We start from the raw sequence: 72,089 nt of genomic DNA on the forward strand, positions 1-72,089 counted from the left end.
CCTGTGGTGCATACCCGTACACCGCGGCCCGTGGTAAACGGGTATGTGCCAGACGTGTCTGGAGGAAGGGGTTTGACGATGTACGCAATAAGATTTTCAAGTTATTTATGTTATGACCCGACAGTCATATTCGTCAAACCCTCTTACCCTAACATTCCAATTTTGGTCTACACCAAGTCAAAGAGGCGATCGTGACAGCACTCATACGTAGGCGGCTATATAGATATATACGTAGATGGAAACGCTCAAAGTGCAAAAGGTCCGCTAAGAAATGTTTCGCATTTAATAAACAAAATGTTACTTGATTGCACGTTTCTTTGTATTTTATGTCCCCTTCACGTCTCGTTTCGCAAGCATTTCATGCGTTTGCGTTATCATTGTGTACACGTCACGCCTACGTCAAATTCGACAGAAAATGGCGGAAGTCTAGAATAGCACCCCAAATTAGCCAGCTTTGTGTCTGGCCTAATCCAATCCCCCGCCAATACGCTGGGAAAATTGTCACCAGCGCCACCACTAAACGTCTCGTGAAACTGCGACACCACCAAGCACCTAATCAAGACGTTAACACATATAAATTGCTAAAGTCCTGGCACTCATTAATTTCAAGCATTGAAAAACTATGCCCTCAAATACCGATATTCAATTATAATAATTTTACATATTTTGATGCGTTGAAAACATTTCTGAATCCTTTCTATGGTCTCCCAGCAGACGATCAAAACGTGACGTAGTCTTCCGGGGCGCTTTGCCTTCGCCTATTGATTGTTTGCTCCCTCTCGTTCCCTCACGACGTTGGGTTCCGTTCTATAACAGAACATGTCCAAGATTACACTCAGGCCTGCTCCTCAAATACTTGACCGGGCCAAGGCCGCATAATAAAAAAAATCACAGTTTCACCGCAACGGCGAAACAATGAATGCGATAACAAGAAATTGTAATGTTATGCAAAGAAAGGCTGGCCGCTAACTCTTTTGGTTCCAATCTTGCGTAACTCTACAAAACGCTGGAGTAGGAGAATACGGCCGCTCTAGGGACAGATGCTCTTTTCGCAGAGTCCCTTCGGGTGGAGAGCACAGCACGTCGAAGGGTATAGGAGCCGTTCGCTGACGGCTGGCAGCAATTGTGGCCGCACCCTGAAAATCAAAGTTCACAGCTGCTGCTAGAGTGACACCCCCCCCCCCCCCCCGAGAATTGGATGGCAGGTCTCACACGCGGGGGTATGTTATCGCATGCGCCCTCTGAGCGACGGAGATGGGCCGGCTCCTTTGATCTCTGCTTTAGCCGCGTTCGTCACCCCCGTTCGCGCGCTTTTACCAGCGGGTAGAATATACGATGCCCGGGGGATGTTATCAATTTGTACTTTAGACGAAACATGACGGCGACGGCAATGGCGACGCCGACGCCAAAAACCTGTCGAGAATGTGTATATAATTGCTATCGCAATGAACATGTGCGGCTTGCCGAAAGCCCTTTTTCGCCTGTGAGCGCCATAGTTGTAGCCCCCTCCGCCGTGGCGCTGAACACCGGTAAAAGAAACCCGCTCGCAAAGGAGGCCAGCCGGCTGCACGCTTCATTTTAGGGCTATGTATAGTTCCTCACCTTGCCGTGTGATTGCACTTCGGCTGTTTATGTGCAAGACATGCTAGCTTACATACTAGTATGTTATTCTTGCTGGTATTGCTACAAGCAGGTTATTTTCAGAACAGACCAACTCAGAAGCATGAGGAACTAATTTGTTGATAAATTGGTTCTTTTGTTTCGATGAGAACAGGAACGGTCGAGTGTTCTGGTCGATATGCTTAGTTACTTCAGCGCACGACCTGGTACTGTGTATGCCCAAAACTTGATTTGGTTGTTACTGGGCATTGTACGAGTAAATGTTTACAAATGGCACGGGATGATTGAAGACGATTTTTGAATTTGTTTTTATTATTGAGAGCGTGAAGAAGACAAGCTGATCGTTAATAAAAATTTTGGGAATAAATTGGCTGCTCGAGATACATATGCTGTAGAATACAGGCTACTACAGCTCTAGGTTCTTCAGCCTAGTCATGGACATCAACGAGTCCGGTAATTTTATCTTCTTGTCGATTGTAAACAATTTTACACTGGATCAACATTTGGTCTATTATGATGCGGCAGTGCAGCCGTTTTGCTCGTGCATTTTGCATATTGTTTTTAAGTTCTGGTACCATTTGTTTGTCCTGGTCCTCGTATGTCCTTCTTCGTCCCTGTTAGTGTTGCGCACCCATACCATCAAGGTTGGATTCACTTTGACGTCTGTGTTTCGTAGGAAAAAATGTAACTACCACATTCACTGACTGCAGTGCTTGTGGAATTACTTATAGACACGCGGAAATGTCCATTGGCGAAGCACTCCATGAAGCCACGACGGGCAGAAATCTGTTAGTTGCTCCTTGAGGCACACTTTACATATAAAGCAACTTAACTCGTTGCATAAAAATTCAGTGCCCTTCAATACTTTCCGCAGTGTTCTCAGCCAGCATACGTAATATTAGCGCTACAACGGCGATCAAGTGTATTGCTCAGCGTAATGGATGGATGGAAAAAAACTTTATTTCGTATCCGACGTGTTTGTGGGCTGGGCTCCCGCCTAGGTGTCGGCTAGAAGGTCTTGCCTCCTAGCGGCTTTCTCGGCCCGCTGGATTGCCCAGAGCTGATCGTCCAGAGCTGAGCTGAGCAACGCGGCCCGCCAGCGCGCGCGGAGGCTGTCGGTGGAGGCCGCATTCTCATCACTGTGTATTAATCCCTGGCATTCCCACAGGATATGTTCTAAGGTAGCTCGTGCTTCGCAATCTTTGCACTGATCGGTCGTGTATATATCTGGATATATAACATGTAGTAGCGCGGGACTTTTATATCACATGGTTTGTAACTGTCGCCATTGGACAGACTGCGACCTATTGAGTTTAAGGTGAGGTGGTGGGTAAACGCGCCTCTGCAGTTTATAGTGTTTAGTAATGTCATTGAATGTAGTCATTCGGTCCTCCCACTCCCACACATCAGAAGACTGACGAGGGACCAACGTCTGTCATAGCCCGGAAAGTGAGTCCTCGAGCTACGTTGTGTGCAGCCTCGTTAGGGTTGACCTCTCCCGTTGGGTCGGGTGTGTGGGCTGGGAACCATAGAATGCAGACACATCTGTCGTCTTGGGTTATTTTGCCTGTTCTAAGAATACGCAGTGCCTCATGGGAGATTCTGCCATTTGCAAAGTTGCGAACTGCCGTTTGTGAATCGCTAATTATATAATGGGCGTCAGTTTGGGCTATGGCCATAGCTATAGCTGTCTCCTCCGCCGTTTCAATGAGTGTCGTGTTTATTGTCAGACTTGTGCTGCATTGTTTATTGTGATTAACCACTGCTGCGACAAAACAGCGTTTTTGTTTGTAACGAGCGGCATCTACGAAGACCGCTTCTTTGTTCTTTCCGAAGCTCTTTATCATGGTTTTCGCTCTGCTTTGTCTTCTGCCTGCGTGGTGTACGGGGTGCATGTTTCTGGGTAACGGTGGGACTGTGAGCTTAGCCCGTATGTTTCGAGGAATATCGCATTTGGCGCCATATTGTGTGTGATAAGTGATGCCTAGTTTCTCTAGAATGTATCGACCAGTCTTGGTTTTAGGAGGCGCTCGTACTGTGCAATACGTTGCGCCTCTATCAGTTCCTCAAGCGTGTTATGTAGACGTAGCTCTAGGAGCCTCTCTGTACTTGTGCTTTGCATGAGTCCTAGCGCTTGTTTGTAGATTTTTCTGATCAGGCTGTTTAGCTTCATTTTTTCTGCTGCGAACCATCTATGGTACGCGGCCACATACGTAATTTGGCTAATGACAAACGTGTGGGTAAGCCTTATGACATTGGCTTCTGTCATGCCACTATGCCTGTTGGTGATTCTTTTGATTAAGCGCATCGTTTGAGACACCTTCGCTTCGAGATTGCGAACCGTTTCCCCGTTGTTGCCTTTAGCCTCTATTATTAACCCCAGTACCCTCATCTTGTCGACAATGGGTATGGAGTGTCCATCTTGTGTTGTAAGTTGTATGTCTGAGTATGTATGTGTGTTGTGGTGCTTGGGAGGTCGGCTTTTAATGTTGGTCTATATAGTAGGAGCTCAGATTTTTCGGCTGAGCACGTAAGACCAGTACCTTCTAAGTATTGTTCTACGGTGTCGATCGCTTCTTGTAACCGTTGTTCAATTAACCCATCGCTGCCGGTGCTTACCCAGAGAGTAATGTCATCTGCATAGATTGTATGGTGTAATCCTTCGATCTTGAGTAATCTGCTAGGGAGGCCAATTAAGACTAAGTTAAACAGCATAGGTGATATCACCGATCCTTGCGGCGTCCCTGCACTGCCTATGGATATTTCTTCGGATGTGAGGCCCCCTACTATGATTTTCGCTTTCCTCTTCGTGAGGAAATTCCGGATGTAATTGTATGCCCTCTCACCTAAGCCTAAGGTACTGACATGATTCAGTATGGCTTGGTGGGTGACATTATCAAATGCTTTTTTGAGATCAAGCCCGAGGATGGCTCGAGTTGATCTCCCAGGGTCATCTATGATCTGTTGTTTTAGTTGTAACATGGCGTCCTGTGCACAGAGATTCCTCCGAAATCCTATCCTTGTAAATGGGAGTAGGTCGTTGTCTTCTAGGTAATTAGTGAGTCGGGCGAGTAAGGCGTGTTCCATCAGCTTACCTACACAGGATGTTAGTGATATAGGTCTTAGGTTTTCAAGCTGCAGGCGCTTACGAGGCTTGGGTATAAGAACGACTTTCGCCGTTTTCCATTGTGGCGGTACGTGGCCTTGTCTCCAACATTCATTAATAAAGTCTGTTAATTTGCCAATAGACGTATCGCCTAAGTTCCGCAGTGCTTTATTTGTGATGGCGTCAGGGCCCGGTGCCGATTTAGTATTGAGTTTGTGTAAAACTGCTCTTATCTCTGCTTCGCTGAATTCTTCATCGAGGTCAGTATTCGGCACTCCCAAGTGTTCGGGGTGAGCGCTTGGCGGCGCCTGGGATATGTATTTAAGATCGACCTCTTTGAGGAACTCTTGTTCTGTGCCTTCATATGCATGCAGAATTTTGTTCATATTTTGTCTATGCACTGTTTTTGTGTCCTCTGGATTTAGGAGGTGCCTGAGTAAGTTCCATGTTTTGGCTAGGCTCAATTGGTTGTCCATAGTGGTACAGGTTTCTTCCCATTGTTGGCGGCAAAGCTGTTGTGCATATTGTTCGATTTCCTTGTTTAGTGTGGCTGTCTTTTTTCTTCGTGTTCTGTTATGTTTCTGCGTTTTCCACTGTTTTTGCAGCCCTTGTTTCGCTTCCCACATATGTAAGAGCCGGCTGTCCATCACTTCAAGCTGAGCTTCCGGTGGGACCATTTGTGTTGCCTTTGAAATATCCTTTCTTATATTGGTTGTCCATTGGTCAATGTCTGTAATGTTTTCTGTGATGCCCTCTCTTATATTTCTGAATTTAACCCGGTCAAGGAGCTTAAGCTGTTTGCCCTTGTATTTGGTGGGGCCTCCTATAAGCTTTATTTCAATAATGGAGTGATCGCTCCCGAAGTCTTGCTGTGTATTAAACCATCGAGCTGATTGCGTGTTCTTTATAAAGTGAGGTCGGGCGTGGAATCGCCACATACACTATTCCCTTGCCTAGTGGGCATTGTAGGGTCAGTGATGAGGGTTAGACCTTCCTGCTGCGAGTCGAGCCAAAGATGCCTGCCCTTGGGGTGAACATGTTTATAGCCCCACGTGGAATGGGGAGCATTAAAGTCACCTCCGATTATCACAACTCGGTCGCCCGCTATGGTAAGCGTTCGCTTAAAGAGTGTTAGGAATCTGTGTCGTGAATTTCGGGTTACTGTACACGTTTAGGACGAAGAGACTGTCCGCTGCTTTTCTTGTGGGTATGATTTCAATTAGTATATTATCTATATCAGTAACTCGTGTGCTGTGTTGCACTGCCGTGTGGTCCCTCCGCACTAAGGTTGTAAGGGCTTTAGTCTCCCCCTCAGCACTGCCGATAAACCGGTAGCCTGACAATTTAGTGAGACCGCGCGTTTCTTGTAAGATGATAATATCTGGTTTATCCTTATCTTTAAGATACTGGTGTAGAACGGCTTTCTTGTTCCTGTAACTTCTACAATTCCATTGCCATATTGCATATTGGTTGCTTCTGTCCATGGCGGCAGTTACGAATTTTAATGCTTAGGAATCGCCGGGGTCATGATAGCCGGCTTTAAGAGTGGGGCTTTGGTAGTTACTTTAATGGGTGCTACTCCGCTGGCTTGTAGGCCTGTAGCAGAAGTCCACCGTTCGAGTTCTGTTACCCTAGTGGATAAGTTATCTAGTTGCTGCTGGTGAATTTCCTGTTGTTGTATAACTGTATTAATTTGCTGCATAATAGCCGTTCCCCACTCTTTGATTTGCGCTCCCATGGTGTCTTTAATTTCGTTCATTGACTCAATTTGGGTTTTCATAGCTTCTTCAATTTGACTTATGCGTAAATCGACGCGTTGTTGGAATTCCTCCTGGCGTTCGTGCAACATGTTAGCGGTCTTGGTTTTCTTTGGTTTGCTAGTACCCTCGCCGTTGTTCTCTACAGCCTTACGTTTTGGGAGAGGGGAATCAATGTTCTCCTCCATACTTGTTACAATATCCTCTGTTATAACTGTGGCGTCACTGCATTGCAGCTTGCCGTTTTCGTACTTGTGAATTTCTTCCCTTAATTTCTTATTCTCCTCCCTCATGGCAACAATTGTCTGATTGTTCTGCAAAATCATTTGTTTAAGTTGTGCTAACTCATCCTCTAGTTTTGCGACTTTCTGGTCAGAAGAAGCCTCCGCGCTCGCCCCCTTGACCTTGTCTGCCCAGCTCACCCTGAACGATGCATCGGCGCCGGGCCTTTGGGGTTCCCTGGACCTTGACTGGGAGCGTGACATCGACCTGGATTTGTTCCTGGACCTTGAGCGGCTTCTCCTCTCGTGCGCCAACCTGGGGAAGGACTCCGATTGGTCGCTCGCAGAGTTGGCGTTAGATGGCCCTTCTTGTGCTGCGTAGGACGTGTTCTCTTGTTCTTGTCTGGATCTTTCCCAACGGCGTTTCCTCACTAGGAATGGAGTCTTGTACCTTGCCTTGCAGGTACGATCTGCTGTGGGGTGGTCTTGGTCGCACAGCTGGCACCTGGCCTTGCATTCGTGGTTTTCAGGAGGATTTGGCATCCTGCATCCTCGGCAGATTTTGTCGTTAGGGTTAGGGCAAACGTCTGCCCTATGCCCTAAGCGTCCACAGTGGTAGCACACAGCCAGTTGTTTTCTGTACAAGGAACAGCGTATTAGGGCCCCTCCATATTTCACGTAGCTTGGGACTCGGTAGCCGTCGAATAGTACAATCACGTTGGTGGTGTTGCCCATTCGCTTGGCCACGAGCGCAGTTGTGTTTCTGGGGGTTATGACGTTTGCTGTGATATCTCGGGCGGTATCGGCTAGCGGTATTCCCCGGATCACTCCCTTGGAGGTGTTTTCTGGGGCTGCTTCATAGGCGCTGGCTTCAAATTCCTGTGTGCCTAGTTTGATACAGGCAATTCGCTGGTATCTGTTGGCGTGTTCTTCGACTGGAGTGCTGACCACAATGATGTTTTGTTGGTAGTTGCGGCCGATCGTGTCTTGCTCTCGAGCTTCTCTGGGTATATCGGCAGCTTGGTAGGCGCTGTTGGCAATGCGGGCGGCTCCGTGGTCGCTGACGCGAAGTCCCCCTCGTGGTCTAACAATTATCTTGTAGTCTTCTCTTGGAAGTTGCGGCATCCTGCTAGCTCTGGTGATTTGGCGAAGGCGTTGTTCTCTCTGTTTCTTGTCGCTTTCCCCTATCGGAGGCTGCTCGCTTCGTTGCTCCGGCATTGGCTCTGAAGGCTTGCGCTGTCCCACCGGTCGCCATCCGGTGTTATCCTCAAATTCTTCCCTCGAGACGTTTTCTCCCTCCACAGTCACTTCCATCTGGCCAGAAAACCCGACGCAAAAAGCGCGTAGGGCGCCGTGTTCCTCGTTGCCCTTCGCGACGCCCAACTGCGTCGCCGCGGTTGCGGCGGAGTCTACGGCGATCGCTATGCAGGTGTCTATTCCGCCGGCGTGTCAAACTTCAAAACGGGCGTAAAATGGTCAAATATAGATCGTCCCACCTTATTTGGTGTCAGGGTGATCGTGGTGACTTGTGGCGTCGATTCGTGACGAGAAATCCGGTGTATTTGGTGATTTTCCGCCGAGAATCATCCAGGAAACACGGAGCCGACGCGATGAGCGACTGCTCCTGCCGGGCGTCTCGAGCGTCTCCTCCGCTCAGCGTAATAGTTCAAACCTTTAATTCGTACACTGTAAACAGGTGGTAATACACAATGATGCTAGCGTCTGTTCAGTACTTCCGTCAGACTATTCCATATTTACGAGTTTAGGTCCATCCAAACTTTACGGCTTGTTACATGGAAGAGGACACGCTTCCACTTTGCATGAAAATTAACTACATTTCGTCAGTCATTTACGAGTGTGATGAATGGGCTGTACTGTCACGTTATATTACCTGCCCCGGACACTGTTGATTGGCAGGCAACGAGCTTGCTGATGCTGAAGCAAGAGCCGCTGTCTGTAACACCCCCACCGATGTGAACGTACCGTACACGCGAGGTGACGTGAACTCTTTATTGAGCGTTCATCAGCAACCATAGCACAACAAAGAACACGGGACAAGGAAGTCCTCAGCGCTTGTCCTGGTCACTTCCTTGTCCCGTGTTCTTTGTTGCGCTATGGTTGCTGATGAACGATGAATAACCAACACACCCAAACGTTCTCCCTTCTTTATTGAGACTGCTCATGCGAGCGAGCATTAGGACTTATTGGTCTCAGCCAGACCATCGATACAGGCGTCTGCGGGAAATAAATCGGGAAATGACTTTTCGCCTCCCGGCTAGTATTAACCGAGGCAACGCCAGTTTGCTGCACCGGATTCGTCTGGGAGTTGCACAGTTCGGGCTGTCCGCACACCTCACCCGGCGCGCGGACAGCCCGAACTGTGAATGATGCCAAGTGCCTGAAACAACAGCACATCTATTTTATGATGGCCCACTTTACGTGTCGCAGCGTAATACACTCGCTTCAACGTTCGCACGAATCGGTGTGGCAACACTTAGTGAGACTGCTATTTTGTCAGCTATGTGCGACCAGACAAATTCACCAACAGCTATCAGGGCTGTGATAGGTTTTCTTAAGAGCACAGAACTGGACACAAGACTATAGCGAAACCACTGTCACGTGGTTATTTATATACGCATATCTCTTTCCTCTCCCTATCATCACCCCCATCACTCCTTTTTTCCCCTTCCCCAATTCCACAGTGCAGAGTAGCAGGCTAGAGCGCACTAGCTCAGGCCGACCTCTCTGCCTTCAAATAAAATTCTCTCTCTCTTATATTACCTGGTTTTGGGCTCATGCGCAACACGGGTCCTCCGCGTCCTTGAAATATTGAGCCATAAAACTGTTGGCTTCTCCTGAAATAAAAGTTGAGACCTTCACACATATGAAAGCCTAAGGGTAAGAGGCGTGTGAAATCAGGGTTAGCTTAAATAACCTTTTTTTCCGAGAACACAGCCACTAAAACCGAAAACAACCAAATATCAAATACAGTTGAAATCCTCAATAACGGAATCGGTGGGGAAAGCACAAAATTTCGCTCTTGCGGGAATTTTGTTGGCGCGAGAATGTGGCAGAAAAGATATGGAATTTACAAACAACACATTTTATTTCCGAAAGTCAGTAAGTTTGCTTTGGAGGGCCATACCATGCAGCAATTTCATGCCTCTCGATCGGGAATCTCGTTCGCCATGGCACAAAGTTCGCCCCATGCACTGGTCAGTCATGGCGGCACTGCGCTGTCACCAGTACCGTCATCAAGTGCGCCTACAGGCGAACCTTCTTTTAGCTCCGCTGGATCAGCGCAGGTCAGAGCAGAATCGTGGACAGCGAGCTGCACGCAACGCCGAATTCTTCGGCGATGTCCATTTTTTTTCCTGCCCTTTTCCACCTCACTGATGATTGCAGTCTTATCTTCCAGCGTGATGAACTTCCACCTTTTCGTTGGAGGCGGCATCTTCGCAGGGCGCGAAATCGGATGAAGCAATCGCGACACACAGTTCACGTCACACCAAGCGACCAAGGAAACGCTACACAAATGGCTCCACACACGCGACCGTGTGCGCGCAAAGCCGACAAAGCCGAGCACAGAGCCAAGCCAACGAACGAATCTCCATGAGGAATGTGGAAGTGGCTACGTATTCCGCGATAATGAGCGGGTGTTTCGGCTAGCCATCATCATCATGATTGTCGCCAGCTTTATGTTTTTTTGTAAACAGTGATGGCGGCTGCTTCTCAAGGGCGCTGTAGCGATAGTTTTGCACAATTTAGGTGTAGCATGAATGCATTTTAGCAGTTTACGAATGTAGTTATTGTTGCGAGAGTAGGTTACGTGTGCACTCGTGTTTCAAAAATTTCGTTAATGAGATACTGCGGTATGAATATTTTTCGTAGTTGCGAGTTACGAAATGCATTGACTCCTACGGGCGTTCGCCGGTGCTCCGAAAATATTTCGCTGCGGTGAAAATATTTCGTTTCCTCGGGATTTCGTTATCTCGGGTTTCGACTGCACTTCAAATAGAGAGGAATTACCATTTGCTACACAGCAGATATGCAATGAACTTTGTTACAAAGGAAAATTTTATCACCATTCGCTTGCGTCAAGCATAATTTTACCGAAGTCAGGCAAAACTATCACTGCTAATTCAAATGCACACAACAGGCTATGGGCATATTGTATAACTAGAGCATCTGTTATAGTCGAATGACTTTTACAGCCCTGTAGAACACGCGTAAAGCAGCTCAGGTTTTGGCACCCTGTGCCGCATAAAAAAGTTATCCCAGATAATTGGATGAGACCGGAACTTGACAACAACGCATTTAAACTGTGCAGTGGCGTAGGTTACAAACAATTCGTCTCAAAAACAAGTATCTAAATAAACAATTGCATGTGTTTTTAACTACCGCTTGAGATACGTCACGGGGCTAGCTGCCTTTCAGTATGTGTTAGTTAAAAGTATTTTAAGAAATGTTCTTTATTGCATTGTGTCTTTGGCTTACACACCCATATATTTGTTTTGGGTTACAGACCCATTTTTTGCAATTGCACACACTGTTTGCATTACTGAATATGCACTGTGCGCGCGCATTCTAGGGACCCATCGAAGCCAATATATACCGATGCCTATGTGTAATCACTGCGTCATCATTCGAGGCGTGAAAACACATTCCTTCGCCAGGGATCCTAAAAGGTTGGTAAATACAAAGAATAGCGTATAGCGTAGTGGTTGTCAAATGTCAAATCAACGCAAGAGTCCCGGTTGTATTTAGAGTACCTCTAAGTGCAGCCAAGCGGAAAGCTAGAGTTCTATTCACATTGAGTGCGATCTTTCGCTCGCCGAGCAACATTGTTCGCTTCATGATGTGTACTGGAAGTAGGTCGTGCGACATATTCGGCGTTTCCAAATCTGTGCTCCCAGTTCTGGCGGGGTCGTTAGAAGTGAAGTGCGTAACTAGACACCAATAGACAGCGCCATAATGTAGAATATAACCAGCCCCGGTGCTCTAGTGGTTATGGCGCTTGACTGCTGACCCGAAAATCGCGAGATCAAATACCGGCCGCGGCGGTCCAATTTCGATGGAGGCACAAGGCATGTGTGGTGAGGTGCACGTTATAGAACCACAGGTAATCAAAATTTCCGCGGCCCTCCACTGCGACGTCTCTCGTAGTCATATCGTGGTCTTGAGACGTAAAACCCCATAACAGTTATGATTAATATGTATTATCTGTCTCGTCGATAAATAACAACAGTAACAACGTGAACCCGTTTAGGAAAAGGAATTTGTCGGTGTCAAAATAATAATTACTAAGATTTCAATGATACTGTTTCCTTGTCTCCCTATGCAAAAAATAGGTCCTCCGGCATTGCTAGCGTACGATTGTTCAATGTTGCCGAAAGCAAGCATTTTGGATGCCAGGCATATAATAGCAAACTAAACGAAAGAAAGGGAACTTATCTCGATGGGCTTGTTTATCTAAAATTAATTTTAATTTGCGGAACAACTACTGCACAAAGTTAAGAAAACGTAGGGCTTTCCATTGCTTAATTGTCTGTTCGGTCCCTTTGTGTGTGTCTTAACAGAAAAACGAGCCTTTGGTCCAAAATCCCCCTTCTTTCGTTCTTTCATTGCGAGGACCTCGTCGCGGCCGACTTGATATCTTTAAATAGCATGGGAAGGCTTATTGGTCAGCTACAGCCTCGTGCAAAGATGAGGTGTCTCGTTACTCCTCTTAAAAAAAGTGTGCCACACTCGCCGCTTTGGCTAAGAGTAACGCTGGCTAATACCCTTGTTACACAGGCAAGTTAACCGCAGTTACGGCCAACCACGGTTAACCGCGTTGAACTACGGTTAGCGCCAACGACGGCTCGCCGATGTTACACGGCGCACAAGTGTCCTCGATTAAAGCAGACTTGCTTTGGCGTGAATGGCTGCGCGTCTGGCTGCATGTCCGGCGTTCAACTCGGCTGTTATTGCCGCTTCCACTTTCGCATTCCGTGAGGTGCTCCGTAGATGACTCAAATTGTTTTACCAAATCCTAATCAGGCCTTCCGTGGGTCGTGCAGTCCAATTCATTCGTTTTCACGAACGTTCGCCGGTGTGCACACGTCCTCCATGGAGGCCACCATTTTTTCGGTTAACTGCCAAACCGAGGTCCCCAAGCTCGGTTTCGTACAACCGCGGTTAGTGGCATAACCGCGGTTTCGCATACCGTGTAACATAAGCGAACCGCTGTTACGCGGAACTGCGGTTGCACTAACCGAGGTTTAGGCTGTCTGTGTAACAAGGGTATAACACACACAGAAATACGCGACAAATTGGATGTGGAAGCACCTACCGCCATAGCGCTGATTCGGAGGTTGTTGGTTCGGATCCCAACGCCGGAGAGTTTGGTTTTCGGTCAACTTTATTTGACTTCCATCTACGTCATAATTATAAAACTACAGTTGAAAACAACATATTCTGGTATGGTCCCGATGCTTCATTTGGCCTTATTAAATGCGAAGCATTTCTGGTGAACCTTTGGCGCTTTGAACGTTTCTATCTATCTATCTATCTATCTATCTATCTATCTATCTATCTATCTATCTATCTATCTATCTATCTATCTATCTATCTATCTATCTATCTATCTATCTATCTATCTATCTATCTATCTATCTATCTATCTATCTATCTATCTATCTATCTATCTATCTATTCACCTACCTCTGGGTGATGTGACGGTAATTATATAATTTTTCGGTTGTTACGTCCCAAACCACAGTATCAACGCAATAGTGTTAGAGTGGTCGTTTCGTGGAAGTTAGGGTGTCGGTATTAAAAAATAGCTCGTGACGCTCGAGCACTCCTGTGAGCAATGCACCGGCGCCTGCCCACGTGGCGACCAGCCGCCAAGATGACCAATGCAGCAGAAAAAAATGCCCCCACCTCCCCGAAGGGAATCGTGAGGAAATGCAAAAGCATTTCTTGCGTCGAGAGTACACGGCGTAGTAATTTTAATGGCGTAAATTAATAAATGGCGTAAATTAATTAATAATTCACCGACTTCTGCCATCGCCTTGAGAGGCGCCCAGCCAGCGAACGGTCGAGAGTGAGGCGCGCTTCACTGCAGCGGACGGGAGAATGGGGCGCAGGGAGGAGAGAGAGAGAACGGCGAGAGAAGGAGCGGCGAAGCACTACACACTACCCTCTGCTACACTCTCTCCACAAACGCGGGAGCTCCGCCGAGCTCCCGTGATGCGAGCGCCCTCACACGCCAGAGCGCGCTCCTCCTCTCCACTCACTCTCCGCTACTCCGCCCGCACCACCTGCTCCGGTTGCTAGGGGCGAGGATAAGCGCGCGCGCCCGCAGCTGTTGCTATGTGAGATGGAGTGAGAGCGGAGAGATGACACCTGCCGGCGCGCGGACGCCGACGCCTGACATAGCCCGACTAAGAAATGCATTCGCATTTAAAAACAATCGAAACGCACAGTGACCAGCTCGACGACACGAACACCATGCATATGGACGCGACCGAAGTACGGAACGCAGAGGCTACCTGGAGATATGACGCAAGGAGCGGTAGAAAAACCGAGCGTGAAAGCGTTTGGATCAACAGAAGTGGAAAAGGCAAGAAAGACGGCGAGAAATACGACACCAGAAGAAAAGCCAAACAAGAACTCTCTTCAACGCAGCAACCCCAACCGTAGTGTCGCAAGCGGATGATGCTGTCCCTGCGATTTGTTGACTACAAGGTCGATGCACGCCATCGGTAGGGCCGGAACTACAAGCAAGTGCAGGTTTTCGTCGCCTGACAGTGAGGCCTTACGATCTCACCCTAGGAAGGGTGCACATTCCCCAAAGCACAATACAGCGTCACGCCAGTGCTATTCCAGATCTTACAAGAAACTCTCATGAAAAGCATTCACACTACAGTGGAGGACATTGTACAGGCATCCACAGTAAATTTCTCCGCAAGCATGACCAACAACATTACCACGTTAGAAGCCAAAGCGGACGGAATTGCAGCATAGTTAACACCTTTACAGCATACGTGAAGAAGACCTTCATCACAAAAGATCACCTCAACGCTTCACAAAGTGGCATTCAGCCTAACATGAAATGTGCATGAGCAAATAGCCGAAGTACGTCTAGCTCAGTCTGACGTACCGGCGAGCGCCGGCAAGGGTCAGAACCATTTGTAGATAGTAGCCCCTAATCACAGTATGACAAACACGCTCTCGATTCTGCGCTCCTAGTAGTGGAAGTGTCGCTTTTACTGACCACGCTGTGCTACCTTACAAGAATTTGTCAAGCAAGACCCACCCGACCTTATAGCACTACGAGAAACAAGTACACAGAACGTCCAGCTACAAGGGTTAAAATGCCCAGGTCCAAACAAAGCGCACGGCAATGCACACAAAAAAGAATCTCACGGAACAGGATTTGGAAGCGGTCAACACCCTCACCGGACGTACGGTGATAAAAGTGGTACCGGAGTGAAAATCGCACAAGTCTCATTGTTGAGAGCGTGTGCAGCTGCCAAAAAAAAAAAACAGCTCCCAGACTTCAACCTCTTGGTACTAGAGGTGAAGAAACGCGCTCGTGAAGATGCAGTCATTATGATGTGATATTTCAACGCCTCTCACAACGCTTGTGGCTACCGTACAACCATAGTCCCTCAATAGCTTTTCTGGTCACGAAACTGCCGCCTCAGTTTAATATAGAGCTAGCGGCGGCCGCTAGGGGCGCCGCAGTAAAAGAAAGGCCACCCAGCGGAGCGTCCGCCGTAGGCTACGCTTGTATTCAGCTAGCGGCCCATTGTGCCAGCAGTCGATGCGAATGGACCTTTTGTTACTGCGAAATTTGTCTCTATATAATTGGCCAAGAGGCCTAAAAAAAACTTTGGCGTTACTGTGATTCGCTGTACAGAGAATGAGACAGGGGCGTTTAAATGCATGACAACCTGAGCTCAAGATCGTGCACTGTCATTTCCAGAATTTCTGATTGCACGCGTATTGTACCAGCAGTGGTTACGGACCAATCATACGTAACAGAAAATGTCCTAGGACGTGAGCTTGCATTTGTCGGTAATCTTTTTGGAACAGATACATCGGCAGATCATAGCCGTCAGTGAAGCGCTTGCTTAACGGGAACTGTTGTCGTTTGCAGGCCTCGAAAGCTCTGCTAGTTTTCGTGCGTATCAGTTGTGCGACACAGTTTTCTAACGTTATTTTAAAGACGATAGTCTTTCTTGGGGAACTAAATTTTGGTCTGTCTTTCTGTTTGTCGGCACGTCACTCGATTCAGCCACACGGCCAAAGTTGAACCACTTGCCCAAGGGCCAGCCATCTTGAACGGCTTACTAGGTTCATACTAGTGTACATTGTTGATCAAAAAGCAAACATTACGCATATCTGAGGTGCAACATCACTAGGTAAGTACTATGTGGTGTGTTCTTTTAATAGAAAATACATAGATACGTAATTCTAGAGACCCTAGTTTCTTAAGCTGCGCTCAAAATGCGACTGCGCTGAAACTTGCCTTCCTCTGCACGAGCTCATTGTTGTGTTTCGGTTTCGGTTCAGTATTGCACTGTACAAATGCCATGGGGCGCCGCTCTGGCATTCCTGTTATACCCAGGCGACGTGTAAATAAAAGAGTGTGTGGAGAGTACTCGTTGAGTGCGGACGTTTCTTCTGCTTCGGTGCTTCGCGCCAAACCGCGTGTTCGGGCTGGCTGGCGTCCCCGCCGGTCGCGTTGGTGACCGCCGGTCTTCGCCTGCTGCTGCGCCGGGACTACCAGCCCGCAACACAGTAGTCATGTTTCCCGACGTATTGCGAGATGGCGTTCATATCTCACGCAGCGCCTCTTCTATCGTCTTTAGACGACATTTGCAGCGAAGCACGCAGATACGCGGCCAATTTTTTGTTGTTAATATTTCTAATGAAAACCGCACAGATTAATTCGTGCCCCTCACTTCGCATTGCGCTTCTTAATCTACCTCTTGCGAGCACGGTGACGAGGATTGATGCACGTTTGCATTCAGTGCCGTACTTCCTTGACGAACAATTGGACGCTTAATAGAATCGTAATCGCGATCTTTCTTGAAGGAAATGAAGACGTACAAATGCTTATGAGAAATAACGGATTATTTTCGCCTTCACGCAGAACTGGGGTATAGTGTAGAGCGCGAAAGACATCTTAAAGGAGTATTGACACAGAAATCTTGCATCGTGTTTTTCCTGTTGTTGTTGTTGTTGTTACAATAAGTAGCTAATGGCCCGTTTGTCACGGCTGGAAACCCCCCTTGCACACCATGGCTTTCGAGGTCGTTTCAGCGGTTTCAGTGGCGCTAAAACTGTCCGCAGTCGCGACTTCTGATTCGCAAAGTAGGCTGGCAGGCCATGGAACGCACGAGAAATGGCGTCAGGCCTGAGGCGCGCCTTGTCTCTCGGCGACGGCACGGCGTCGCAATTTATCGTGAAATAGTCCACATGGATGACGTCCGATGAATCAAAGTGCCTCGCGCACACACGCACATGCGTCGAATCGATGCTGAAGTTGTTCGTTTTTTGCCGCGTTATGGCTCACTTCCAGTTCTCGAACTGCACGAACACATGCCATGGGAAAATAGCGATACCTTTTCAGTAGTGCCCTTGTATAGCCGAAACAGCACCTCGGTACACAGTACCTAAACGGCATCGTCACGCGAACGTTCCGCTTCAACTGCACAATACCTGAACTTGGCCCTTATCCAAAAAGCAACCACAAATACAGGTACACGTGCACACTTTCAGCTCGCGCCGGCCGCATCTGCGGTCTCTGCGGGATCAACCTGGAGAAGGGTGGCCTCTAAGCGACGGTGGCGTCGCGGCGCGGCAGTTTTCCGCACCATATCAAGCTCCCCCATAGCGTGACGGAGAAGTTTCGTGACCAGAAAAAGTATTGAAGGACTATGGTACAACCAAAAAAAAGGCGGCCGAGTACACTACACTGCTCAGCAACACAGACTAACTCTGTGAAAGGACCCACTACACACAAGGAGGGTAGGGGACAGTACTCCCGATACAAAACCAAATCTCGCGTTCACGCTAAACATGCGCTCGGTAGAGTGGAGCCATCTCCCAGAAACCCTAGGCAGCGACCACCACATCAACCTATTTAATGTAATTCACACTCGCAGGCCCGCCAGAATTGGCATTACCCGCATAAAAAAATGGAAATCATTCAGAGATGCTCTAAATGTTGAGGCCATCATCGACAACGTAGACAAATGGATGAAGAAGGTCCTCGACACGGCGGAACATCACACCAAAAGAATCCAGCGCAATGATGATGCGACAGCCGTTGACAGACAGCTCCTCCTCCTCTCGGCTAAATAAAACTAAATGAAAGAAAGGAGATGGCTTTTAAGAGCTCGTTATTCTTTGTTAAACACAATATTAATGAGAACTAAGAGACCGTAATGCCAAGGTAAATATAGGGGAGGCTATTTGTAGTAATTAGGATATAAATGTGCAGAAAGTAAAGTGGACGAAAAGATAACTTGCCGCCGGCAGGGACCGAACCTGCGACCTTCGAATAACGCGTCCGATGCTCTACCATTGAGCTACGCTGGCGGTCATCCTCCCGTCCACTTTATGGGGTATGTATGTGCATTTAAACATGGGAGTGTTAGTCAGCGCCGATCGTAGCCATGGCGGCGAGTGTGCAACACTCTTTTTTCTGCCCGTTGGCGTGACGTAGCACGTGATCTTTACACGAGCTAGCAGCTGACCAATAATTTCCCCCATAGTACCTGAAGGCATCAAGTCTGCCAGAAAGAGACCCTCGCTATGAACGAAGGAAAGGAGATGGCTTTTAAGGGCTCGTTTTTCTTTGTAAAACACAATATTAATGAGAACTAACAGACCATAATGCCAAGGTAAGTATAGGGGACGTTATTTGTAGTAATTAGGATCTAAATGTGAAACACAGACGGTACGCACCATCACATCTAAAGCTCAACAGAGAGGACAGCCCCCCTCAATATACATGGACACGCATCGCCTTCGCTGAATGCCTGCAACGCCAGTCAAGAAATCGAAGGTCTCGAATGGTCATCGCCCGTGGCTTCTAGTATCTACATGTTAGCCTGATGAAAATATCGCTGATCTTCTCAGATTCCGACATAGGTGGCATCACGCTTTCTTGCGCAGGTCGAGGATGTCTTCGATGTAGCTCGTGAAGGATTCATCGTCCTGCTGAGCTCGTTCATGCAAACGGTGTTCGGCTTGCAGCTTACGAACGGCATGGCGGCCAAGCACGTTGATATCGGTAGTCTTGAAGCAGGACCACGTCGTAAAAAATCTGATGCGTGGTTGGTGTACCACAGGCTTGCCATACCCGCGAGGTAGAAAACCAAATTAACCAAGTGAACATCATGACATACATTACATACATGGCATGATGTTCACGTTGCCACCTCTGATTTACGTCCCTCATACAGTCTCGTCCCGCAACACCAACTTTGGTGTATATCAAGCGACCGAAATGGCCGCGAGGGCACCATGAGCGTACATGTAAATCATGTCGTACATGACTTGCATGTCATGATTTTCAAGTTTTCACCTCTCATTTACGTTCATCATACAGTCCCGTCGCGCAATACCAAGTTTGATGCATATCACGCTAGCGAAATGGCAACAATCCGACAATGAGCGTGGCATGTAAATCATGTCGTGCACGACTTCCATGTCATGATTTTCACGTTATCACTTCTGATTTACGTCCGTCATGCAGTCTCGTCGCGTGATACCAATATTGGTGTATATCGAGCGAACGAAATGGCCGCGAGGGCAACATGCGCGTGGCATATAAATCATGTCGTACATGATTTGCATATCATGATTTTCATGTTACCATGTGTCAGTTATGTTCGTCATACAGAAATGTCTCATCATGCCAGTTTTCGTATGTATCCATTAATTTAAACGGCGACGGGCGCCCCGAGGCCATATAATGTAAATCATGCTGTACATGACATGCTTGCCATGATTTGCACAATAATTAAAATTAATATCTGGGGTTTAACGTCGCAAAACCAAGATATGATTGTAAGAGACGCCGCAGTGGAGGGCTCCGGAAATTTCGAACACCTGGGGTTGTTTAACGTGCACCTAAATCTAAGTACATGGGCCTCAAACATTTTCGCCTCCATCGAAAATGCAGCCGCTGCGGCCGGGATTCGATACCGCGACCTTCGAGTCAGCAGTCGAGTGCCCTAACCACTAGACCACCGTGGCGGGGCAATTTGCACATTAGGGCCTGCCGCTTGTGTTCGTCATACACTATTGCCACGTCATACCAATTTTGGTATATATAAAATTAACGAAACGGCCGCAAGAGCCCCAAGACGGTGGCATGTAAATCATGCTGTTCATGACAAGGATATCATGATTGTCATGTTATAACCTGGTATTTATGTTCGTAATACGGTCATGTTGTGTCATACCAATTTTCGTATACAACCAATTAATGAAACGGCCAGGAGAGCTCAAAGTAGGCGACTAGATAGATAGACAGATAGATAGATAGATAGATACGCTCAAAGTCGCAGAAGTTCGCGAAGAAATGCTTCGCATTTAAAAAAGTTCCGTCAACGGGCATCGAACCCACGACCGCTCGGTCCGCAACAACGGATGGCGGGCACGCTATCCACGGCGCCACGGTACATACTCTAGAGGCTTTACAAACGCGCCTTTTATATCTACCACTCTCCCGGTCGGCGGGGAATACGCGCGTTGCCCTCTGGGAGCGGTAAAGTAATTCATCATTACCGTGGCCTCCGCGATTAGTACCTGCAACACCTTACACGTTCGTCCCATTCGGCGCGTTTTCAATTGAAGTGCAATTTTGTCAATGCCTTAACACAGCGCGAGGTGGCGACTTTAACCCAAGCGTCGTTAAAGCGTCGGCCTCGCTCATAGCGTCATGCTTATCAAACCAAAAAATCACAGCATATTCACGTGGTGAATGACGATGAGTGGGGCAAAGCGAACTCGCGCTGCAGCACGGCGATGGCATTGGCGCGAGCGTGGTCCTTCTTGATGGAAGATATTGTGACTAGATTGTTTGAGAACCGCAATCTGTCGCACACGCCGCAACTATGGCCGAAACTGTTATCAAGGAAGTCTCGCTGGAAGCGCGCGTCGGCGCCTTCGGGCAGAGCCCGCCTGATGCGTTTTGCAGCCACTTCACGTGCTCACACAGCCTCGGGCTCTGCCTGCCGGCACGCGCGTTTTCTCGCCGCTTCACGGTCCTTCACATTTTGAAGATCCGATTCGCGCTGCAGCCGTGTAGCTTCGGCCTCGCGGGCTCGAACGGCGGAGTCTTCGCGCCGCAGCCGTGCAGCTTGTCGAGCAGCTTCGGCCTCGCGGGCTCGAACGGCGGGGTCTTCGCGCCGCAGCCGTGCAGCTTGTCGAGCAGCTTCGGGCTCGCGGGCTCGAACGGCGGGGTCTTCTCACCGCAGCCGTGCAGCTTGTCGAGCAGCTTCGGCTTCGCGGGCTCGAACGGCGGAATCTGCTTCGCGGCGTCGACGTGCAGCTTCGGCCTCGCGGGCTCTCACCTCAGGATTCTGTCTGCGAGCGCGCGCTGCCGCCGCCTTCCGTGCCCTCCGTTCCGCAGCCTTGTCTTCCATCTGGCGACTCCGAGCTAAAGAGAAAGCATGCCGAAAGGGAGGCTCATGGCGTGTTACTTCTGAAATGTTGTCTTCGGGTATCGTTGAAAACACGAGACGTAGTAAAGAAGAAAGAACGCCACAGAGGCGAACACGCACGAGTGTGTCACTCGTCAACGTTGTCTTCTTCTTCTAGTGCATACCAGAACGCGCGCAGTAAAAAAGAAGGGGTGCCACAAAGGCGAACACGCACGAGAGTCTCACTCGTCAACGTCGTCTTCTTCTTCTACTGAATAACAGAACGCGCGCTTCTCACGAACTAGAGGTGGCCACTACAAACAAACCTGCAAACGGAGGAGGGACAGACCCACGGCATAAGGAGCTTCGCCCCTAAAATAGCTCTGCGGCGCGCGCCTGCCTGACCTGGCTGTTACACCGCGTTCCCCGCTCACGCGCTCGCCCCGAGAAAAATGGCGGCCGGGGGACGGCACGACGCGCTTTGCATTTCCCTATAGTGCGACCGTGGTGTTCAATTCCATTTTAACATGCTGCACGATGGCGACCAAGTTCTGCGTCCAATATGCGACGCTCTTCTGGCTATCACAACTCGGTCTCTGATTACGCTTTCATCGTCAACTACTGCAGCTACCACAAGGGTGTGTTTAATCATGGAACATGGACGTTAGTTGTCTGCATGGAGATGTACCACAAAGCATCAAAGTGGGTTCATTCACGTTAAACGGTGTAATAACTGCCAGATATCAATATACATTGTGCAAGCTCTGTTATATAATGTACAGTAAACATTCAGTTACTTCTATAAGGGCACGTTTTACTTTCGTGTTATTCCGATTCCTATGACGGAGGGATCAACCATGTTTTAAATGCGGAGCATTTCTTAGTCGCACCTGCGGCATCGGCGGCGCCGTCCACACCCCCACTGCGCATGCTCGGCTCGTCTCGTGCCGGCAGCAAACCTCTCCTCTCCCTCCCTCCCTCCCTCCCTCCTCTCCCTCTAACGCGGGCGGTGTGTAAATAAGCGGCGGAGCGCGCGTTTGGAATTCAGTCAAGGGCGTCTTTACTTGCCTTTCGCTTGACTTGACGCTTTGCTTGACTCGAGTAGATGCGATGGAAGCAACAACACCTTCAATCAGCGTCCCAACGCACCACTCGTGGAAGGCAACGTTACCCCACCCTCACCGTCGTCGGCGTCAACAACAGCAAGCAACGCAGAAGACAAGGCTGTGAAGAGACGAGCATACGACGCTGAATGCAAGCGTTTGAAGCGAGCTGCGGACCCGGAACTTCGTGCACGCTGGAGCCGTTCAAGTCGTACTTGGTGTGCGCATCGTGTAACAATTAAGCATTCGAAAACCATACCCAATTACGCAACATTCACGCGATACCCTCAAAACTCTGCGACGTATTTACTCGAGTTCCCTCCGTGGGAATATGCGGGCGACTTTTTTTTGTATATACCAAGCTAAGGAGACGACAACGAAAGCGCCGAGACGTAGATAGATAGATAGATAGATAGATAGATAGATAGATAGATAGATAGATAGATAGATAGATAGATAGATAGATAGATAGATAGATAGATAGATAGAGACGGTCAAAGTGCTTTCCATTCGCAACGAAATGCTTCGCACTTAATAAGGATTGTGTGACTTCTCACACAGCATTTCCAATTATGAAAAAAAAGTACGTACAACACAGATAGCATTGTAATTTTCGATGCATATCTAATCTTTATTATTCTGCAGCTGTTGTATATTGCTACATGTCATAACAAGACTGTTTTAGCACGAATTTTCATGCGGCGGAAAAGAGCTATTTTATGGGACAGTAGGGCCACTTTGACTGTCGTGTCCGACCTTACACGCTGGTGTGTATAGCAATTTGTCTTTTGATTTTTCTACTTCATCTTTCTCTATTGCCTCCTGATATGCTGCAGTACAAGTATCCGGCACAGAGTCAGTCTTGCCTTCAGCCGCGAGAAGCTCATGATGTGGGGAACCTGAAAAATAATTAAGTGTTAGACTTACAGTTGACACAAATGCACTGCCTCTTTTCTGAGCACCAAATCTCGGCCGTGTTTCTCGCATAAACTACAATGCTCGTCGGCGAAGTGTAGGCAAAGAATAAATAAATATCGCTATTATACAGAAGGCTATCGCAAAATGCAAAACTTGGAGTGAATAAACAATTGCACCGTCGCTAACAGCGCGAAAAATACAGACGAAGACGAGAAGTGGACACGGCACAGCTCTTTTTAATCTGAATATTCACGAACTCGCCCAGTATTCCATCCTACTTAAAGAAATGCAATTAGTTGTCATGTTCTAATGGTCCATAAATGTATTTCACTTGTTATGATTATTTAAAGGCAGTGCTTTGAAAAACAGAAATTCCACGAATAATTATTTTCGTACAATTTATTGCAGGGACACGGGAATTGAGTTATTCATTGTAGAACAAAATTTAACGGGGTGAAACTTATGGCGCACACAAAAAGAGACACGGGCAAAGAAAGTGACTACTAGACGATGCGCGCATCGTCCAGTCGTCACTTTCTTTGTCCGCGCCTTTTTTGTGCGCCATAAATTTCACCACGTGTGACCACCAACAAGCCCATTCTTACGTTCTTTCAAGTTAACGGGGTCTTGCACTCTCGTTACGAAGACTGTAAGGCGAAGCCGATGTTTTTTGAAGAATGACACGTAGGAATATTTCGCCTTTTGTAAAGATTGCCCCGAGACCCGTTTTCCATTATCCGTTCGCCCTATCGGACGCCTGAAAATAGCCGTCTCTATACGCGTGGACCAACTCCCCCCCCCCCCACCCCCCCCCGGCATTTTTTTACGAACACGCACGCGCTTCCGCATCGTGACTGAATGTGCCGTTCGCGTTGACGCCCCCTTGTAAGTGTGGCGTTACGCCGGATGGCAGATTTTTTAGAAGCGAAGCACCTTAGGGTCTTGGCGTGTCTGCGTGCATCATGCATCGTCGTCTGCTGTCGGGACGGCCATTTGCTTGAGCGCAAGACAGGGCGCCACCGCCTCAGCGCTCGCTGTGTGGCGAGAGAGACGAACGGCGCGCGTTGACCATGGAAACGCTCTTTCTGCGATTAACTCTGAACTACCAGCTCGCAAGGAACGATAACGGGTCCCTCACCCGCGAGAGATAACTCCGACGCGTCTGCTAGCGAGTTTCTTGATTAAAAAAACCGACTGCTCGCGCTGCACAACCGTTCACCGGCCACCCCGTATATATAGGCACTGGACCTTGACCTGTAATATAGTGCCAGTGGGAGATCTCTCTTGTGCGTAGTTGAATAATAAAGATTCGCAGCGTGCATGTTCATTTAAACGTACACTGCAGGTCTCTGTGTCTAATATTTCTTATGTCTCTCATTGCCCATTAGCAGTGATTCTGCTGTGGGAAAGACCGCCGTACACTTGCATGCTTCGCCCCTCCACAGGTTTCACGTTAGTGGAGCTGAAACACCCTTTCCAACATGCTTCGCCCCTCCCCTACCAATTTTTCCTCGTGAGCCATATAAGACTCACTTCAGTAAATACAACATATTTGCTTGTATAAATGCGAATAAATATTTGATGAGTTCTCTACCAAAAATTTATATGTAAGTAATGACTACTGCATTTCAGAGCAAACTAAGCTGAAGAGGAAGAGTCCAAGAGCGAGAAAGCTAGCACTGACCTCATACAATATAGCGGCCCCTACTAAGTGAGCGACGCACAAATTTTACGAAACTTAGTGCGTTTAGAAGAGTGGTTTCCAAATGTGGTTCCGCGGAGTCGTCTTAGGGGTTCCGCGACGCCATCGCCCGCGAATAAAAAGTAAAACAAAATCTACAGATATTCCGATACATTTTGGTGCGGCCTGTTCCGAGCGACAGCACACGTAGCAGCTTTGGTCGCTGGAACCTGGACAGAACAAATAGAAAAATGAAGCATATCACCTTAGAAACAGCACGTAAAAAGTGCGGAAAAATTCCACCAAGTCGCCCAAAGCTTAGCAGAGCTAAGCACTGCCCCGTCACGGTGGATAAACTATTTCTCTATATTTCTCTGTAGAGCTGGGCGGTGTTCTTTGTTTCTCTTTAGTTTCCTCTTGCCTTCTCCCTGTCTCTCCTTTTCTCCCGTCTCTCTAGTTTTTTCGGTTTTTGTCTTTGTTTATTTCTATTTCTTTATCTCCATTTCTCTTTTTTCCCATTTCTTCCTCTTTCTTTGACTCTCTCTCTCTTCCTCCTTCTTTTTCTTTCTGTATTTATTTCTCTCGAGTAATTTCATGTCATTCTTTATATGCTATGCGTTACTCTATATCTTCACCCTCACATCTCCCCCCCTCCCTCTCAGTTCCCTTTTCTACCCTCTTGCAGAACTATACTGTACTAGGCTATGGTATGTTTTGCCAGAGTACCTCGATAGCCGAATGTTTGAGACGCTCGCCTTCGGATCGTGGGACGTGGGCTCGAATCCCGCTGGCTCATGAGATTTTTTTCACCAACATTTTCTCTTTTTTATATCTTTCTTTCTGTATCTGTGTTTCTTTCGTTCTTTCTTCGCCCTAATCCTCGCATGTCTCCTTCATTTGTGCTTCCCCCGTGCTATACGCCGGACAAATCTGCGCACGTGTTGCGGGACCAAAGAAGAAGATGGAGAAGAGAGTGCGTGCCGGTTCGAGATGATAATTTAGGCTTATGACACATTACGCCGAGCTAGAACATCTTCTCCGTTTAAAAGCTAAAGCCAGTTCCACGCCTGCTAATTCTGAGTAAGCAGTGGAGTTCGCAAACAAGCGTCACCACCTGGCGTTCTCCGTCATAACGGACAAGTATAAGCATAACACCTGTAATAACTACAACTGTGACTGTAACGTACGTGCAGAGCGCCTGCGCGCGCCACTCGGCTGTGTATATATCTAGGGAAACTTTCCTCAATGAAGCTTAGTTGCGAGTAACGCCTGTCCTACGCATCTGTGCTCCTTCTTTGTCCTTGTCGGATTCGCGCTATCGAGTATTGAAGAATATAAGCACTACATAACAGCTTACCGCGTCTGGTGTTGGTAACACCCATGTTGATGTTGGCATCGTTACGCAACTCTAAACAACTGGTTATACAATACATATGCGACTCTTCAACATATGAGTGTGCGCATACCACTTCCTCATTTCTCTAGCGTCATTCCGTAACGTCTCCCTCAATGTGAAAAATTGCGACACAGTCACCATCCCGCGCATGCTTCGCATAACATTGATTCCCACGGTATGTGGGATGTGCCGTATTTTCTTTACATTTCTCTCCTATTTCATTATTTAGTTATCTCTTTCTGTATTGCCCTCACCCTCACTTATCTTTCCCGCCCCTTTGCTATACGACTGTATGCATGGCTATGCCAGGCTCTTTGATAAACTATTTTATACAAGCCGACGCCTGTTTTACGCTCCCCCATCCTCATTTCCTTCACATCACTTCTCACCTTCGCTTCTGTTTCCCACCCTCTTGCTATAAAATACTATACATGATTATGCCATCTTCTTTGCTAAACTATACTATACAACGTTATGCCATGCTTTACCCTCTTTCCACCTCCTTTACTTTCTCCTTATCATCACATCACTCCTCGTCGCCCTCACTTCTCTTTGCGACCCCCTTGTTATACTATACTATGCATGGCTATGCTAGGCTAGGAGCTGCTTCTCACATACTCGCTTTCTGCGGCGCACACCCGCCGAGTTATTTGAAACGACAGCCGGTACAACCTCAACTTTAAACAGCTCCGCAGTTATTAGGGTGTCTTTTTGTCAGACAAGAATAATCGTCACCTATCTCGCGTGCCTTTCCTTGTATTATTCCCGCGCGCCGAGTACTTCCAGGTGACGAACGGCATAGGCGTTATCAGCGTGACATACCATTTTTGATAGGAAAGTGGCGAGCGCCGAGTTCTCATGAAAGGAAAGTTAAGCACACCTGATGAGGATCACTGTTTGGGGACAAAAAGACACCCGCGGTCTTTTTTACGCGGTCTTTCTTGCAGTGATGTTTCGATATGGTCTTTCAAAGATATGACTTCGGCAGATGTATTTGGAATTGATCTCGGGCACACACACTTCACAAACGAAAGCGGCATGAAACAAAAAGACACTTTACATTGAAGCAAAGAAAGCTCTGAATTAGAAAAAAGAGCTATAGCCCTGTAACGTGTCGTTCTGGTCGTCGAATTTCTATGCCTTCTATGCCTTCCTATATGTGTTCCAGAATGCATTAGCTAGCCCAAACAAGAGTTTTAAGTTGTGTCTTCCCACTTTCACGCACGCGAATGTAAATACTGTCAGCATTCTTCATACTCGTCATATTCTCGCCTGTAAATACTCATCATCACCGCTTGGGTCTGAGCAGTGGGGCTCAGGCTCGAGGGCAATAAAGAAGAGTCTTGCGGTCTGAACGTTGTCTCACAAGTGGTGGATTGTGCTGTCCGGTCCCTCAGTCCTCTCGCTGTACCGGTGCCCCTACGACTTCCGCTACAATACACCCCTGGAGCTCCGTTAAGTTCGCCGTTTGCACCAACAGACCTCAGCAATGTCGCAAGACGAGCGCTCCAACCCCGGCGATTCTACGACGCCTGCCCCAACGCGAACTCCTTCTTGTTTGGTGACCACACCACAGAAGGATCCACCGGTGTTCGCTGGCCTTTGTGGGGACGACGGTGAAGACTGGTTGCAGCAGTATGAGCGCGTGAGTGCACTCAACCACTGGGACTACTCTGCCAAACTCACTCGCGTCGCCTTCTACCTGACGGGTGTCGCCAAGACTTGGTTTTTTAACCACGAGCTGGACTTCGTGGATTACCTCATTTAAACACCAGCTGCGGCAGATTTTCGCGAACCCTTCAATCCCCTCAGATATCGCCAAAAAGGAGTTAGCCGGGCGTGTTCAGCAAACCGGCGAGTCCTACACTTCTTACATAGAAGATGTCCTCGCCCTTTGTCGCCGCGTGAAGAACTCAATGACGGAGAATGACAGGGTCCGCCACCTGCTCAAAGGCATTGGGGCTGCGGCATTCAATGCCCTTGCAGTGCAGAACCCCACTACAGTCTCAGAAATCGCCGCGTGTCAGCGCCTTGATGAACTCCATCTACTACGTCTGCAGCCTGACACAACGCATCTGAGCGCAACCAATGACAGCAAGCTACGCGCGTTGATTCGTTCCATCATACGTGAGGAACTTCAAGCACAAGCTATGTCTTGCCCACTCGAGCTCCGTACGACGTCTTCTGGCAGCAGCATCCGCAACATCGTCAGGGAAGAACTTGTTGCCATGACGTGTGTGGAAGTTTCCAGGCATGACCCTCTACCTACGCCAACTTACTCCCAGGTTGCAGCTTTCGCACCTCCTCAAGAGACACAACCCCACGCGACCACAATGCACGGTTCGGTGCATGTTCTGTGACCACGAACGTCGCTTCCGCCTCCTAGAGTGCCTCGATGCGCGCGCCCCCGCTTAGAGTGGTGTCAGCTTTTGAAAGGCCAAGTGCCGCCTCCTCGGCCTTGGCGGCAGCGTGGCCGCCATTTTGAATCCCCCGCCCGGTCACTTGTGAGTGGCGCGCGTGCTGTTTTTAAGTCGGTGCTCATTTCCCTCCAATTTTATGCGCTCGCTACCGTCACCATGGCCGGGTGTTGCGTGCGGCAGTGCACCAATCATTCCAGTGACGCTGGGAGCTGTATCGTTTTAGAAGATACGAGGTTTCTTTGGACAGTAAATATCAAACGTGACAAGCGGCATCCGAAGAACACATTATGCACTTGCAGCGTAAGTTTCCGGCCGGTTTTTCGAATGCTCATGCAAGGATAACTTCTGCCGGTGTTAACCTTGCGTAATAAATGGACACACTGATATCAGCTACATGCTTAAAATGCTTTGGTTCACGTTTGCATGAATTCTGCATTTTCTTCGCAAACATTCTTTACTGCACTTGGTTGGTCCTGTATCTGCCTTTGATTTTTGCTTTCGCTATGTTTGTCATTTCAAATGTATCATGGAATATATTATGCGTGTTTGTCTGCAGATCAGATCCTTCTTTTTTCCTAATAATAATTATTTGTGAGAATTTACGTCCTAAGAATCCCGATATGATTATGAGAGGCGCCGTATATAGTGGAAGGCTCCCGAAATTTTGACCATCTGTTGTTATTTAACGTACACCTAAATCTAAGTACGCGGGCCTCTGTCATTTCACCTCCATCGAAATGGGGCCGCTGCGGTAGGGATTCCATCCCGCAACCTTAGGGTCACCAGCCGATCACCATAATTAAACCACGGCGGGTTCTTGTTTTTTATATTCCTTTCCTTGTTTCAAGTACGCCTTCTGTGCTGGTCTGATGCCCATGTATGTATGTGTGCAGTTACATGTTTTTTTATTCTTCCCTGTTTCTGTGTTTCAAGGTTACATTTTCGCTAAAACAGCTGCTTGGGCGAGTTGGTTCATGATTAAGATAGATTTACCAGCGCAGAAAAAGACGGAACAGTTAGGAAGAGAGAGAGAGAATTTTATTGGAAGGCAGAGAGGTCGGCCTGAGCTAGTGCGCTCTAGCCTGCTACTCTGCACAGAGGAAAAGGGAAAGGAGAAAAAAAGGAGTGATGAGGGGTGATGATGGGGAGAGGAAGGAGATATGCGTATATACAATAATACAATAACCACGTGACGTAGTGGTTTCGCTATAGTTTTGTGTCCAGTTATGTGCTGTCAAGAAAATCTATCACAGCCTTGATAGCAGTTGGTGACTTTGTCTGGTCGCACATAGCTGACAAAATACCCGTCTCACTTAGTGTTGCCACACCGATTCCTGCCAACGTTGAAGCAAGTGTATTACGTTGCGACACGTAAAGTGGGCAGTCACAAAATATATGTGCTGTTGTTTCATGTACTTGGCATCGTTCACAGTTCGGGCTGTCCGCACGGCGGATGAGGTGTGCATAGCGGCGAGTGAATGCAACTCCCAGACGAATCCGGTGCAGCAAACTGTCGTTGCCTGGGTTCATTCTAGCCTTGAGGCGAAAAGTCATTTCTGGATCTATTTCCCGCAGACGCCTGTATCGATGGTCTGGCTGAGACCAATAAGTGGTTATGCACTCTGGCGTGAGCAATCTCAATAAAGAGTTCACGTCACCTCACGTGTACGGTACTTTCACGTCGGTGGGGGCGTTAGAGTTTAGGAAGGACACACACACAGCGCAGCGCTGTGTGTGTGTCCTTCCTAAATGTTCCGTCTTTTTCTGCGCTGGTATATCTATCTTAATACATTTTCGTCCTGTCTTAAATATTTACGCAGTTCCTGTATTTTTAATCATTTACGATCACTGTGTATCGAATAGTGGCATTTTTTGTTTCATTGCGTAATTTGCGTTTTATTTGTGTAATTGCTTCTGTCAGCGCGGCATTAATGCACACAAATAAATGGCCTGTACACTGGATATTAACGCGCGCGCGCTCGTGACAACGGTGGACTGCTCTACCCAAGTGCTCGCCTATTTGGGTCCATAAAGAAGCTTGAAGACTTGTTCACGGGCTGCTTTTCTTGTGAAGAACTCCATGCACACACACACACACACACACACACACACACACACACACACACACACACACACACACACACACACACACACACACACACACACACACACACACACACATAGATATATATATATACGCACATTCAGTATCTTATTTCTTTTGTTATTAATGCATTATCTAATTTATTTATTAATGTAAGCCCTGAAGGCTCATACAAACAGTTCTCGCGAAGCGTCTATACAAAGAAGACGCATGAAAACAACAAGAAGACGGGGAAGCATTGTGTACAGTAGACACGCTATGTCAGTAAAAAAATACAAGAAACAAAGTCAAGTTGTACAATGAGTCAGTTGTGGAAAACCAGTTAATGAAATAAAAACTCACAGGCTCCCTTATGCGTTCGCTTAAGACAGCTCGAAAGCAAAAGCCATCTTCTCTGTTTTTTGCGCACAAAGCGCGGTTTTGCATTGCCTCCAAGATCGGAAGCACCTCACTTGGTTTTGCACTGCCTCTGTGATCTGCCCACTTTTTAACCAAGCTACGATGTCATGTGATAACGGCATCATATGACGTCGTGCCCAAATTTGTGAAGCCATGATGACGTCATATGGTGGCGTCATCACGTGACGATGATTTTTTGCATCCCTCGTCCCCAACGTCGTGGTACGCTGACGCCGTAGACGCGGGGCGCCGACGGTCAAATTTCGCGTTTGATGAGGCATTTAAGGCTTTCGCCTTAAAAAATACGTCCGCCACGGTGGCACAGTGCTGACGGAGCTCGGCTGCTGACCCGAAATTCACGGGTTCGATCCCGGCCGCGGCGGTCGCATTTAGGTGGAGGCGAAATGCTAGAGGCCCGTGTACTGTGCGATGTCAGTGCAGGTTAAAGAACACCAGATGGTCAAGATTCATAGAGCTCTCCACTACGGCATGCCTCATAATCATATCATGGTTCTGGCAAGTAAAACCCCAGATATTATTATTAATAAAAGAGACAAATAAACGACGTCGTGCATCTGCCGCACAAAGTGTAAATCAGTATTGGAAACAGTAATATGTGCATGCAATTGGGCATGCGAGAAAACCTGTAGATACAGACAAAGAAACTGCAAATACAAAAAGAAGAAGGAAAAACGCACTGATACTGCGCGCATGCGAAGTTTTACGGCATACTACTCAACAACGTATTCATCGTTTTGATAAGGACTCAAGGTGCAACTCGAGTGCCGGTACAGTAGCGGCTGCAAATTGTGAGCAAGAAATGTCAGCAATAATAATGATAAAGAAGCTTTCGTTTCATTTTAGCAATATTCGCACCATACTGCCCCTCGGCCCTTTACTCTGTGTACAGCATGTATGATGCCGTTTATAATAAACGAGTAGATTGTTTGCAAACTTAGCAAAATGCGCCATCTTAATCGCGCTTTGGTAGCTTCGCAACACTAAATTGTGTGTGTTCAGATACATACTGCTGCTGCTGACATTTATACAACTACTTTAAACGATTGTTTGTGTATTTGGAATTCAGAGCTGACGAGAAAATTAAGTAAGGCTTTAGACTTTGTCGTGTCCGGCGTAAGAAAGAGGATTTGTTTTCAACATAACAGAGTGTACGTCTACCTCTAGCGCATAACACATGCACAGGCCCTCAGTTTACATGAATTACATGCTTCCTTGATAAACATTTAGGCAACAACAGCTGCCCAAGCTTCAAAACAGAAAAGAAAAAGAGAAACCTCACTAGCGTGCACTTCTTTCCGGACGTATCCGCGCACTGCAAGCGCCTTGTGTAGCGCGTTTCGCATGCTGCCGAGCTGCGGCGGGATCAGCAATGGCGGCCGTCGTAGCAGACGTCGCGCCTGTCCTCACCCTCAGCGGAGCGCGCGGGCATCAACGCACCCTACCGCCTCCCAACGCCTGGCGCCCCACTCGGCCAGTTTGCTAGTCGACGAGGGTGGCGATGCGGGCTTGTTGGTTGGTCATACTTGAATGAGTTGAGCGCATACGAGGACACGGACAGAAGGAAGAGACGTACACACACTGGCGCCAGTGTGTGTACGTCTCTTCCTTCTGTCCGTGTCCTCGTATGCGCTCAACTCATTCCAGTTTGCTAGTATTGTGGAGTCCGTCGCCATATTTCCAGGTTTTGCCGACGCCGTCAACAGGATGAAAGACGGGGCTACGACTCCTATGAAAGAGACGAGTTTCCTGCTGCGGTTCCGCAACATGGTCCCTCCTACCAAAGTTATGAACGTCGCTCACCATCTCCGCAGAGCCTGGACGGAGCCGGTGCTTCTCGTTTCCCCAGTCGCCGCGCTCCGTCACCGATGCGCCGCTCGTCTTCTCCCCTTCGACCAGCTACTTCGTCCCCGGGCCATCGCCCGGAAAACTAAATAGTGCAGCTTCGGGAGGGAAAGCCGCATCATTCGGGCTATGTCAAACTCCTCCGCAGCGGCCCTCAAATGTACTGTTTTCATGTGTAGACACGAGTGCAGCGCTTTCCGTCATTAGTATTGAACTGTGTTCACGCTTGCAAAAAGTAAAAACGCCGTATACTGGACCTCCCCTTCGGTGTGCCAATGAAGTTCTTGTTCAGCCCGTTGGTGTGTGCACAGCGCGAGTTTTCATCGATGACATACTTCATCACATTCAGTTTCTCGTGCTGTCGTAATGTACCCACGCACTTATCTTAGGATGGGACTTACTTTTTTCAGCGTCGGCCGTGATATCTTGTCATCAGCGAGTAGTTCATATGACGGACACGGAATTTTCATCTGATGACGATGCTCACAAACTGCGTTTGGTCACGGCGGCCAGCTGCTTCATTTCACCTGGCAATGAGACACTGACGTCTGATACCATCCCTAATGGTGACGTGTTTCTCGCTGCATGCAATGGCTGGATATCTGGTGGCATTGTAATTGCGCCTAGCTTGGTCAGGTTTCATGACAGCCGAGCGTTGGTCACAGCACGGAACACTACATCTCGGCCATTTCTTCTGTCCCAAGGTACCGTTGTGGCCTGCTTTGCTGACACTGAACCTCTTTCCCTGACGCGTCTTCACGCAGATCCACCACTCTCGCCTACTGCTAATGATGACCATGCGACGACCACAGCGTTAACAGACACCATCATTCCTGATCTCCCTGCGGCGCAAAATGAATATCTCTTCGCACTGCTTCGAAAACACAGTGCTTCCTTCGACTTCCACTCCAAGCTTATGGGGCGCATTTCCGTCGCAGTGCACCGCATCGAAACCGAGGGCAATTCGTATGCCGCCCACCATAACGCGTGTGTTCCGCAGAGCGCAAAATCATCGAGGACAACGTCACTGACATGCTGAAACGCGACATCATTCGGCCATCGTCCAGTTCTTGGTCGTCGCCTGTTGTCCTGGTCCGGAAGAAGGACGGCTCGGTACGATTTTGTGTCGATTATCGGGTACTTATTAAGATCACACGCAAAGATGTATATCCGATGCCGCGAATTGATGATGCCCTCGACTCCCTCCAGGGCACTGAATATTTCTCAAGTCTCTATATCTGGTCAGGGTACTGGCAAATACCTATGCACGAAGCGGACAAGGACAAGACGGCCTTTGCAACACCCGATGGCCTCTATGAGTTTAAAGGAGTACTGACACGATTTTGAAGTGCAGCAAAACGGACGTTTTTGGTTTCCTTGGCATGTAGTGTTAACGTTCTCCCCACGCCGCATCCGGGAAACACGTATAAATATTTAAGTTTGATTTTAAAGTTTTCATCTCCCAGCATCTGCAAGGCAGCTTCACCGCATGGAGAGCCCTAAGACGTTTCAAGTCAGCTCACTTGGTTTGCGAAATCTGGGTTCTGCATGCAGCCTAAATCACAGAAATCGCTGTCGGAGGCACTGGACGACAGTTCACTCATCATGAACCACGTTCGACTGACAGCAAAGGACAGCAGGTGCATATTTCGTGGGTTGCAGTCTTCCCGTGACGTTACGGGCCGACTTGGCACGTCACTATGAAGCCGCCCTCTCGAAACCGAAACCGAAACTGCTGGTTGAAAGAAGCGGTATTAAAAACATATGCAATGCATCCCCAGGCACCACGACACTCTTTTTAGGGTTCTCGACACCCGTGCTTTCATTTAGAGCAACAACCCGAAAAATTTTAAAATTCATGTCAGTACTCCTTTAATGCAACGCCCTTCGGTTTATGCAACGCTCCGGCAATGCATGAGCGTATGATAGACACATTTCTACGTGGCCTCAAGTGGAAAGCCTGCTTATGTTATCTGGATGACATTGTTATTTTTTCTTCCACTTTCCGTCAGCGTATTGAGCGGCTGGACGAAGTTTTGACGTGCATTTCTAACGTTGCGCTTCAACTTAATACTAAAAAATGTCATTTCGCCAGAAAGAACATCATAGTGTTGGGCCACCTTGTTAGTAAAGATGGCGTTCGACCGGATCCTCACAAGGTGACTGCTGTGACACGCTTTGCTCGCCTCGAAAATCATAAGCAATTACGCAGTTTTCTGGGCCTAGCGTCTGATTTTCACCGCTTTATCCGCGACTTCGCCTCCATCGCGTTACCACTGCACAAGCTACTGACGTCGGGCACAGCCTTCACTTGGACGAACGATTGCGACCTCGCTTTCGACACCTTCAAGGCGGCGCTGACATCTGACCCCGTCTTTTCTGTCACTACGATGAGCATTCCCCTACTTGTCTCCACACCGACGCTAGCGGCCATGGCATCGGTGCCGTCCTCCTACAGCGTGATGAAGCAGGTCGAGAGCGAGTCGTCGCCTACGCCAGCCGCGCACTCACGACTGCTGAACAAAACTACTCGATCACAGAACAGGAATGCTTTGCTGTAATTTGGGCCGTACAAAAATTCCGCCCATATCTTTACGGACGCCACTTTACCGTAATTACAGACCACCACGCTTTATGCTGGTTGTCATCGCTAAAGAACTTGTCCGGTCGCCTCGGCCGCTGGATGCTCCGGCTGCAAGAGTACACATTTGACGTTCTTTATAAATCAAGGAAAAACACCAAGATGCTGACGCCCTCTCTCGTTGACCTCTCCCATTACAATCTTCTGTGAGCATGCCTCTTCACTGCTCGTCCCATGATGATAAGGCTACGCATCCGCTTACGTTGTCGGCACTAGCGGCTGCTGGCACTCTGTCTTCCAATCGCTACGCTCAGTTGGCCTCCTGTCAACAGCAAGATCCATACTGCCTTCGCATTGTTCCACGGCTCTGCGGAAAGTCTCCACCACCTAATGCCAGGTTCCGCCGACAACTCAAGCAATTCAAGCTTGAAAACGACGCGCTGCACCGATACGTTTACAATGATGATGGACACCGGTGGGTTCCCGTTCTTCCACGTTCGCTTCTTGCACAGGTCCTTGGGGCCTTTCACGACGACCCATCTGCTGACCACTTGGGATTCTGGAAAAGATACAGCCGCATTAGGAGCCGCTTCTTCTGGCCTGGCCTTTCCACCTCTGTTGCAAAGTACGTCTCTTCTTGCACCCTATGTCAACGGCGCAAGCGGCCGACTTCCCCTCCTGCTGGCTTGCTACAACCAATCCCATGTCCCGAGGAACCTTTTGCCATTGTTGGAATGGATCTAGTCGGACCTCTTCCTGTAACGTCTGCAGGATATCGCTGGATCGTGACAGCGGTTGACCATCTTACGCGGTACGTAGAGACCGCTCCTCTGCGCTCTAGTTCTGCCTCTGACGTGGCCCCCTTTCTCGAAGCCATCGCCTTGCGTCATGGAGTGCCCCGCGTCCTATTAAGCGATCGCGGCAAGAGTTTTCTATCCACAGTTATACAAGAGATGCTTAAAACTTGTGGCACAGTTCACAAGACAACATCAGCATACCACCCTCAAACCAACGGTATCACAGAGCGATTCCACCGCACACTAATTGATATGATAGCCATGTATATCAGACCAGCTCACGACAACTGGGACTCAATATTGCCATTTGTGACGTTTGCTCATAATACCGCCGTCCAACGCACCACTGGGTATTCACCGTTCTACCTCGTTTATGGCCCTTTGGCGACATTCACGATTGACGCTTCATACTTACACACTCCAAGTGATAATTCTTCAAATCTAACCGAGCAGTTCGTTTCGAGGCTTGAAAAATGTCGGCATCTTGCTCGGCTCAGTACAGAAGCCAGTCAACACGATCGCAAACAGCGGTACGACAGCTCCCATCGTGACGTCTCTTTCCGTCCTGGCGACCAAGTGCTCCTTTGGGCGCCTACTCGCGTTCCCGGATTGTGTGAAAAGTTCCAGTCGCGATTTATTGGATCCTACATAATTAATGAACAAACATCCCCTGTAAAATACCGTGTCACCCCAGTTGAGGTTTCTTCCGACCGTCGCTGCCGCGGTTCAGAGATAGTCCACGTTTCCCGTCTGAAGCCCTTCGTTCGACGTCTCTACCCAGTCTAAGTCGCGGCCAGGCTGGCCGCTTCGGCGCACGGGGAAATTAGTGTGAGCATTCTTCATACTCGCATTATTCTCACCTGTAAATACTCATCATCACCGCTTGGGTCTGAGCAGTGGGGCTCAGGCTCGAGGGCAATAAAGAAGAGTCTTGCGGCCTTAACGTTGTCTCACAATACAAGCACTAGCAATAATTCACACTGCATAGAACGCATGCGCAGTTTAGTCCGAAGCATAAGGTTGCTCCATCTGAGCAATAGGGTCAGTGTGTCTTAATTTTTCTACATAAACAATGCCAGTTCCCAAGTTATCTGCGAGGCGATAACATGGGAAGTGACGTGGAGATCGCTGACTGCTTTGCATGACAGCGATCTCCAGAATGCGTAGGATCTGACAAATTTTTCTAGGTTGCAGTTTTCCCGAGAACGCTGTTTTAGCGCGGCATCGGCATGACGTCCACCACCTAGCGTCCGTCATCATTTTGAGCGGACACTTAGGAGCGCATAGCGAAATGCATGCTTGGCATGTAATTCTCCGGAACTTAAAATTTTCTTGACGTGTAAGATTCTCCACGTCGGCCTTAGATGTTGTCTTGCAGAGGGCTTTTCTTCCCCCACCACGAAAGTCCACGACGCCTTGAAAGCAAGTGTTGTCTTCTTGCATTTGTTTTGCCCCGCGGGTACCACGGATTCATATGCTTTATGTACTGGTACACAAGCTGGTTTCCGTAGGGCAGAAGCTACGAGATGTAAGCAAGCTAGACAGTTCTGTTTGTAATTGCATTATAATTCGCAAAATTTAGGCAACTAATAAATAACTGATTAACTGTTGCGGTTTAACGCTCCACAACCAAGACATGATAATGAGGGCACCGCAGGGGCTCCGGAAATTTCGACCACCTGGGGTTCTTTTACCTGCACCTAAATCTTAGTGCACGGCCTCAAGCATTTTCGCCTGCACCGAAAACGCGGCCGCCGCGGTCGGAATTCAATCCCGTGTCTTTCGGGTCAGCACTCGAGCACCATACCCACTAGACCGCCGTGGCGGGTAAGGCTAAGACAGTTGCATGTGTTTTCCACGTGCAGCGTCACAGCGATATCTGACATGCTAATCGCGATTCACATGCGCGTCACATGCATTGAATTATTATATCGGTAACCGCGGATAATTGTGGTAGCGAAGCAACATGGCAGCGCCCATGCAGACGCGATTGCTCGCGTCGGTCCGAACTCGCGGTTGCTACTTGCCCACTGTCTTGTCAGCAGTAAATAAACGGTGAAATCGGCTATCGCCTTGCGTCATCTGACGCTGAGGACAATGTATCGGGCCGGTTATGTGTTTATTGTGGAGATCAGCGGTTGGTTCAGGCATGCCTTTTAAGCCATGCCCCAGAGAATCTGAGAATTGCTGAATGACATAATGCAGCGCTAAAAACACACACACCACAAAGTAAGGAACACAAACCGACGGGACAGGCGCTTCTCAGAACTTTAATGAAGACTACAAGATTGTGGCACATATATACACACATCCCAATGCGCAAACGCAACGTCACAAACCACAGGGGGCGTATCATATAAAAGATTTGAAAAAATTGTGTTCCGCATTGTACAGGAAGAACCAAGCGTGTTTCTTTTAAAGTTTCCGAGGTCGACAAGGTTTTAGATGTTTTTAAAGCTAATGGTAAAGGCCTCACTTTTACCCATGAGAACACCATTGGAAATAGCATACCGTTTTTAGATTTGCGAATAACTTTTTAGAGGATCACGTTTGCTGGTGCTATTTACCGAGAGCAATAAAAGAACTGTTGCCGTACGAGTCTGCCCACTCCAAGCTGGTGAAGAGGGCCATTGCCACACTGTGTCTGGGATCCTCGCTCAAAAAGTCTTGTGAGCACAAGATGCGGGACAGCGTTCTTCACCAATTGGATCGGCTATCAAAAGCCGGCATCCCTCATTCGGTCATTGCATCTGTGGCAGGATCTCTGCACCGCAAGCTAAAAGCAGGGGCGCTGGAAAACGCGGCTACAGCTGGTGAGCGGAGCGGCCAACGGCCGGTTGTTGTGGCTTACTTGCATAAGGTCAGCCATAATTTGAAAAAGGTGGCTCACAGGTACGATGTACCTGTGGTTTTTTCCGCACCCAACAAGCTCGCCCAACTGTGCCCCCGTATCATGGCCGCCTCAAAGACGGGCTGTCAAGTCAAGCATGCCACCCCATACACTCGGTGTGCGACGGGGGTGGTGTATGAAATACCACTAACTTGTGGGAAGTCCTATGTGGGACAAACGGGCAGATGTGTTAATGACCGCGTGAGGGAACACGCAAAGAATCTAAAGAAGGATTTCACTGCGCACCTTTCGGCGCATTGTAAGACTTGCTCTTGTGTGCCAAGATTTAATGATGTGAGGATTCTGGGCAGAAGCCATGATAAAACGGCGCGTGAACTTCTCGAGGCTTTCTACATCAAAGAGAAGAATGATGATTGCGTCAGTCAGTCGTCAGTCTTCCTGTACAATGCGGAACGCAATTTTTTCAAATCTTTGATATGATACGCCCCCTATGGTTTGTGACGTTGCGTTTGCGCATTGGGATGTTTGTATGTATGTGCCACAATCTTGTTGTCTTCATTAAAGTTGTGAGTAGCGCCTGTCCCGTCGGTTTGTGTTCCTTACTTTGTGGTGTGTGTTTTTAGCGCTCCATTATGTCATTCTGCAAGCACCAACTCGCCCAATAACACGTTCTTCTGCAATCTGAGAATTATTCTTGGAAACAGTGCGAAATAGTCACAAATACATGGCTACCGAAGCGTCAGGACGCAAATACAGCGCCACCAACACGCCCAATCAGCTTAGTTTGGCGAACACAATCGCCAGTTTAAAACTTATGGGCTATACAGATCAAGACAACAACTTGACGCATGCCAGGCGAGATGAACCAGCTACGACGGGTGCCGCCATGTTGTTGTTGTTTTCACACGTTTCTTTGCTGCCCGAGGCTAAGAGGGTTGGATGCTGCCGTGTGCTCGCAGACGCTATAGTCACCGTATCGTCGAGTTTTCCAGTGCGAATGCAGCGCCGGAACACAAAGCCTAGCGGTTAAAAAAAAGAAATAAAGAGACGGGGTCGCTCAAAATTGAACGCGATGCGTGCGTCTCCCTCCCTGCATGACTGGGCGGATTGTGGCTGGCTACAGGGGTGACGCGCACACGCGTCCCCCTTGTAGTTTTCTGCGTGCCCCTTACGGCCAATGTCAGCTAACTTGGGACGAGCCAGTGCGCGTAACGCAGCTCCCTCTGGTCGGTGGAAGGTGCCTATCCGCCTCGTGCATCGGTATGGTGGCGCCACCGCTCGGCTCAGGCGGTTGCACCCTCTCTCAACCCCCCATAGGATCCCATGCATTTTGAGTGAAGTTTGCAATTCCGTCGCGCAAAAACAAACTAGCGTCATCTCTCGACAATACGCCACACCGACGATGCAAGATCTCTTCTTGCTTCCACCGATATGCCATGCTCCAAGGTGATCTCTCTCTCCACTTTCATTTATTTCTTTCGGAGGCCGTGAGAGCGTGGGATGTGCACTGTGTAGTAGCGCACCCAACAAGACCGGCTCGGCTCGTCGCTTTCGTCGCGTCTTCCTTGAACGTTGCAGCGTTAATAGACAGATTTAGTTGGGCGTCCGCAACAACGTACGGACGCAGCCTGCCAGCCATTTCCTATGGCAGGCTGCGACCGTACGTTGTTGCGGACGCTCAACTAAATCTGTCCAATATTCTGTTAAGGCGGTGGCCACACGTCGGACGATGAGCCCTGATTTCGTTCAGCTGCCATCTCATCAACGGCAATGTTTCAGACGCCTCAGTTGTGGACTTTTGTTTGTTGGTTGCTGGACAAGATGGGCTCCTGCAAAACCGCGTTTTTCCAAGTCAGCTGTGTGTGTAGTTCTCGGCGTCGTAGCATTTTGATGACGCGAGGACCTCAACTGGTGCTACATCGTGGGAACCGCTGAAGGGACCGCAAGCTTCCTTGTGTTTGTATCTTTTTTTTTTCTTATCGCGCGCCTGCTCTTTTCTCCGCTGTCCTTTCCATCTTTCTTTCCCTTTCCCCCTCCCCTTAGTGTAGGGTAGCAAACCGGATGCTACAATTCTGGTTAACCTCCCTGCCTTTCTCTCGTTCTATTATCTCTCTCAAGCTTGACGACATTGTGCCAGAATATTCTAGCGTACTGTACGCGCACGGTTGTGCTGCACCTAAAATACTGCGCTTGGCCTCACGCGTCAACCTGGTACGCCTGTGCGCAACAAGTGTGTTGTTATCGTTGTTGCGTCGGTTAATATTCGTCGTTAATATTGTTGCGTCGGCTATATAAGTCTGAGTAATGCCATGCTCAATTTAAAGCGCAAGTGTTATTGGATTGTGGCGTCAATGGTGAAAGTGTTTAGATATTCCGAAATATGTGATTGCAATGCAGTTAGAACTTTCTCATATGTTAACGCGGTCTGTGAACAAAAAAAAACGCTGTGTGCAGTCAATTACACTTAGAATGCTCCAGACGGGCTCGTTGCCCTCGCGCGGCTTTCTCAGTCGTATCTCCAGAGACGTTGACTCAAGCTGTCCGGACTTTAATGAGAGTTATTGTTCCTTAGCGCACATGCTTTGGCAATGCCCCGCGTTACCTAACGGCCCTCTATCCAGCGAAACCGACTGGGAAGAGGCACTCCGGAGCCCATCGCTCCAGGCACAAATCCAGGCAATCCAGAGGGCCCAAGAAAGGGCGGAACATCACGGTGTCCCAGCCCCGACTTGGACGCGGCCAGCGGCCTCCGCGGGTCCCCGATAGGGGTTCCCGCGAAAGCTCCTCAGGATCAAATAAAGTTCATTGTCTGTCTGTCTGTATGTCTGTCTGTCTGTGTGAATGTTTGCTGGTCATTTGCTAAAATACTTTCACGCATTATTATGCAGCTGTGTGACGGCTGTTAAAACGTTCAGCAAGTTAGATTTCGGTTGTCTTGGCCTAGTTGAGTGCTACGAGTGTTGGGCGAAGATCAAAACGCGTGTCTTTTGTGCGTTTCATAAGCAGGCATACAGCCGTAATAGTCATTGTTGTTGTACTGTTGGGAGTGTTCAATAAAACAAGAATGCTGTTTTGTACTGCATTTAAGGGTTCAACCTAAATTGAGGACGATGCAGCGAGCGATAGAATGGAAAATGGCAGTAACCTTAAGAGACAAGAAGAGTGCAGAGTGGGTCAGGGAACAAGCGGGGGTTAAGGATATCATAGTTGCACTTCTTTTTATAGCCTGTATGCTTCAATATCGCTACAATCTATCTATCTATCTATCTATCTATCTATCTATCTATCTATCTATCTATCTATCTATCTATCTATCTATCTATCTATCTATCTATCTATCTATCTATCTATCTATCTATCTATCTATCTATCTATCTATCTATCTATCTATCTAATTTAGTCACTTAGGTCTATGTGCTCTTGTGGCCGTTTCCTTGGTTTTGTATAAATCAAAATTAGCATGGGAACACACCGGCGTATCACGAACAGGTTTATCTGGCCATCACAAGAATAATGCGACATGCTTACCGCGTACGTCATGAAACTTCTTTCCTGGGTCCTGTGGACCACTGCTGCCTACCACGGCCCATGGAATACGCGTATGAACGACAGGTGATTAACAGTCTATATCGACACAGGAACGGCGCGAACAGGCTTTGGAAATCATAAGAGGATAGCGCTCAGGAACCCGTGTCGCAGACAATCCGGTGGTGGCGTTGGCGGCGTTGTCGGTGATTGCAAAATTTCGATGGACGAAAAGGATGTATGTAAACCCCGAGCGCGCGGTGCACGCCAGCCGGGTCCGGCCATGTGATCGAGTCACGACGGTCGCTGCGCGGCATTACAATACTGCGCGTTGAAGTATGCGACATTTGATTGCGGCCAAGATGTCGCCGTAGTATCAATAGATATATAGAAACGGTCGAAGGGCCTTTGGAACGCACTGAAATGCTTCCGATTTAAAAGGATCTTCATTACGCAAGGTATAAGACTCGGCAAGTACTGGCGAAATGAAGTGCAAAGAATTAGTTCAGGAAGACACAAAACTGAGAAGTGAATCAGAATGTCATTGTAACACGCAGTGCGCTTGCGTTCCGGACATACCTACAGAGAATTGTTAGATATTTTGGCGATAAAAGCTTCGAGCGATGTGCAGTTGACAGCATCGTCAGGCGAATTGTTACATTCAAGGATACCTTGTAATGTAATAATATCTGGCGTTTAACTTCTCAAAACCACGATATGATTATGAGGGACGCCGTAGTGGAGGGCTCTGGAAATTTCGACCACCTGGGGTTCTTTAACATGCACCTAAATCTAAGAACACGGGCCTCAAACATTTTCGCCTCCATCGAAAATGCAGCTGGCGCTGCCGGGATTTGATCCCGCGACCTTCGGGTCAACAGTCAAGCGCCATGGCCACTAGACCAAGGATTGCTTGTGGAAATAAGGAGTACCTGAACATGCCGTTTTGAAATACATATGCATTTACCTGTTTCATTCGCGAACTGCGTGTATCTTACTGTAGTATGCAGCGTGTAGTTTATCCCACTGATTTTCATGCTGCCATTAAAAACAACAAAAAACTGTACAAAGTAGTCTGGCTTGGTTTTGCATAGAGCGCACTTCGGATTCTCTCCATAATCCATGACGGCGATAACAATAAAAAATACACCCATGCACTTTGCTTTGTACACTCTCGAATTTTATCGGTATGGTTGACGCAAGAAATATTAACATAATATTCTGTACAGCACAGAGCGAACGAGTCGCATGCATCCTGTATTTACTAAAGTATTTACTAATACCCTCTAAGCGAGCGTTTTAACAATAATGGAATGCTGCGCGTGTTGGTGCATCATTCGGTAGTTACGCGCACAATGAAAACAAAACAAACAAAAAACGGGGAACACAAACGAGGAAACCACACGAGCGCTCAATGACAACGACTTTAATGAAACTAGAATACATAAAAATAAACGCTTTCGACATCATGTGGCAAGCTCCTAGACGCCTTCAAGGCATCAAGGTATTCTACCTTTGTTTTGTGAATGGGTAACGACGGCAGCGCAACGCACTTATCACCTGGTTTAATAATGAAGAAGGTTTCTGTAATCTCACGCTCCGTCCTGTGTTCAATTCGCACTAGTACCCTGGTACCACATATCGTGGCGTTGGAGCGCCAGCGTATGCCCGGAAATGACGTGCCTAATTTGACGACACCTTTTCTATAATAGAAGCATTGTGATCCCATAGGCGTGAGAAAACGACTGGTCTGCCCGATATATTGCCTCCCAGAGAATGGTGGGACTACACTCTCGGAGAATTTATTCCGTATTTGTGTTCTTCTTTGAATCCCTCTTCTAGCACAAATATTGTCAAGATGGAACTTAACCTTCTGCTTAATATTGCACGAATCCACGGCCCTGCGCTCCTATCAACCCCCTTACAGCGACACATAACCTAACCAGCTTCTTTCTGGAGGAAAAATAACGTTGATACCGTACTTGCCACCAACCTTGTTAATCCAGTGGGAAAATCCATGCAAGCAATGAAGGCTAGCAATTGGCGTCTGTGCCTCCTCCGGGCTTTTTTCCTCTCCTGACACACATTTTGCTTCGGCTTTCGATTACCCGTGCACTCTCTCACACAGACGGGTCAACGTGAGTTCAGGAAAGCCGCCCTCTCTCAGCCTTTCATGTTGCTTTTCGAAACACTCCGTCAAGATACAAGGATTTCTTAAACGCGATCGTTAGGCGACAACTGTCAATACAATTCTTGACAAGCTCAGAACGTCCCGACTTCTAATCCTAAACGCGGAGAATACGCCCAGCACGCATGAAGCCCCATGAACCTTATGCTAAGTTAAAAAAAATGAATGACATTATTTATTGGTACCAGAAACGTCAAGCGCAAGCCTGCGTCCTTGTTTTAAAAGAAAACTTAGCTAATTTACCTTAACCTCAACACACTGGCCCGGTTCTGAGAATACAAGAAAGTCATCGACATATCTGAAGGTTTTGACGGCAACTTCTTCCAGACAAGACTGTAATTCAATATAAACCCTGCCTAAACAAATTTCACTCAAACATGCCGCCCCCTGGATCCAATGCACAGAACGGACTTCTGTGTGAAGACGTCATTCTTCTATCCAGTCACTGTAGACACGAGGTACAGTGACAAAAGTTTCAAGAAAAGCTCCATAGAAATGCCACACCTGTTTTGCTACAAACACTTATAAATATCGTCCTGAATACACTCCCTCACGTAGGTCAACAATTTGTCGTGCTACAAAAAGTATAATTCCTCCACATCTACGCACTGAAACGCAACACTGGAGGGCAGTATTCATTTCTGAGTAAGCTGATGACCTCATGAGTGTTCTGTACTCGTTTCAACGAACACAGAAGTACTGCTGGTACCTTATTAAAGTACTGCTAGTAAAGTACGGATAGTAAAAATCAATAAAGCAGTGCTAGTACTTCATTATTAGGATATGTTACTCGCTTGCCTCATCTGTGATGTCATGAAGTTAAGACGCTTATGTATTTATACTGGGACACTATCTTTAACATCTGCCCTTGTAATTAATAAGCGAAACTCATGGGCGCTACGCTATTCGCCACCGTTATGTAAACCGTTTGTTCTGTGTTTATCACTAACTGGCACGTTGGACACTATTGTGCTTTACGTTAAAGCAAACAGGTAAATGCTATCTGGTCGTCACAGCCAGATAACCTTAAACAGTTCACTTAAGCCTTACTTTAAACGCTGACTCTATCCACTTTTTTAATTACGATGCAAACTTTCCCTAAATACATACTACTTTTTGTGCATAGGTGTATTAGATATGTGTTGTAAGACCATTGTTGTGTATGAAGTAAGGCAGACTCTTATGAAATCTGTTAGCACGTATCCAGCGGTCCGTGTCAGTGTAGCGAAGGCCGGCTTGCAGTAGTACTCGGAAGTACTTCAATTTCGACCATTTATATGTGCATATAATTTTGTATGCATCTGCTTGCATCGCTGTAACAGAGCAGTATGGAAACGTGGTACCCAGTGGTAAATGCCACAGTTCACACGTTGAGATCACAGCCGATGTAAGGGCTAGCCTGGTCCGAAGCCTCCTAGCAAGACTTCCTCCGCCCTATTGAGGTCAGGGGGGAGGAACGGACACAGGGTGCGAAAGGGAAGCGTGTGCCCTATTGGAAAAATATTGACAGCTCGGAGTAAGCTGCGGGGTTGACGTTGGAGGTTAATCAATGGAACATGAGTATTAGGAGGGCAGTGTGCCTACTGGTCAGCAGTAATACTGTGAGGATTCGCAGCATAGCCTTCAATCCACTCTACCCTGACGCGAGTAGCAGTATTACGATTCGTGGTGTACGTAGCCTCGTAGATTTCCATCGTCATGCGAGCCTTCTTGATTTCCTTAATAACCACTACAGAATCAGCGAATGCCACTAGTAGCTTGATTGCAGGCAACTAAGAGGTGGCATCTTGTATAGCGTCATGTGAATGGCTTGAAATTTCATGACTAGATGACTGGCTTCCGTTGTCAATTAACGCTTGTTACTACTGAGGAAATTGTGTATAGTACGTATTACATCGTACTTTATGGTACAATAAATGTTTTACGTGAACGAAATTACAAGCGAATCCTCACTGAGCGCAACAATAAGATGCAAAACAAAAAAGTTACTGCTTCTTCGCATTGCTTCGCTCTGTTAGTTCTCATTAATAATGCGTATAACAAAGAAAATGAGCCCTTAAGACTAACACTTCTTTCCTTGCTTCTTCGGATGTGCATTTAAATCAGTTGGCATCTTTCCAGTATTGCTACACGCGAGTTTTTTGCGGTACAACTTGTATAATTACAAGAAGTGGTGGATTGGAAGTAGTGGCACCCATTATTGTCCCTAAAAGGATAAGAAATCAAGAGAATGGTAAGTAGCCTTCTGTAAAAGCGAGTAACAAGCAAAACTGACTTACTCTGCTGGTACAGCTTTCCTCCTAAAATACAAGAAATAGGGCGCTGTATTAATTATTTTTCATCACACTGACGATAACAAAGACAGTGCTCAACGCTAAGAAATACGGTAGTGGTGCGACTGAAATAGCCTGTTCGTTTCATGTCTCCTTCAGCCGCGTTCGTCCCCAGCGCTCGCGCACTTTTACTAGCGCGTAGAGCATACGATGCGCCGGGTGATGTTATCGATTTGGACTTCATACGGAACATGACGGCGACCCTGACAGCGACAGCAAAGACCCGCCAAAGGTGTCCATATAATTGCTATCGTAATAAAACATTTTCGTAGAAGTGTTCGGCCGTCCCACAGAACGCAAGTTCCGTGCTGGACAGCGCCTACGCGGACGTGCACAGACAAAGTGCGCTGTCTAATTGCTTCCCCACCCATCCTGCACCATTACAACCCGACTGCGAGATCCGAAGGACACAGGGAGGCCAGTGGCGTCGGCTATGGTGAAGTACTTGCGCAACGTAAGCCCGGTTATTCAGAGTATATCGTCGCTTATCCTAGCCGCGCCCTTACAACGGCGGAAGCAAATGGCATGGTATCGAATATGAATGTCCCGCGACTGTGTGAGCATTAGGGAAGCTGCACCGTTATTTGTACGAAATTAATTTCGTCGTAGTAACTGTTCATGACGCACTCTATTGCAGGGCTATACTGAAAAACCATCCTGGTTCCCTTGCACCTTGGGCAATTCGCATAAGAAAAAAATCGGAAGATCCCACGCAGTGTGGGAATCGACGTAATGCGAAGCAGCCAGCATAGAGCTGCATGCATCGTCTTCTTTAGCATTGAGGCTAATGAAGTCATTCATGCCGTGACATCTAGTTCGCTCTATATCGCGAAATTGTCATACATGCATGCGTGTAAAGTCTGGTATATGACAAGCTAATGAATGAAACATCTATTCTGCTACATATATACGATGCGTGACCTGCTATTTATGTTAGTCACGTACTCCTGTCATGCTATACCAATTTAAGTATATATGCAATTAACAAAATGGCCGCGAGTGCACCATGAACGTGGCGTCTAAATCATACCCTACATGACGCGCATTTAATGATTTTCGTATTACCACCTTTTATTTATTTTCGTCACACAGTCACGTTGCGCAATACCAATTTTGATGTGCATCAAGCTAGCGAAACGGACGCCAGACACCATGATTGTGGCACGTAAGTCATGCTGTGCATGATATGCGGGTCATGATTTTCATATTAACTCCTGTTATTTATGTTCGTCACACAATCACGTCGCAAGGTACCATTTTTGGTGTATATAAAGCTAGCGAAACGGCCACCAGCGCACCATGAGCGTGGCACGTAAGTCAAGCTGTACATGATATGCGTGTCATGATTTTCATGTTACCACCTGTTATTTGTATTCGTCACACAGTCACGTCACGCAATACCAATTTTGGTGTATATCAAGCTAGCGAAACGGCCGCCAGCGCATCATGAGCGTGGCACGTAAGCATGCTGTACATGACATGCGCGTCATGATTGGCACGTTAGGACCTGTCGCTTATGTTTGCCATACACTCTTGTCACGCCATACCGATTTCGGTATATATCAAACTAACGAAACAGCCGCAAGAGCACCAAAACAGTGGCATGTAAATCATGTCGTTCATGACATGGATATCATGATTCTCATGTTATGACCTGTCATTTATGTTCGTAATAAGGTCGTGTTACGCCGTACTAATTTTCGTGTACATCCTATTAACGAAACGGGCAGGAGAGCACAAAGTCGTAGGCGGATAGATAGATAGATAGATAGATAGATAGATAGATAGATAGATAGATAGATAGATAGATAGATAGATAGATAGATAGATAGATAGATAGATAGATAGATAGATAGATAGATAGATAGATATACTCTCAAAGTCGCAGAAGTTTGCTAAGAAATGCTTCGCATTTAAAATTTTACATTTTGGCATTCGCGTCGTCTACCGGTCGGGGCGAAAGTATTCTGACGTGGATGCGCCCTTACCATCACCCGTGAAATGTGGTGAAGGGCAAAACACAACCAACTGTTGATTATCTCCTGATTGCTCTCAGCGTCACAGTTACGTCATCTGAAAAGCGTAAGAACTTTTGGTTCGCCTCGCCCCATCTCGTCAAGACTTGTTCATCACGGCATTCTTGGTAACGCAATCACCAACCTCGTGACTCGGGAAGTGACCCAAGGAGCCGGCGCTAAGGAAGCTGAGTCCTAGCTAATGCATGCTATTACCAGCTAATTCGCAAAACGTGCCTCGCCCTCGTCACCGGCACTTAAGTGAGGACCTAGAGAGCTGGAGAGATCACTTTGAGCTCTACTGGTTAACACATCTTCACATTCAGCCACAGGTCACCTTGTCGCTCTACGCAATTCACTCCATATTTCCGCTTCTGCGGATAACCTGGGTCACTTCAGCATATAGTGGAAGGCTATAAAATAAACACCATAAAACCCCCAATCCACAACATATGTCAGAGCTTTGGGAGATAGCCTTGGTCAGATCCAACATCGATCAGCCGAGCCTGGTCGCGGGGGCCCAGGAGGCAACTCGAGCTCAAGGCATCCTGGACTACGTACGCCTCTTCTAAAATATCCTCTCATATAACAACGTTTCTTCTCTCTCCCTCTCTCCAGCCCTTCAGCTTCAGCATACCCACGCGCCCTTCGCCGCCAAGCCGAGCATTTCGCAATTCGATATGCAATATAGTGCCGTCGCAACTATCAAACGGATGGTCGGAAATGGCTGTTCCTCATACCCAGCCACATGCCACCCGATGTCTGCTGAACGGCATTTGCATACTGAACCGCAGCATGCTGATGCAGGTGCGCTGAAAACCTACCAATGGCTCCGCCAGCGTTACTATTGGCGGGGTTGTACACCTTCGTGCTCAAATCCATTCGCTCAAATCCTTGTGTTCGCGCCGGAAGCCACTACCACATTGGGCCGGTCTACTGTAGCCTTTGCCGTTTCCTGCGCGTTAATTTCACCGCGTTGTAAATATCACAGCGCATCAAAGCCTGCGTGCTGGCGAAAAATTCGTGTGCGGTCATTTAAACAAAGGGCTGTCGCCGTGTGTATCAAGGCAGCCGCAATCAATAGCTCTATTCCTTCCTTAGGAACTCTCGGCCAACATAGTGAGTGGTCACCTTGAGCCGGCCAATTTTAGACGTCTGCCTCCGTGGCTTTTCTCCTAAGATCTTGTGGCAGCGTTCAATCGGTTCGTCGTCGATTCGTTGAATGCCGTGTCGTGACAACTGGCCCCCATTTAGGGATAGCCTAACATGATATTCAGAGAAACAAGCTGCAGTTTACATGTATGTATACCGCAAGATCGCTACAGCCTAATAACAAATACTCGGCCGATCCCCTCCATTGGGTATGTGCCATGAGGATAGGACAACAACAACTTGGTTTGAGCGCGAGGTTCTGTGTCTGGATCGTGGACATCCGTGTCGTGTGTGTGAGTGTCTGTGGTTTAACTCGAACTTTTCTGTGCTGAAAATCAACGTAGAAACAACCTAGCATCACCTAGATGAGGAATAGAAACAGCCTAGAAGCAACCAGATTAGTCGGCAGAACCGTCTAGTTTGGCTGTTTGAAGCCTTGAGCGGCTTAATGCACGCTTCACATGATTGGTTTTACGAACTTCCTATTGGCAATATGTAATTCGAGGGTCCATATCACTAAATTAAATCGAGTTTCAGCTAAGCCATCGTATTTTGCATATTTTATAAATACACGATAGAATATACGATAAAAAAACGGAGTAAGGAATCTAATACCATAACTCCCGCACTTATCGCGCGCATCGAAGGACCTCTATGATAGTGATTCATCCATCCGTCCATCCAATTTGCATGCATTTACATCACCTCAGAAATTGCCAGCGTTCTAGTGCACATGCATTGCTCTCTGAAATGAGGGTGTTGCGAACCAAGTGTAACACCAACAGCCCGCTGCGACAAGCTAAGTCAATCGGAGTGCACCTGCCAGCAGCTGCGTGCGCGAGCGGCGACCAATGGACAGCGCGCGTGAGTGCTCGCCAGATCTACGTACTTTCGTTTGTCTCAGGACTCTTCTGAGTATATTTTATCCCTGGGCACAAGTTCTCACCCTATTAAACAGTGTGTATTATAAACACGTGTTCGTGAAATTTGTTGCAATAAAGCACGTACAAGGAGTGCATTCTTTATTGTGAGCCGTAAATAAAATAAAGCCTATGCACGATACAAAGAGTACAGCACGAAAAAACACAACTGGATAGCCTGCTCGTACACCACCTGTGTTTATACAGTGAGTTTTCTTGATCTCTATTTCCCGCCAACGAGCAAGTCCGAAGGAAAACCATATATTCAAGGCGTTTGCTCGCTTAAAACAAAACATAACGGACTACAAATAGTTGTCGCTAAAGGTTATTCTTCTAAGTCATATCTGCTTTTCTGCGTATTTATGTATGGACAACCTTAATGTCTTAGCAAAGTACAGGATGGACGAAAACACTATTTTTGACAAATCAACGCTCTTATTTTAGTGCCTATGCGGAGTTAAGAAGTGAAAATAAAATTTCACAAAACAGAGGACTTGCGAACGTTCTGTAACAATAATTGCATGTTTTCATCGCATCAATGTTTTGCAATGAGAATTCCGAAACTATAAATTGCGCGTTTTACATCAGTGCTAGACTTCTGAATGCATAGAAGCATTGTTTGATTGGTTTGAATTGAAAGTTATATATTCATAGGACGCTAAAGACAGTTTGAAAGAAACAGTTGATTTTAGAAGCATTTCCTGGCTTGAGTACTATTTCATGGTTTTAATGGTGTAGTTTCTACCGCCATGCACGCTGTTGGTATTGAGGTACGTATGCCTATTAACTGCTGACACTTGTCATGGAATATACACTTACCCATTTCTTTCTGTCGATCCCCTAAAAAAAGTGAGCATTATTAGTTTACTGCTAAGTCTCTGTGACCAATCTACAACGAAAATCGCAACAAATTCCAAAGAGTCAGTACATTTCCCAGCTTGGGAAAGTACATAACTGCTCCGGAACCATATGAACAAGAAATACAGTACAGTGATAGATTGAATACGCGTCGACTTTTCTATCTGTTCTCATCAAACTGGTTTTCTAATTACATAATTAGCTTAAACTCGCAGGTCTACTTAGGCATTACATAGATAATCTGGGTAACTCCAAAGATGATAGTAAATATTCGGGATTGTCATGGTACATGTTACACTAAAGACAGTTTAAGCGTCGACAAATTTCCGGTGACGATGACAGTAGGAATGCTGCGATCTCGTGCATTGTTGTAGGCAAAAATTAAGTACATCACTTCGCAAGTCTTCTCCTACAATTTTTAAATAATTCTCAATACATGAGACATATAGGTTGTCCGAACAGTAATAAATGCAGCAGATAGGCTTTTGCTTTTTCCTGTTCAGACAACCTGTATATGTTCGTGACGGGAAAAATGCTTCAAGTAAGGAGACCTAGCAATAACGCATGCCAAAGCTATTGATCCTGTGTTCTCGCGGAGTCTCCGTTCCAATAGAGCTTATGTCCTGATGATTAGAGTTCCATCAACCAAAGGACCAGGCAGGATTTCGTACAGGCTTCTCAACAATAGACCATGATCATACTATTGTGACGCAACGGTTAGCGCGACCTTTATTAGGCCCCGAAGGCACGGTGAAGCGACCACACCCGAGGCACAGATCACAATCAAGCCGAGTTCCCTCTACAGATGAAGACGACGAACACCCATGATGATGACCATGTACGAGAAGGGTAGATGTGTCTAATGAATGCCCACACTAACTTTCCCCCCACGCGAGAGCGGTCATCCTGACCGCGGGTTAAAGCGAAGAACGCCTTGCGAAAGGCTTCATGCGTGATACGTGGACTATCTCTGCAGCCCGGCAGCGGTGGTCCGCCGGGAGAACAACGGGTGCCACGCGATAGTTGACGGGAGACGTTTGCTCCAAGACCGTGTAGGGGCCAATAAAGCGTAGTTGAAATTTGTCGCACAAGCCAGGAGTGCGAATGGGTGTAAGAAGCAGCACTTCACGCCAGGGCTGAAGGACACGGCGCGATGAGAGGCATCATAGTCAAGCTTGCGGTCCTGTTGCCTTGCTTCAGTGTTGACGCGAGCGAGCTGGCGGCAATGAAGCAGCCGGGACACGTATTCTTCACTGGTTGATGGAGATGGTTTAACAGGCGCAGAGAAGAAGGAAACGTCGAGGAAAGAAGAGGGCAAACGACCATGGACGAGGTAGAATGGCGAGTAACCTGTGGTGCGCTGTACAGAGGTATTGTAAGCGAAAGTCACGAATGGTAAAATTGCGTCCCAGTTTCTGTGATCCGGTTGGATATACATGGCTATCATGTCTGACAGCGTACGATGAAAGCGTTCAGTCAGCCCGTTCGTTTGAGGATGGTAACTGGAGCTTGTTTTGTGGGTGGTGCCGGACGCCTTGAGCACTTCGTCAACGAGTTGTGAAAGAAATGCCTTTCCACGGTCGCTCAGGATGACACGAGGAGCACCGTGACGAAGGATTAGGGATCGGAGTATAAAATCAGCTACTTCGGGAGCTGATGCGGAAGCCGCGGAAGCTGTTTCGGCGTAGCGTGTCAGATGGTCGACAGCTGTAACGATCCATCGATTACCGGCGACAGTCATAGGAAGTGGACCGTACAGATGGATGCCAACTACCTCAAATGGCTCCAGCGGACACGGGAGTGGTTGTAGTTGCCCGCATTGAGCTGATGTGGGAAGCTTTCGACGCTGACAAAGGACGCACGAAGCAACGTACTTCGCTACACTAGTGGACAAGCCCGGCCAGTAGTAGCGACATCTGATGCGATCGTACGTTTTCTGAAATCCCAAGTGTCCAGCGGTCATGTCGTCGTGGTATGCCTTGAGGACGTCAGCTCGAAGAGAGCGAGGTAGAACGGGCACCCAGCGTTGACCATCAGGATGGTAGATATGGCGGTACAGGACGCAGTTGTCGAGCTTGAATTGCGTCAGCTGTCGACGAAGACGTGCGTTAGGGGGCCGCGAAGTCCCGTCAAGGCGGTCCATGAGGCGGCGACAGTAAGGATCAGCGCGTTGGTGAGACAGCAATGAACCACACTCGTTCAAAGAAGTTGGGCCCATAGTAGCTAAGGATGAAACGTGTGAAGAAGGGATGGCCGAGAACTCGTCGCGTGCGGTCGTGGCGGTGTCGTGATACGGTTCCGAAGGAAGCGGGCAGCGCGAAAGCGCGTCGGCGTCTTGGTGTTTCTTTCCGGACTTGTACGTAATACTAAAGTCATATTCTTGCAAACGAAGAATCCAGCGACCAAGGCGGCCAGATAAGTTCTTGAGTGTCGAGAGCCAGCACAAGGCGTGATGGTCTGTAACCACAGTAAAGTGGCGGCCGTGAAGGTAAGGTCGAAACTTCTGTACAGACCAAACGACGGCTAGGCATTCCTGCTCGGTGATGGTATAATTCTGTTCTGCAGGTATCAGTACACGGCTGGCGTATGAGACGACCCTCTCGCGTGAAGACTGGTCTCGCTGTAGCAGAATACCACCAATGCCATGACCACTAGCGTCCGTATGCAGGAGTGTAGGTGCGGTTTCATCGAAATGGCAAAGGACTGGTTAGGAGGTGAGGGCACACTTCAGATGGACAAACGCCGATTCACATTCAGGAGACCACACAAAGGGAACGCCGGATCCGAGCAACTTGTGCAAAGGCGAAGCGATTGAGGCGAAGTCTCGAATGAATCGGCGAAAATAGGAAGCGAGGCCGAGGAAACTGCGCAAATCTTTGGCTTTTTCAGGACGCGGGAAGTGCTGGACAGCGGAAACCTTGTCTGGATCAGGACGAATGCCGTCCTTGCTTACGATGTGACCTAAGACTTTAATTGTCTTGCTCGCAAAACGGCACTTCTTGGTGTTCAGCTGAAGGCCGGCGTTGGCAAGACACGTGAGAACTTCGTCCAGACGTTGCAAGTGCTGATGGAATGTTGATGAGAAAATAACAATATCGTCCAAATAGCACAAGCAAGTTTTCCATTTCAGGCCTCGCCAAACGGTGTCAATCATGCGCTCGAATGTTGCTGGAGCATTGCAAAGGCCGAATGGCATGACGTTGAATTCGTAGAGGCCATCTGGTGTTGAAAACGCTGTCTTTTCTTTGTCGTCCTAGTGCATGGGTATCTGCCAATAGCCCGAACGCAGGTCTATACTTGAGAAATACTCGGCACCCTGTAGCGAATCCAAGGCATCGTCTATGCGCGGCATGGGATAGACATCCTTGCGGGTGATGGTATTAAGGGCCCGGTAGTCTACGCAAAATCGCACCGAGCCGTCTTTTTTCCGTACTGAAACAACGGGAGATGTCCAAGGACTCGCGGAGGGACGTATGATGTTCCGTTGCAACATATCGGCGACATTTTCTTCAATGACCTTCCGCTCGGATGAAGAGACGCGATATGGTCGACGGCGTACGATAGAAGTGCCATCCGTCTCGATCCGATACGTGATAATGGACGTTTGTCCCAAAGAGGAGGAATGGGCATCAAACGATGTTGCATGCTTTTGTAGCAAGGCAAGCAACTCATCTGACTGCGATGATGTCAGGTCGGGACTGATAGTCGCAGCGAGAGCAGACGTGCCCGGGGAACGTTCAACAGGAGGGTCAGAGGACGCCGGCACGAGCGGAACAACAGAGAGAGGCTGGGATTCCGTGACGCAAGCCATTGTGGTGCCTTTAGGGATGAGAATTTTCTCGGACGTCTGGTTTGTAGCGTAGAGAAGTCCGCAGCCATCGTGGAACCGCACTATCCCTGAAGCAAAGGCTATCCCTCTAGCGAGACAGCGTGCAGATGGCAGGACAAGCACGTCCCCATAATCGATCACGTCAGAGGCGATGGTAACTATTCGTTGATGACCAGGTGGTATCTCGGTATCCTCCACAGCGAGCAAGCGAAGTGGCTTGTCATCCACAGAAAGGGCATAGTCGGTTTCCGTCATGTGAAGAACACGTTCTCGACAGCAGATGGAAGCGTTTGCCGTAGACAGAAAATCCCACCCTAATATAAGCTGGTGGGCACACGAACTCAGCACGGCGAACTGTACATAATGGAGAAGTCCATCAATGAAAACACGAGCGGTGCACATGGCGGAAGGTCGAATGGCGTCCCCTTGAGCAGCGAACAATGTAAGTCCATCATAAGAGGTGGTGACTTTCCGGAGACGGGAACACAAAGAGCGATCAATAACCGATAAACAAGCACCAGTGTCTATCAAAGCGTCCACGTATAAACCTTCTACTGAAACAGATACCATATTATATGGACGCACTGGAGGAATTTCTGTCTTGTCGTTCAATGCAGCTTTTCCTCCAAAAGCTGCATAGGTTAGTTTTCCGGGCAATGGTCGGTGAACTGCGAAACAGGTCGCAGTGGTGACGTAGAGCGGCGAAAGGGCGACGGTGAGCGGCGTCTAGTGGGGCGGTAGTTGGTGCCGTCTCGAATGTTGCACTTGGGGATGGAGAGCGACGTGGCGGCGGAACGTAAGGACGGCGTTGAAACGTGGCCCCGGCGGCACCATCATCCCGTTCGTAGGCGTCGAATCCACGGCGCTCGACCTGCTGACGCTTACGACAAAAGCGTGCAATGTGGCCACGATACCCGCAGTAATAGCACACCGGACGAGGCGATCGCCACGTTGGGTGAAAGGGCTGGCTAGGTGCACTCGGTGTCATCGAAGCCAGGTGGACCGGCGTCGAGTGTGCAGACATCGATTGCACGACGCCTGGTGAACCAGCGACGACTTGTGCGTACGTTGGCTGGAGTCGAGGGGTCAGAGAGTCCACATACGCTGGAGCGGCCATGGACGCCAATTCCTCCTTGATCACGTCACGCAAAAGAGTGCTGGAGGCGTGAGGTGGACTCGGGGTCGCTGATAGGCCTAGAGATTGCAGCTCTTCCCGTATAATCGCGCGGATCATAGCACGCAACGAGGGATCGGAGGTGGCGGTGTTGTCAGGGCTATCCGGCGGCAACCGCTGAGACTCGAGTTCCTCTAGGCGTTGGCATGCGGCAACAACGTCGGCGACTGTGGTCGGGTTCTGTATGGCCAACGCATTGAAGGCGGTAGTGCCGATGCCTTTCAGTAGATGGCGAACCCTCTCCGATTCGGTCATGGAGGTGTTGAAACGGCGGCAAAGAGCAAGCACATCCTCAATGTATGAAGTGTAGGATTCGCCAAGTTGTTGCTTGCGAGTGTCCAAGGTCTTCTTTGCGAGGGCAGAACGAACTGCCGGAGTACCGAAAATTTGGCGAAGCTGTTGCTTGAAAGGGGTCCAGTCCGTGAAATCAATTTTGTGATTGAAATACCACGTTTTCGCGACGTCCGTGAGGTAGAAAGATACACGGCGAAGCTTGGCCGGATCATCCCAGTTGTTTGTTGAACTCACTCGGTCGTAGTGGTCCAACCAATCTTCCACATCTTCACGTCGAAGTCCGGCGAACATGGGGGGGTCACGCTGGTGGCCACTGATAATCCAGGGTGGATAGGCCGCGGTAGTCGGGGCCGTGGAGGTAGATGCAGGTGCGCCAGTTGGCTCGTCCTGAGGCATGTTACCGGACACCTGGTACAGACGGCGACCTGAGCGGAGCTCCAGGAGGTAGAGCAGGTTGGGAGAGGCAGGAAGATCGATGAGCAGCCTCCACCACTTGTGACGCAACGGTTAGCGCGACCTTTATTAGGCCCCGAAGGCACGGTGAAGCGACCACACCCGAGGCACAGATCACAATCAAGCCGAGTTCCCACTACAGATGAAGACGACGAACACCCATGATGATGACCATGTACGAGAAGGGTAGATGTGTCTAATGAATGCCCACACTATCAATAAGGTGATACAGAAATGCGCGGAATACAACCAACCCCTATACATAGCCTTCATAGATTACGAGGAGGCATTTGATTTGGTGGAGACATCAGCAGTCATGCAGGCACTGCAGAATCACGGCATCGACGAATCCTATACAAACATAATGGGAGAAATCTACAGCGGATCCAAAGCCACTATAGTCCTCCATAAAGAAAGCGACAGAATCCCAATAAAGAAGGGCGTACGGCAGGGAGACACAATCTCTTCAATGCGCTTCACCGCGTGTTTACAGGTGGTTTTGAGGACCCTAGATTGGGAAGAGTTAGGGATAAGAGTTAATGGAGAGTATGTCAGTAACCTGCGATTCGCTTATAACATTGCATTGATGTGTAACGCGGGAGACGAATTACAGCTCATAATTACTGAACTTGATATGGAAAGTAAAACAGTACGTCTGAAAATTATTATATCCATAAAACTAAAGTAATGTGGAACAATCTTGGCATAGAACAGTGCTTTGCGATAGGTGGCGATGCACTGGAAGTCGTAAAGGAGTACGTCTACTTAAGACAGGTAGTAACCGCGGATCCAAATCATGAGAGTGAAATAATTAGAAGAATAAGGCTGGGATGGGGCTCATTCGGCAAGCATTATCAAATCATGAATGGTAGTCTACCGCTATCCCTCAAGAGGAAGGTATAAAACAGCTGCATCATTCCGGTACTTACCCACGAAGCAGAAACCTGGAGACTTACAAAGAGGGTTCAACTTAAATTCAAGACGACGCAGCGAGCGATGGAAAGGAAATGATAGGTGTAACCTTAAGAGACAGGAAGAGAGCAGAGTGGGTCATTGAACAAACGGGGGTTAATGATATCATAGTTTAAATCAAGAAGAAGAAATGGATATGGGCCGGGCACGTAGCACGTCGGCAGGATAACAGGTGGTCATTAAGGGTAACTGACTGGATTCTAAGAGATGGCAAACGCATGAAGGGAAGGCAGAAAATTAGGTGTGTAGATTAGATTAAGAAGTTCGTAGGTATAACGTGGCAGCAGAAAGCAGAGGACCGGGTTGATTGGCGGAACATGGGAATGGGAGAGGCCTTTGCCCTGCAGTGGGCGTAGACAGGCTGATGATGATGATGATGATGTCCTGATGAAATTATACCAAGACAGACAAATGGCAGTTATCCTAAGCCCCTATATTAAATTTTGTTTCCATCCGTCAGTTCCCAGCTGTACTTTCGATATCTAAACATGACGACAGCTCAGCCAGGGTGGAATCAAGACATGTCGACATATTTTCAGCTTATGTTGTGTGAACGCAACTACGCCGAAGATCACTGTAGAAGTTACCGTCAGGCCTAGTGCTAAATTTCATCTAAAAAAAGTAGGAGTTTCACCGCAAGGGCGAAGCAATGAATGCGACAGTAACAAATTCTGATGTTATAAAATTTCCAGAAGCGTTTGCTGGCAGCAAACGCTATTCAATCCTATTTGGCTTAACTCTACGAAACGTTGGTGTAAGAGAATACGGCCGCCCCAGAGAAAGATGCTTTTCCGCACAGTGGCTTCGCGTTGAGAGCGCAGCACGTAGGAGGCCATACGAGCCGCCCACTGATGGCAACCGAGATGGCGCGCGCGCCATCGGTCGCGACCGCGTACTTAGAATCAAAGTTCGAAGTTGCTGCTTGCGAAACCCCCTCCCCCCATCGTGTCTTTTCATGCTCGTTCAAGACGGGTGGGGCGTTTCCTCTCTGTTTCGACGGCCGGCCTCCCGAGCGGAGCGGTGTTATCGCATGCGCCCTCCGAGCGGCGGCGATGGGCTGGGTCGTTTGATCTCAGCTTTAGTCACGTTTGTCGCCCGCACTCGCGCGCTTTTACCCGCGGTAGAACACACGATGCGCGGGAGAATGTTGTCGATTGAGTCTTTATACGGGACATGACGGCAAAAACCCGTTCAGAGTGTCCATATAATTGCTATAGCAATAAAATCAGGATCCCTTCTCCTCTCGAGAAAATGGTGGTCAGCGAAGCTTGGCGTGTTAGTGTCTGACCTACTTCTCTTTTTTTCTTTTACGCATGCTGCAAAGCGCCCTCCTAACGGAAATATGACATTCACCTACGGGCTTAGCAGCGCAACACTTCTGTTTCTACCGCCAATAACTATGGGCTCGCGTGACACAATAAAACACAACAACGAAATATGGAAACGCGCAATGACAAGTCACCTCGGTAAAATATCAGCAATATCAAAAACTCTTCATCGCCGAGAAGCCTCCACTCGAGACAGCATCCTTTATTGGCAAATGGCGCATGTAGATTCGCATCTCAAAGGCTCCTCTTCGAGTTGCTCATTTGTGTAAACCCGGATTTCTGCCTACTCGCCGGCGCCGAGTTTGCGCGAATTATGCAGCCGGCGTCGTCGAAATATGTAACTCATAGAAACTTTGCTTGAAATTTTATTGCCTTAGGCATTTCAAACATATTGCCCCAAAATGAAACGAACTCTTTACGACGTTTGTTTGTGAAAGCAAATCTACTTACTCAAGCTGCAGACAAGGCCCGCTGAAACAAAAAAAAAAAGAGAAACGGTAATGCAATGGCGGTACATGATGTCGTCTCCTAGAAGTAAATACACACACACACACACACACACACACACACACACACACACACGCGCACACACACACACGCGCACACACACACACACACACACACACACACACACACACACACACACACACACACACACACACACACATATATATATATATATATATATATATATATATATATATATATATATATATATATATATATATATATATATATATCCAAACAACTTGCATATCCCGCAATGTTACCGAAAGGCAGCACACCCTTGCGAGTCGCGTGTTCTCATTGACACGGTGGCAGTCTATAATTTCTGCCTCGCACACATCTGCTATGTCGCACACATCTGCAGCGCTCGGCCAGCTTCGGTGCTTCACGCCTATTTCAGGCCGATGGAACTGCTGTGTACACACTCGGTGAGTCTTTTTTAACAGGTTCAGCGTTTGGAAAAAAATGCAGCCAGTTCGACGCCTGTGTAATCTCAGTAAAAATCGGAGCTGGCAGGCAGATTGGAGAACGCAGATTGAGTTCTTTCATCCTTCTTGACCTTCTTTTCTTCTGTCTTGGTTTCATCTTTCATTCTTTCCATACCTCTTTTTATATTGCCCTCTCTCCTCCTTCCCCTTCTCCTAACTACCACATTACTCCCCATCCCACTCACTTCTCTTTCCCACCCCTGGCGCTACACATGGTTATGTTATGAATTACCTCTCACCTCCTCCTGCCGTTCCTTTTCAATTTAACATCACTACTCGTGGCCCTAACTTCCCTTTCCCACCCCTTTCTAAACTGCACTAAAAAAGGCTATGCCACGCTTTACCCTTTCTTCTCCACCTTCTCTTGCTCCTTTGCCTCACATTACTCCTCCTCACTTTCAGTTCCCTTGTCACCCCTTTCCTATAGCTAGGGCTCCATGTTTTCCGTTTTATCCGAAAAAGTCTGACAAACATTCGCCGGCAAAATTTTTGGCAATTTGCATTTATCCGATAAACTCCGATTTCATAGGCCAATACGACCTGGTTCCCTTCTTTATCGAAAGGGCAAGTTCTAAGCGATCATTGCTACACCTTCTGGTTTGACCGATTTAAAGCGTACCGCGCGTAGCGGTATTAGGCGACGTAGCTGTATTGTGCTCCGACTCAGCTTCCGACATGCAAAAGTTCACAAGGACTTGCAACTCTCCAACTCCGAATTCAAGGCGCTTCACATTAAAGATCCGTGCCATCTACTCAACAACGCTCTGAAGGATGGAATCAGGACAAACTCGTTTAACGTTCACGATTTTGTTGTGCACTTTCCTGCCCTGTTGAAGTCGTCGCGGGAGCTGCGCCGTAAGTTTGGTCTTGTGTGCTTGGCCATGGGCATGTCCAACAAGTCGCTGAAAACCGTACGTCGGTCGAGGTGGTTCTTGTTTTAAAAAGGTCTAGAAGATATCTTGGACAAGTGGTGCGCCATTTCGTCTTTCTTGAGAAGCGAAGAAGCCAAGGCAACGAAGTGTCAGAAGCTCACGAGTCTTATTTCATTGCCCGAAGCTGTGCACGACTTGCTCGTTAAGATCAGGTTTCTTCAGACAAATTCACGTACCGTGCTCTCAATCATTAAGGAACTTCAGGCAGAGTACCCAGGTGCACCAAATTTATCCCATACCGGGGGTTCGTTTGCACGCACTAATCAGTCAATGTCGTAATCCAATCAAGATCTTCGCATCAGATGTCACAAGTCTGTTGGACCTCCTTGACGAGCCTGATGGCTTAACGAATGTAGCAGACTTTCACGGATGCTACGCTGCTGTCGCCGAAAAGAGGAGACTGACATCTGAGAGGAACCTGTGCTATCAAATCCCGTACACCAAAGAATCGTTTTGGTACCGTCTTCAAATTCTGAATCCAAATGTGAAGCATGAGCTGCCCTGAGCGTTCGAAACCTGTACGCCTATTTTTCAATTAGTGCTTCTTGAAACTGACGACATGAGCCAGCTCCTGAGTGATTTTGTGAACTATCAGTGCTATGAAATATGTAACATTGTTGAACCCCTGTCGTTTTGGAGACTTCACAATGTCCAGTGGCCAGTGCATTCTCGCTGCGGGCTGCGTCTTCTGGCGCTTCCTGTTTCTAGCGCTAACGTTGAAAGGGCAATTGAAAAGCTGGTAGTCGTCAATCGAAAGGAGCGCGGTTCGATCACTGACAGCAACCTCGCAGAGTATGCTTGCCTGTTTTACAATAAGTTTTAGGCATAAGGTTGTTATACGCACAAATACAGGTGTAACGTGTTCAAATATTTCGCTTGTGCGTATATCTTTTTGTGCAAACAAACTTTCTAAAAAAATGTGCTGCGTGTGTTTTGATGATTTAGTATTCAGTTATGAATTGATCTGAGATTTTGGGGTTTCGAGTATGATGGAAAACTCAATTTCAGAGAATTGGAGATTTACGAGAAATAAACTCCGATCACGCCGAATTGCAGCCAAAAATATAAGCTCCGTTAGACACCAGGTGATTTTCAAGGACAATAAACACCGAAAACACGGAGCCCTAGCTGTAGCATACTATCCATGACTATACTACGCTAGAAGCTGCTTGGCAAATACCCGCTGTTTGGGGTGCATACCCGCTTTACCGTCTCGCCTGCTTCTTTCCTTCTTCTTTACCCTCGCTTCCATTTGCCACACTCTGCATAGCCATGCATGTAACATGCATGGCTATGCTATGCTAGGAGCTGCTTGGAACATACCTGCTTTCTGCAGGTCACGCGAACCAGTGAAACGAAAACCTTAAAAATTACCGCTGTTAAAAACGGCCCGACTGCCGTTTGTAGTAGTTCCCAACATGATCGCTTTTGTGATGTTGGGCGGCAATTGATGTTGTGCTGTATTACTCCGTTTGTACTTCTTCTCGTCTTCGAGTTGCTCCTCCATGAACGAGGCCTTCTCCTCCTGACTGGTGGACTCCTCGATGTCAGTGAGCCTCTCGCCTTGCGTATATAATAGCTGGTGTCTTTTCGAGCTCCTGGTATTTGAGCAGCAGCTTGCGAGGTGAATGAACCACCAGGTAAATGAACTCCGATGAGCTGATGTGGAGGCGACGCACCTCCTCTATAAGTGACTGGAACTTCTGAGGCAAAAATTTGCTGAAAAAGCCCATACTCGCCGGTACAGCTCCCCTGCCGACGCAGTCTCCTCATTCGCAACATCGGCACCGATATGTGCGAGAGCTTTATGGCGTTCTTTATCGCGCGCATCTTCACATCGTGGTTGAGCAAGCTCAAGAACGTCATCACCTTCTTGGGCTTGCCCTCACCACGACCAGGACGGCTTTGACTCCGGCGAAGTCAACCGCCACCCGCTCCGGGGTGCGGCCGCGCAGTCTGAGCCACGACCCATGGCAGACTGCCCAACGCCTCTGTATGAGCCTTCTCTGGGAAGCTTAGGAAGATTGTGCTGCATGGCCGTCTCTTTGCCTTGATAACATACACGTTGGACAGGATCGACGGCTTCTTTAGAGATATAGGCTCGCCCTGGAGCATGAGCAAGAAGTGCTGGTCGTACTGCTTGCGCCCCTCCGGGTTCAGAGGGCACCACTGGTCGTCGCGGTAGCTGTAGTGGAGCACCGGGAGCTTGGCTACCTCATGTATTTGCGACGTTTCTCTTCGTCCTCCTTGTTCTCCTCGCCGTCTTCCACGTCGTGTGCTTGACAAGGTGCCGGAGCCTCGGTGAGGACCGCATCTGCTTCTGCTTCACCTTCTCTAAGCCGTCCTTTGTTGTGGCAGAAGACATGGCCAGAGCTTTCCGAGACACCCTCAAGTTCTCTTCGTTGTTTCTTCTCACCGCCTTCCTTTGCTGTTGATCTTCGCCAGCTTAGGAGAGCATGGGCGTGGTGCTCGAAGTAGCTGCTGGTACAGAAGGCAGAGTCGGCAGCGGGAGGAGACGTCGGGGCGGCGGCAGCAGGTATGATTGTGGCAGACGCCGGCGTTGCAACAGAGCCTCATCGGGTGAGGCATAGCGGCTGCCACACGTGGCTGGCCGGCGGACTGATCCTCCTTTAGGACGCAGGTATTTAGCACACCACAGTGCTTGTTCTGCTGCTTCATATTGCGATGTTTATTTCTTTCCTGGCAGAATTTCTCTCTCTCTCTCTGATCTGTCGTCTCCCGCACAATTTCTGCTGACGCTGCCAGAGCGGCCCATGTCTTGGAGGGCACTGCTGCCGCTGGCGTTTTCTCGGCATCCTTCCGCGCAGCCGATGTCACCATGGTAGCGGCCGTTGCAACCAGACATACCTCGTAGAAAACCACAGGATTTCGCAGCGGCAGCACTGTTCATGGCGCAAGGTCTCAGTACCAAGACGCGGACTGAATTGTCCACTAAACTGTCCCGCGCCAGCTCTGGCGTTTCTTTATTTTCATGCAGTTCAACGTGCGAACATGAATGCTGACGATGTTACTCGCTGTCTGTCTGGTGCACTTCCCCACCTACATTCATCGTCTAGAAAAGTGGAAGGATGCTTACGCTACACGTGACTGTATTCTTTGCCATCGCGATATGTCCCCCTATTCCACATGCCAGTTCAGGAAAGCGTCGCCTCATCCGATGATGGCACTTCTGCAGCACGTCCCGCCAGCAGAGGCCCCTTTTGAGCTCGTCGACCATAACAGCGCACCAGGAGAGTCAATGATTTTTTTATAGTGGTCATTTCTTATAGTTGCCTCCACCTCTTGCTCTGATTTCAGTATAAATTTAAAAAACTCGGCCACCCTTTCATTCTTTTGTAGTGAGGTGTGCGCTATCCTTGAATGAATACCTGAAGCAGATCGTAGAATGTTTTGCGTGTGGTCATGATATAGTTTGTGCCAAAAAATATAACGAGCTACTCACCGCTGCAGAGAAACCACCACTCAACCTTGCTTACAGCACAGCTCTTGTCTTCCGTTTGAAATACAATTGTTTGCCGGTGCATATGGCCCCCTGCGAGTGTACGATACAATGGAAATGAAATTAGGTCGCTTACAACAATTGTATGGCGCTGCGCAGAGTTCATCCAACAACAATGGTCAGATACCAACAGACGGTCACGATTGCAGATGCGCATTTGGCATGGCAAAAATGTATTAGGAATGCATGAGCTGCCGCAAAGATGTACCAATGAAGAGTTGTTTTTTTAATGTGCCAGAAAAACGTTACGCTGTATGGCCACTGGCACATACGCGCTCCTGTCGCAGATGTTAATCACAACCCCATATTCGCGCAAGAAACCCATTCCCGATATGACCACTTTAGAGTACTCATGAAGAATGACGAGGGTGGCGACGAAGGTTCAACCGGAGATTAAGAGTCGGCCGTGCACTTTCCAACAGGTATCACCAATTGACCTCCGGCGGTTGTTTTATTAGATCCGTGCCATGGCGTCTGTACCTTCCTTAGTCTGTCGGCTAGCTGTAGGCTTATTATCGAAAAGTGGCAGGCAGTGTCAACAAGAGCCGTCACTTGATGGCCGTCAATGTAAACGACGAGATCAGCGCTGACGGCATCGGTTACAAAAGCAGTTGCAGTATTCGTTATATTCCTCGTTGTAATCTTCTTCTTCGGCTTGGAGGTGTCTTGGAGTTGTCGTTTATCCGTCTTGGGGGCTGTTCAGAATTTAGATTATTGGTAACCCTACCCCCGGAGGTTCGTCTAGTTTCCCGGACACGCGCTGGGGGACCTGCCCATAGTGGCACCGGCAAAACTGCGTCGATTTGGTGAACTGCACTGCGCAGGAGAACGAGAACGTTAGATTTTGCGGTGGAACGTTCTTCAGAGGAGCGCCGTCGTATGTGCGCCGACCATTCCGCGTAGAGTACTCAGGGCTGAGATGTAATCTCGAGTATTGAGCGGCGCGATAACGGCAAACTCGATAGGAGTGCCCTGCTTCGGCACACTGAAAACAAAGCGGTCAACGGTGTACGGTACGCTGCAAATTGGTTTTCTGACGCCGACAGTTCCGCGGGAATTCTTCATTGAACCAGATTGCGGCGTTCGGATGTCGCCCTTACCGCAATCGTCGTGTCGGTGAAATCAGTGAGGTTGGGAGAGTCGGCTACAATGACATCGGCTGTGTATGCAGGGTAGGCTCTGGTCTAGGAGTCGCAGTCAGCGGCGTCGAATGTGCCATGACTGGGCGTCGGACAGCATCAGCGTAATTGTGATGCTGTGGCATATTACTATAGCCTCGCGATGAAACAGCCTAGTGGGCTTCTTCCCAGACAACAACGACGAACATTTCTTGAGAGGCTCTTGGTTATTTCTATGTAGTGTGTAGCAGCTAGATTGACTCGGTTAGTGAATGTCGTCGTCGGTACCCATTTGTGTTCTGGGTGGGCTGCCGAAATAGCACGGTTGTGCACGTTGCTGGTGCGCGGGTCTCGACAGGACCGCTCGAGCTATAGCGACATCTCGGTGATCATCAGACATCGGCCAATCGAACACCGGGCCTGGCCCTGCCATCACGATCCTGCCCTGCTGGTCCAGGTTTTGCCCCGGCTTTCGTGATCATAGGGTCCTGCTAGACTGGCTCATTCCTGGCGTTCCTGGCGGCTGGCCTGACGTTGTTCCTGGGGCTGGCCTGTCCGCTGTTCTTAACACACTCCGTGGCATTGGCACTGGCGTTGTCCCAGGCGCTGTCATTGCCGAGCCGGGGTTTTCCGTGTAATTTCTCCGCGGGCCGAGCCACGCCCCAGCGCTGACCTAAAGAAATTGAACGCTCCCCGCCACTGGCGCTGTGTGAACGCGCCTGGACCCTAATGCTGAGGCGACCTCACGACGTTCATTGCGAGCCTGGCCCACGGAGCGCAAGTATGACCTGACTTCTCTTTCGGCTACAGCAGACGAACGGTTGTAGCTGCCCTCATAGACTCAACCACGGCTCAGGCAGCGAGGTCTAGTGCAGTGGCTGGTGTGTGCCGACAAATTTTAATGCTGTTCGCAGTATACCCATTCGAACAGGCAGTTTGTGTTGTATAGTCTTATGTCTGTTGATGTGTACACCTGTGGGCTAAAGCACACGGACCACGAGAGCACGTGCCAAAATGGACGTCTGCGCCGTCTTGTGGCGAGCCGTCTGCTGTCAAGAGCCTAGTGTAGCCGCGCATTCACCAGAGCAATGCTATGCCGTGCATTTACCAGAGCTCGCCACGAGACAGCACAGACAGCAATTTCACCACGTGCTCCCGTGGTCCCAATACTTTTGTTCACGGGTGTACATAAACCTGTCCTTCATTGTCTGTGGGTGCTACCTGTGCACGTTTCGCTGATCTGCGTCCCACATTAGCCTACAATTTTTGCGAGCCTGTCAGGATCGGCTTTACTACGTTGCCGAAAGCCCGACGTGCGGGACGCACCCATCGATATAAAACGGCTGTACGTAATTGACAAAGAAATGGGTCTAGCTGGAGCAGTGCTTCAGGAATGGGTTGATGTGCAACGCGTGATAAAAAGTGAGCTTCGCGCGCAATCTCGTGACCATTAGCGCGAGAAATTGGAGCTCGCGGAGAAACGCCTACAAGGCGATGAGCGCGTCTTGCAGTTGAAGCTTGAAGAAGGTAATGTAAACGAGAGAGACAGCGCGTAACCGGTGAGCTATAACACATAAGCACCGGTTATGTTGGATATCTGTAACCCACACGTTACTTGCGACTCTGCGCATCGCAGAGTCGCAAGTTTGGCCTCGGAACAAATGGGCCATTCCGCTCAGTTTGTGTTTAACAGGCGAGGCATTGTCTGTCATTAGTCCACTCTACTTTGCCTCTGCCTCTATGACCAGTTAAAGGAAGCGCTGTTGTTATGATATTGGTGTACCGCTGAAGGGTACGGCGAGTGTTCCGTAAAGTGAGACCAGAGGAGAAAGACACATTTATCTAATACGCTTCTCGCACAGCAGCCATAGGCGTGCGCACAGGGGGGGGGGGGGGTCGCAAAATCTGCCCCAGACATTGACTCAGAAGGGTGGGGGGAGGGGGCGCTGCGATGAACAGTTGCCCCCCTGATGGGGAACCCTGCGCACGCCTTTGACAGCAGCACATTTTAACCGATGGATGAAGTTAGCAACTATTTTGAAGACATACGACGCTCTCAGCGACGTAATTATTTCATAGAAGTTTATGAAAGGAGGATCACCATCACTGGTGGTAATTTATGAAAGGATGATGAGATGTTGGTACAGAACGCTGATTGATTTTTAGAGACTCACGATCTTTCAACTTGGGCAAGGTCAAGTTCTTAAGAAAAGTTCGGCGGAGAGTAGTCGCAAGACAGAGCCCGCCAAACGGCCACTTAAAGGCCATACTACATGTTTTTTATGTATTAAGACAGCACATCGTGCATCCGAGCGTTGGTCTTGAACGAGAAATAACCAATAAGCGACTCGCTGGTTCAGTGGTAAGATTGATTCACCGGGTGAAACAGGCAGGACTCAGAAAAAGTGACAACAGTTGAAACTACCGAGGTGGCGAGAACGGAAAATGGAGACGTCGTACTTCCAGACAGGAAATCTATCTCAAACCTAAATGCACCGTCGACATGCACGCCGACCACACCGGAAACATGAACCTCGCGGTAGCGAAAGTATTTACGAGGCCATGGCTGTAAATTCTTGAGGACACCGGTTGGAACACTAGTTGTTAGAGAAATACTTGTTCCGAAAGAAATTTATATAGGAACAAAGAGACCGTTGTTTCTGTTGGACTGAAATGTGCACTACTTGCTGGAAGCAATTGTCTCCATAGATACTCCATTCCGCACATGCATCGTGCGTTCTAAGTGCATCCCGAACCCCCTTTAAGATGCAGTTCCAGGGAATATTGAAGGTGCGGTGTCTTACGGAATGCTCTACAGTAGCATGAAGCTACCCATCCAGATTAGAGGGTGACGGGAACGGACGACCCAGCCATTGCCTCGTTACTCGCTGTTTTTTTTTTTTTTTGAGGACGAGCAGCGTTTCTCAGAAACTGGTGCCAGGTGCCTACTGCCTTGTTCAACTGAACACCGAGCGGAATTTCTGTGTGAACACGCTGCAGTTGCACAAGGAAATCGGAGAAGTTCCACCTTCAAACTTCCGGTAATAATAACCGAAGCCGTTGATATAGATGTAGCGACTTTTGAGGAGTTCCAGCGAAATGGCGCATCGCTACGGCGTTGTTATGAAAACATCGGGAAGACAGTGGTGGTAAAGAATAGTGAGAAATGCTACTTCTTGTCTGACGGAATCTTATAGTGAAGGCAAGAATTACTGTTCGAGAAAGAACTGGCGCACCTTGTTGCCCCTGCGCAGCTGAGGGAGACGGTAGTCAAGCTTGGGCACGAAGGGATTCCCGCTGGTTATCAAGGGATCTCTCGGACAGCTGACCGCATTATCGCCGAATTCTACTGGCCTGGTGTGTAGTCTGAAACAAAGCGGTATCTGAAATCCTGCAATGTATGCCAGCGGACTGTACCTCGGCATCTAGTCGGGCTGTGCCCCACTTAGCATAATGCCTGTTATCGAAACTCTTTTTTGCTGGAGGGAACTGACATCGTCGGCCCTCTGTCTCCGACATCGTATAAGGCCAACGCACATATTCTGGCCATGGTGGACTCTGCTACAAGCTACCCGGTCGCGATGGCGCTGCCCTCTGTTGAGAGCATAGTGAAGGCTTAATGGAATTTTTTTCTCGAGGGGGCTTGCCACGCGAAATTATCAGTGAGCGAGAGACAAGCCTCATGTCATCGGTCATGAAAGAGTGCAGCCGACTGCTGTCGTTTAAAGGATTGCCGACAACCCCGTACCATGCGATGGCAAATCGGTTAGTTGAGCGTTTCAATGGCAATTTGAGACGTATTCTTGCCAAACAGATTCATTCCCGTGCCCAAATATTTATACACATATGTACCCCGACACGATTGACCCGTATTGGCTGCATTGTGGGTCAATAGCCACATTTCATCACATTCTCTGGGAGTGCAGAGGAGAACCCGATCTCTCGGCCACTCTCTCGCCCGAAGGGTGGGAGGAGGTCTTCACCTCCACTAGCCTGGGAGTTCCGCTCCAGGACATAGAGAGGGCAGAGGAGGTGGCCACCAGGTTCAGCCTGGCGGATCACCTACGTCCATAAAGTCTGACGACAATATAGTTGTGCTCTCTCTCTGGCCGCATGTGCCAAGAATGCCCCAAAAATTGGGATTGCTACCTAGGCCCTGTTCTGTTTGCCTACCTAGAGATGCGACAAATGCGTAGCTGATACTCGCCTTTTGAGTTATTGTACGGCGAGTATGTTCTGGGTCCAATGACAATTTTTGAAGACTTGTGAACGAACCCAAGGTTGGACGAATTGACAGTCAGCATATGAGTTCATCGTAGAATGAGACAACGGCCGGAACGACCATGTGACATCGCAGCCCAAAACTTGCCAAAGCGCACATAAGCCAGCATAAGTACTACGACAGAAAAACAACGAAGCGAGAATTGGCCACCGGCGAGAATGTTCTCGTGCTTTTTCCCTCCGACTCCAACAAAAAAATACTCACGGGGAAAGGCCATTACAAAGTGGTGGACTAAAAGAGACCGTCTCACCGAAGACAAATTCGTATCAGAGAAGTGGCCGGAAAACATCGCGAAACTTCGAGCCTTCCTGGGACTCACTAGCTGTTGTCGGGACTTTGTTCCCAACTGCATAGAGTTTGGACTTCACCTTACCGAGCTCACAAAGAACGGAAGTCCGAATAAGCCGCACTTGCGCGAAAATCCGCAGGAGGCATTTGAGAAACTCAAGGAAGTGATGCCGAAATAGCCCATAATGAAAGCTTCAAATCTCGAAAGACCTTTCGTGTTGAGCACTGACGCATCATCCCGGAATTTAGGAGCTGTTATATGCATGCACACAATGGCTACTTTTATCTGGTGTTTTACACCGGCAGAAAACTGCTACCAGGTGAAGCAGGCTATTTGACCACTGAGAGGGAGTGCCTGACCATCGTGTTGGGTGCGCAGAAATTCCACGTGTACCTGTGCGGTCGGTAGTTCATTTTGCAATTTTTGCACCAACCACTC

This window comes from Rhipicephalus sanguineus, chromosome 11, assembly GCF_013339695.2.
Source record: "Rhipicephalus sanguineus isolate Rsan-2018 chromosome 11, BIME_Rsan_1.4, whole genome shotgun sequence".
In the NCBI taxonomy this organism is placed as follows: domain Eukaryota; kingdom Metazoa; phylum Arthropoda; class Arachnida; order Ixodida; family Ixodidae; genus Rhipicephalus; species Rhipicephalus sanguineus.